Here is a 72,089-nt window from a genome sequence, read left to right as displayed (position 1 = left end):
AAATTGGCGCTCAAGGATAAGCTTTGAAGAATCAAGATGGAGAAGGGCGATACTATTTCCACATATCTGAACAAGCTCACCAGCTACAAAGATGAGCTTGGCAGTGTGGGAATAACTACTGTTGATGATGATATGGTGAGCCTCGCTCTCCTTGGCCTTCCAAAGAGTTGGAATAGCTACTAGGACTCTATGAATGGAAGGGAGAAACTACCGTATTGGGAACGACTGTGGTCAGATCTTATGCAGGAGGAGATCAGGAGAAGTACACGAGATTTTTCTTCATCCAAGAATGATGATGAAGAAAATCTAGCCTTAGCAAGTAAGGTAAGGAAAGGGAAGGGGCAGGCTTCTCATTACAAATCGAATTCTTCTCATGGAGGGAAGAAGGGTGACATGTCTAAAGTAAGATGCTTTAATTTTCACAAGATGGGACATTATGCGACTAATTGCCCATCGAAGAAGTCCAAGAAGGGATCCTAGAAAGGATTGGAAGGTGAGGAAATAGCCTCTCAGTTCGAAATAGACTTTACCCTCATCGCATGCATGGTGTCATTGATGATGGGTTGTGTCTGGTATCTTGACAATGGAGCTTCATTCCACATGACCGGTGATAAAAATTTATTCAGTGCCTTGGTGGAGAAAGACCTCAAGATGTGCATAGAGATGGGTGATGGCGGAAGGTATAGTGTTTTAGGAGTGGGCACAGTTGCTTTTTAGAGGGAGCATGGAGCTTCGCTCACCTTGAAAGATGTGATGTATGTGCTTAGACTGAAGAAGAACTTGGTATTGGTTGCAATGTTGGAGGACAAAGGCTACGATGTTGTCTTCATTAAAGGAAAGGTGTTCCTAAGACACATAGCCATGGGTCAGACCAAGAGGATAAGGATTCAGGTGAATAATCTCTATAAAATAGAGGTAGATGATTGTGCAGCATTGAGTATGAAAGCAGAATTGGTGTAAAGCCAAGAAATTGGTGAGTTGTGGCATAGGTGGTTGGGTCATTTGCATCATGGGGCTTTGAAGATAATGCAGTAGATATCCATAGGACTTCCCAAAGGTAAACTTGAAGAATTTGACACATGCAAAGTTTGTACCTTGGGAAAGTACACCAAGCATTCCTTTCATGATCGAGACAGTCGAGCAGAGGCTATCTTAGAGTGAGTTCATATTGATTTGTGGGGACCATTCTCGATAGCATCCATAGTGAAGTAGAGGTATTATGTGATTTTCATTGATGACTATTCTCGTAAATGTTGGATTTATTTCATGCAGAAGAAGGACCAAACTTTCACATTTTTTTGTGAGTTCAAGCTTTCGTGGGGAAAGAGTCAGGGAAGAAGATCAAGCCCTTGAGAAGTGATAATGGTGGAGAATATGTCTCTCAAGAGTTTAAGGACTTATGTGCAGCAGAAGGAATTAAACAAGAGTGGACGGTACCTCATAACCCACAGCAAAATGGGGTGGCTAAGAAGAAGAACAAAACTATTGTACAGGTTGAACGGGAAATGTTGCATGACCAAGGCCTACCACTTCACTTGTGGGTTGAGGCATGCAACACAATGGTCTATTTTCATAATAGAAGCCCACATCGCATACTTGGGATGAATATACCAGAGGAATCTTTCTCCCATAAGAGACCAGATGTGGGTCACTTTAGGATCTTTGGCTCGTCGGTATATTGCCATGTGACAAAGGATTCATGGAAGAAGCTTGAGCCGACAAGAAAGTTTGGGATATTTGTGGGGTACAATGATACACCTCACAACTATTGGGTGTACTTTCCTACCAGTCAGAGGATAGTGGTTCGCAGAGATCTAAATTTTGATGAGCAGAAGGCCATGTGAGTTTCCCTTGAGGGGGAGCTCCAACTACAAGCTGTGGAGGAACTATTGGTTCCTAAGGAGGAGCAGCCTTAGAATGATGTGGAGCAGCCACATATAGAGGTTCTAAGAGTGGAGACATCCACTCAAGCAGAGTTTTCCAGAGATGGACAGAAGCACACAAGAGAAGCTAACATATTGTTGGAGGATGTGAGAGAGAATGTGGAAGCGCCATCTTCTCAGCCCAGACAGAAGAGGTCACCTGAGAGGTACACTGGATACATGGCCCTTGCTGGGGAATGTGTTGAGACCGAGCCATCTTCCTTTGAGGGAGCAGTGTAGTAGCCAATTTGGGTTGATGCTATGGTGGAGGAGTATGACTCCATAGTTCGTAACAGTGTTTGGGACATGGTTCCGAGACTAGAGAGCAAGTCAGTTGTTAGTTCCCATTGGATTTACAAGGTAAAGCAAGTTGCTTATGGTAGTGTGGAGAAGCATAAGGCAAGATTTGATGCCCATAGCTTTTCACAGGTTGAGAGGATCATGTTGTTGCAGTATATTTCGACAGAGGAGCAAGATGCTGACATTTTGACAAGGCATTATCAAAGTGTAAATTCGAGTTCCATAGAGATAGGATCGAGACCATGGCAGATAATCCCTTTCTTGTTGAGAGGGAGTGTTGCAATTTGGCAACAAGAATATTCCAATTTAATTTTTCCTTGAATTAAATTGTGAATTATAATCGAATTTAGTCTTAACAGCTACTTGGAAAAAATTAATTTATTTATTTTAAATCAATTAGATGGAGAAATTCAAGTTAGAAGTCTTTCTGAAGTCATGCAAGAGTTATCCCTTAAATTAAGGAGATAAGATTGAGTTATATTTGAGTTGTAATTAGTTAACTTAGTTTACTGAGTTAAGTCCAGTTAAATTAGTTCCAAAATGTTTGAGGAACTAATAGTGAGTTAATAGTTACTTGATGCATGCATGCACTCAACTAGAGCTACTCTAGTTAACTGAAGATTTCCTCATCAGAAACTCATGAATGTCTATTCTGAGAAAGACCTAATTGAGATTAAATTCAGGGATAGTGTACTATCAATTGCATGTGTTTTCTCAAAGAGAAAACTCATGCATGCAGTCAAGGATTTAAACCTTGAGGATTGCGCAGTTTTGGAAGGAGATCATCCACTTAGTAACAAGGTTTTCCACATGGTTGAAGGTGAATCATCCACAAGGAACAATGCAAGGAAATAGGAGCTTGGAGGGCAGAGAGGAAGGCTAGAGAGAAGCCAAGATTTCTTGTGAGTATATGTGAGAATTGTATTGAGAGTTGGCTAGTTGTGAGAGCTAATGCTTTGTATAATTCCTATGTATTTCCACCATGTGCGATAATACAATAGTGTGGGGTATTTAGCTGAGGCTTTCCCCAAAGTATTTTCATGTGTATTGTGCCATTGATTCTTCTTCTTCTTCTGGTTATATTATTCATCTCGATCTTTAAGATTCTGCAAATTGATAGTAGAAGTAGGTTATAGTATTATTCTTTGATTTATATTGCATTATCGGGTTAGCCTACATAAATTTTCTATAGACAATCATAGTTTCCACTTAGTCCTAATCCTGTAGAATATGAGAGTGGTAGTGATGAAGTCCAAGATGAAGAATTTCTAATAAATCGAGAGTCACTATTTCCACATAGACTTAATCCTGTGGACTATGAGAGCAATATTGATGAAGGCCAGGATGAAGAATTTCCAATAAATCGAGAGTCACATTTTCCACATCGTCCTAATCTTAAGGATAATGAAGAATTTCCAATAAATAAAAACTCACATTTCCACTTAGTCCTAATCCTAAGGACTATGAGAGAAGTAATGACGAAGGGAAGGATGATGAATTTACTTTAAATAAAGGGTCACATTTTCCACCTAGTCCTAATTCTAAGGACTATGAGAGAAGTAGTGACGAAGGGCAGGATGAAGCACTTAGTCCTAATCCTAAGGACTATGAGAGAAGTAATGATGAAGGGCAGGATGAATAATTTCCAATAAGTAAAGAGTCACATTTTTCACATAGTCCTAATCCTATGGATTATGTGAGTAGCACTGGAAATGCACATGATGAAGAATATCCAATAAACATTGAGTCAAATTTTCCATTTAGTCCTGATTCTAAGGAGTATGAGGGTAGCGCCAACGAAGGGAAAGATGAAGAACATACTTCAAGTCAGTATTTCAAAAGCACATATGATCATAGTTAGGATAATATTCCTCCTAATGATGATGAAAATCATTATACAGGTGATGATTCAATGATGGAGATGTTGCCAACAAATATTGTATCGAGGAGTAGGAGCAGATCTTTTTGTATCAATCCAAGATGTTATAGTTATACAAGGGGTGGAGAAGAATATCTCAAGAGAAGAAGTTATATCAGTGCTCTAATTTCAAGTGAATGTTGTCAAAATGATTTCTTGAAACATATGGATTTCAAGTTTGCATTGGAGAAAAGGAAGAGATATTTGTCAATGAATAAAAGCATGCAAAATTCATATTTAGTGGGGTGCATGAAATCTACATTGTCAAGTTATGATTATCATATTGGGTCTTTATTCATTTTTACAAAGCTTTCAAAATGTTTCATTCAACAGGAATTTTCATCTGTCAAGAATACAAAAAAAGTTGGAAAAGGATCCCACATTTTATTCAGAATTATGTCATAAACGATAGTTTGGGCCATTATCAAATACTGCAATGCCATGGATGAAAGAATTATTTTCAAATAATTGAGAGTGTATGCCAAATAGAGAGAGACAATACATATTCCAGATGATTTCTCAAGACTAAAAATCTACAACTTATACAAAGAATATGCAGAAGGTGTTGAAGGAAATGGTCAATTTATTACATATCAATATTTTGTGAAGATATGGAAGAAAGAATTCAAAAATGTCTGTATTCGTAAGAAGACAAGGATGTGGGTTTGCAATACATGTGCTGCTCTTAAATAAAAAAAGGGATAAAATTGGAGGGGAAGAAAGAGGTAAGCATTCATAACATTAATTTCAGAATCATGTAGTCATCAACTATGAAAATGTATTTATTAATGACTTTCTTTTATGTTGTGTAGATTCCATTGTCAAAGTGCTTTAAGAGCATCATGAGCAACAAACAAGTGAAAGGAGAAAGTTGTACAAGCATGGAAATTAGAGTTATGATAATCGAAATAAATTTTTGGATTTGATAATTGATGGTATGGACCAGAAGAAAACACTTCTAGTACATTTTGTTCGCTAACCAAAAATTTATAGGAGGAAAATTTTATTGAGTATCACTTGGTTGATTGTATGGTCTTCAATGGGAAAATGTTTCCAAGAGTGTACTTCACATCTCCAAATATTCATAATGATGAAAACCTGACAATAACCATAATTCATGATGTGTTTTCAAATTGATCTGGTAATCTTCTTTTATATCTACAATTGCACAACACATCATGAAAACAAAAATCAGATTATTTTTGTTTATCTAAACATTCTTATTGAATTGAGAAGAAGAAAACACTTCTAGTACATTTTGTTCGCTAACCAAAAATTTATAGGAGGAAAATTTTATTAAGTATCACTTGGTTGATTGTATGGTCTTCAATGGGAAAATGTTTCCAAGAGTGTACTTCACATCTCCAAATATTCATAATGATGAAAACCTGACAATAACCATAATTCATGATGTGTTTTCAAATTGATCTGGTAATCTTGTTTTATATCTACAATTGCACAACACATCATGAAAACAAAAATCAGATTATTTTTGGATATCTAAACATTCTTATTGAATTGAGAATTTTTTAGAAGGTAAAAGTTGGTTTCCTTCTTGTTGGGCACACACATGACCATATTGATAAGATGTTCAGTCATTTTTCAGTCACATTGAGGATGAAGGATGTTCGGAGCTTGCCATCATTAATTGAATGTATTAAGAAATCACACATGCCAGAGCCTATTTTTGATGTGTTGGAATAAACTGTTGACATGCGAAGGTTTATTCTAGGATCTCATGGTGAGGAGAAATGCATTGAATAACCTAATGGCATTAGCTTCCGAGATCAATTTTTTATCAAAAACATTGATGGGAAAACACTAATATGGAGCAAGAAGTATTCAACTACTGTAGAATGAGCACCATCATTAGGTTTGGCATTTTTGAAGTTCATTCTAGATCATCCAATATTTGTGTCAAATATATTGTTATTACAATCATTTGTTGAAGTTCATAATGCACGCAGGTAGAATAGAGATATAAATTATTTTGATTGCTTGGAATAAATTAAAAAATGTATTAGATATACATATGAGTACTTTGTTATTTCTTTTTCAGTTTGGTGGGAGTATTTTTTCAATAATCAGAGTGATATCATTTCAAGAACAAATGAAGATATACCTTTGAAAACTCCATTTATTTGGCCACAAAATGTGTCAAATGAACATGAGGAAAGAAACTTTGTTGAACAACAAGAATCTCAAGGTATTATTAATTCTTCAACAGGTAGGGGAAAGATAAAAGTATATTGGTTCTAGAGGATCTCGTGCACAACGTGAAGCCATGGAAGACCTTTATAGGGGTTCAGTACATGATATTAAGGAGGGTTTCATGATCAGAGTGCTAGAAGATGGATATACCAATGGCTATCCATTCTGCGTTTCTAAGGTTATAAAGGTCATTACATAAAATGAAGATGTTTCAAGTGTTGAAGTAGATTTGTATGCCAAAAATACACACCCATTTTGCGTTTCTAAGGTTATAAAGGTCATTACATAAAATGAATATGTTTCAAGTGTTGAAGTAGATTTGTATGCCAAAAATACACACCCATTCAATGGTGTGGACAAGCCATACATGGTAGTTGATAAAAAAATGGCGGAAAGAGAAAAAGAAAGGGTACAAATATAAATCGTCGTCGCATAGACCTCTTAAAATTGGAGGACGTTGATATACTTGTTTATGAATTCAATTTAACAAGAAAGGAACTCTTCTCTTTAGGACGATAGATATTCTGAAGAGGTTGTTACGAGAATAAATAATGTTGAGATGGTAGTCTGTTGAACCTAGTCATATATCTAGATGAATTTTGAAACCTGAAATGGTGGGCATGCCTGTGGACTAAGATGGGCCACTAGTTAATGAAAGAGAATAATATGGAACATCATCATCTGCATCCAGTCAATCATCTAAAGATGTGAATTCTGATGGTTTGGAAGAAGATATGAGTGATTTTGAATAATTGTCTAAGACAGTTTATATAACTGACTTTTTCATCGTATCTTGAAATAAAAAACTTGATTTCCATATGATGTTAAATGAAGTTATGATTTATTTTTATGATTCTTAGATTATATATTTTAATTATGATGAGTTTTATTGTTTAGAATATCCACAATGCAAGAATAACTTGGAGATATAATTTATGTTTCATTCAATCTACAAGTATTGACATTTTGATTAATTTAGTCATGTAATTTGTTCACAATTTCATTGTTTAAATGTGTTGAAAACTTAGAGTTTTTTAGTTCTATGGTTGAAAATTTTCCAATTTTCTTTTATATTTAATGTTATGGTTAAAAACAATTAGAATTTTAGCGATCTTTAGTGTCATGTTATTATATGTTTAACAACATGGATGAAAACTAATGGAATTTTAATGTGTTTTGGATCCCATTATTTTAACTTTATCGTCATTACTAAAAAAGGTTGAAATTATACCTAGGAAAGAAAAATGTTATTCTACCAAAAACGTTAGTGTATTTTTCTCATTTATTTTTTAGAAACAAAAAATGGTCTTTGCACAAAAAAATTGGTTTCACTGCCCTTTTTTAAATATGTTGCAAATTAACCCTAAAATAAAACATCGTTTGAAAATACACACTTTTCATTTTTAGGACTATTTTTCATGTTCTTTTAGGGTTTTTTGGCTAGAGTTTTTGCTTTGAGTTTATAGTTCTTGTTTCAAATTTTACATTGTTAAAGTATTTCCAATTGGGTTATTGCATTAGATATTTTATATTGTTTCTTTCTATTTTGGGTCATATCTACTTTTACTGTAGGTTTTCCATTTTTGTTGCAGGTATGAATCACTAGCAGCCATCAAATTGTTGTTAGGATCACTTGTCACCTAGTGACTTAAGTGAAGTGTTTTTGGTACACCTTCCAATAATTTTCACACTAACATACACTATTACAATTTATTAAACTTTAAGATTTGTGGATTTAATTGTAAATAGTGCATGCATGTGAATGGAAATTATGCATAAAAGTAGATAATGACAAAATATACTCGGACACATACATAATACACAAGATATTCTCTCTGGGAAACCCTTTCAGGAGAGAACCCAGTTGGAAGGTGAGGTCACTTCACTCTCTTTCTCTGTCTGGAAATATGGATGTAGCTACAAAGAAGTAACGTCTCTGGCTTGTGGACTGCTATAGTGCACCGATCATCTCTATGTTTTCTACCTCCTATCTCTCTTCGCTATCTTTGCTTAGCTATGGAATAAAATTCTCTCAAAAGAATGGAATGCCTCTGCCTCTTAGAGGCCTAGTTATAACACAACTCGATAGCCTACTGGTGGTTAATTTTGACTACATAAACTTTTAACTAGAGTTACAAAACTAACTCTTCGAGAGTATTTTACATAAAAAAAAATGTGTCTAGCCCCTTTTCGATGAATAATGGGGGCTGACACGACATCCTTTCAGACTATAGGTGTGAAAACAAGAAAGTCAACTTCTCAGTGGCATAACGTTTGCATACAGACTCTGATTGACATGCTTCTTGCGTTGTTGGAAAGGTCTTTATGTGTAGAATAGCACGAAAAGGTGAAAATCTAAAGCATCAATGTTTTACCTCTATAAAACATTGTTTGATGCTTCAAAACACTCCCAAAATGTTTTAAAACTCATTTCACCAAACTGGGTCCTGCTGGTAAAAACAATCCCGTGAGCTGATTCCTATACTTTTTCCAATTCAAATGCATCGATATGGAGGAAAAAAAATATAATGTTCTAATTCAGATCATTAATATTCTTCCTTCCATGATGTGGATAATTCCTTTCACGTTGGTTGAATATTGAGAAGTATGGAAGAACTTGTTATTGTTTTGAAACCAATGTTTCAGACTAACTATGTGAGTCCATCATCAGGGCTATTAATTGCAAGTTTAAGAAGAGACAGCATGGATGAATGGAGAGATTAATAGTTGATAGTTGATTATTTAATGATAAGAATATAAATGTCGGCTATTTATTTGTTTAATTGCTAATATGCTTAAAATTAAGCCTATTTAATGTCCTAAATAGACTTAATTTTAAGCATATTAGAAATTGAACAAATAAATAGCCGACATGTATATTCTTATCATTAAACCATCAACTATCAACTATTAATCGCTCCATGCATCCACGCTCTCTCTTCTTAAACTTGCAATTGATAGACCTGATGATGGATTCACCTTATTAGTCTGAAACATTGGTTTCAAAAGAATAAAAAGTTCTTCCATACTTTTTAAAATTCCTTTCACATCTCGTCCTCTTTCTTACAATCATTTTTTTCCAACACTCGGCAACCACGTGGCTATGAAAGCCACAAAAACTACATGGTTTTCTATGTCATGATTTCATCTCATCATTAACAATATTCTTGTAATAAAAATGAACTTTAGAATATTAAGACTTTTTATACCTATTTTGACTGTCTTTGGTGCAATTTTGGTGATGATATTTTGCCTTAGCTCTTCCTCTACAATGTGCGATATCATGGGAGGATTGTGATGTGTTCCCATCATCCTTTTTCCTTGATGGTTCCAAAAATTCCTTGGAAGCTTCTGGTACTTTCAAGCGCCCTCCTTCAATGTATCCCATCTTGGTAAGGAGCCTCAGGCTGGTTCCTGAAGTGGGTACCTCAACACTTTCAACATAAATAATTTCATGTGAAAATGAAACTGAAGAACGATCAACATTGTTTACCTCAATTGTCGATTCTGAAGCAGGTTATGATCATTTCACTAAGCCTTTGTTGCACTTCAACTCCTCCAAGGCCTCTTCTATGGATTGTAACTAAATCTGCAATCTCTGCTTCTCCTCTTTCTCTTCTCGTAGAAGTCTTCTTAATTCATCATTCTTTGCTTGAAGGCTCTGATTGTTCTCCTCATTTGAATGATGAGAGGACGATGAAGAATATGAATAATCACTGGAAGATGGAGATGGAGCATCATCCTTTTCTCTTTTTTTCTCCTGTTCCTCCCTTTTCATTTTCTCCTCATAATCTGCATACAATATATCTACCTTGCACACCATCCTAAGGAGGTCCTCATAGAGATCTTTGTTGTTATCCATTTTCCTTCTTGTTGCATGTTCAATCTCTGGTTATCATTCACACTTGCAGTTCACATCAACAAGAAGACTGTTCTTGTACCAAACTTGATCTGGATATCTCAGCTATCGGAATTAACTAATATCTTTTACTTTTGTGATGTTATCAGAATTGCACGTGAAAGAGTATAAAACAACCACATGTGCATACTTTAAAGAAGAGGAAACATAATGACAGCCATCAAATCAAAGAACACGAACAAGTTGATAGCGTATTTCACCTAGTGTGGGTTAGGTCTCTTGTTGGGTCTTAGGGAGGTTGCTTCATTAAAATATGCAAGATGATGATGAGTACATAGTGTATTCATTGTCATTACAAGGATAAACTCCCTCAACTAGAGTGGCAAGTCTCTCCATGAGACGTTCTCCTATAGAAACTCTCACTCATATGATCCCTCCTTTATCATGACAAAATATTTAATTCTCACATGAAGTGGAAAACAAGTATCCTCCAAAATAATAGAAAGCAAGGATTTCAACATCAAAGTGTAATCTTAGAAAATCAAATGAAATACATGTCATCACTGCATCATATACTTCCACTTCTAGGGATGGCCTGAAAATACAAATATCTATTGAAGAAATGGACTAAATTGATGAAATCGTGTCAAACAACTATAAACTCAAACTGTTTCTAACACCATCAATTCTAGACCCTAGGGTATCTCAAATATTGCCCAAATATTCTTTCTCGTTGGTTGAATGGAATTCATTTTCTCATATGAAAAATCGAACTTCACCACTATGCTCCTTGCAAAAAATGAGTAAAATGAGTATAAAGTCAGATTGTAGAAATTGTCGCTGTAGATTAAACTGATTATGCAATGTACTAAAGCAAAATACTTAGTCTACTTCTACAATCAAACTTGCGGAAGCTTAATCTAATTGAGAAAAGATCAAACAGAACACATATAAAAGAGAAGAAGATTCAATCACACATGAAACGCAAAAGAATACTCTGGGGAAAGCCTTAGCTAAAAACCTCGCTATTTGTATTATCATACAAGTGGAAATATCTCAGGATTACACAAAGATTTAGCTCTCAAGCTATCTAGCTCTCAGTACAATCCCTCAACGATGCTCATAGAAGGAATAGACAACACATATGCCTTCTCCTCTTTCCTCCAAGCATCCTTTTTCCTTGCATAGTTTCTCCTGGGTCCTCCAGCTATAACCTGTGTGATTCTCACCTCACACACTGCTCTGACCTCTGTAGTAACTGCTTAATCCTGAAGGAATCTTATTCCCTCTACATGGATGAGTTTCCTTTATAGGAAAATTCCTCCAACTGATAGTACATTATCCATGTCTTTAATATCAACTATATCTTTCTCTGAATAGACATGCATGAGTTATTTTTGAGAGAATATTCATTTATCTGGAGTACACTAGTTTGATGCATGCATGCATTAAGTGACTGAACTCACAAATAGTTCCACAAACTATTTGGAACTAATTTAACTGGACTTAACTCAGTTAATTGATCTAAATAATTACAACTCAAATATAGCTCAACCTTATCTCCTTAATTAAGGGATAGCTTCCTCAATCAAAGGGATAATTGTTGCATGTCTTCACAAAGACTTCATGTTTGAATTTCTTCAACTAATTAACTCAAGATGAATTAATTAATTATTTTTCAAATAACTGGTGAGACTAAATTCGAATTTTAATTCTCAATTTTGATTCAAGGACAAATCAAGATTGGAATATCTTGAAATGCTATTTATAGAAATGCTATTTTTAGCATTTCTATTTTTATCATTTCTTGTTGCTATTTTCAAAACTCCCTCTCAACAAGAAAGGAATTCAACTCGATCTCGATCTTGAACCTTTGGAATGTTCTGCATGCAAAACTTCTCACTAGTGTTGTTTCTCCAGCAACTCAGAAACAAAAAAAATATCCAACCTGAATCAGAGTGATGCCTCTGTCATCAAAGTCTCTAACTGCTATTGCCTCTATTGACTAAAAACTTTGTGCTTCTAGTGATTCTGCCTAGTCATTCCTTCTTTGTGCTCTTTAATATCTGACTACTCTAGCCTCTGTCACTTTGATCTCTGACTACATCAATCCCACTTATTCCTCCCAATGAATTCATGCTCCTGCTAGTCCTTTCTCCTAGCACTGCACCTCCTCTCATCATGTTGCATCGTGCTACCCACTGTTGCACTGCAACTTAGTTACTGAGAAGTAAGTAACTAATCTCCCAACTGACCTCCCTGTTGGGCTAAAAACACCCTCTGATGTTGAAGTTTCCTCTGCCGCTCCATCCGCATCTGTCTCTACCCACTTAGTCAGTCCTGCTACTCCTTGTCAGGGCTCTCGTAGCAAGGTCTAATCAAAGAGGTTGGATACCTCAAGGACCCTGCCCCTATTTCAACCTTCTTAGGAGTATCACTTCACATCGCCCCATCTCCCACCTGGAGGTATGGCTGCATGTGATCCCTCTGCCCACTTGGCTCAAAATTTCCCCCTACTGGAGATCTTTGCATGAGTGGATGCCTCCACTCGGTCTCCTCTTGGCTTCTCCACTTGTGGCTGCTCCACTACCTCCTAAAGTTGCTTCACCAATTATGGCCCCTCCGCAATTGTCTGAGACTTCTTCTGTTGCTGCATGTTGAGAGGTAATGTACTCTCCCTCTCAACCACCAAGTCTCCAACATTTACCTTGCTCCTCAAGGCTTTAAATGCATCTTGAACCTCAAGAGCATACAAGTTCTTGACTCGTGAACCGATCTGCTTCACTTATTTTGTGGTGATGTGTCTAAGGAAAACCTTTCCCTTACTGAATACTACATCATAGCCTTTGTCCTCCAACATTGCGATCGATACCAAGTTCTTCTTCAGTCCAGGCACACATTTCACATCTGTCAAGGTGATGAGAGCTCCATGCTCCCTCTGAAAAGAAACCATGCCCACTCCTGAACCACTATACCTTTCATCATTACCCATCTCTATGCGCATCTGGAGGTATTTCTCCTCCAAGATACTGAACAAAATCTTATCGTCGGTCATGTGGAATGAGGCTCCACTGTCAAGAAACCAAACACAACCCACCATCGATGAAACCATGCATGTGATGAGGGTAAGATCTAATTTGAACTATGATGTTAGTGCCTCACCATATGATCCTTTCAAGGATCCCTTCTTGGATTTCTTCAATGGATAATTAGTTACATAATGGCCCACCTCATGACAATTAAAGCATCTCACTTTAGATTTTTCAGTCTTCTTCCCACCATGGGAAGAACTCAATTTGGAATGGGAATACTTCCCTTTCCCTTTCCGCGCCTTACTTTCTAAGGCTAGATTTTCTTCATCATCATGCTTAGATGAAGAACCATCTCGAGTGCTTCTCCTGATCTCCTCCTGCATCAAATCCGACCATAATCGTTCCCAATCTAGCAGTTTCTCTCTTCCATTCACTGAGTCCTGGTAGCTATGCCAACTCTTAGAAAGACTGAGGAGAGAAAGATTCACCATATCATCATCAGATTTTGTGATTCCTACAATTCTAAGCTCATCTCTGCAGGTTATGAGCTTGTTCAAATATGTAGAGATCATGTCGGCCTATTCACACTTGATTTTCCAAAGCTTGTCCTTCAGTGCCAGATTCCTCTGGTCACTGCTATTCTGATATAGGTCCTTCAATTTCTTCCACATTGAAAATGGAGTCTCCTTCCCATGGAGACTCGAGACAATATGGTCTAGAACTCCCTCCAGAAGAATCCTCCTCGCTCTCACCATGCATTTCTTCCATTCCGCTAATTCTTGGACATTAGCTGCTACTAGCTTGGGAACTGTTTGATCAATTAAGTCCTTCAAACCATTTTCTTCTAATACTGCTTCCATGTGATCCTTCCATGCTATGTTATTCGAGCTGCCATTCAAGGCATACTCGAGTCTCAAGCCATTGAACGCCATCGGTGAACTTTGAGATGTGATAAGAAATTAGGTTTGTACCTACAATCAAGAACTTCAACCTTCGAACTTCTCCCTTCTTTGACAATTGTTCTCTTCTTTGATCACCTTTGCTCTGATACCATGTAGAAATTCTCGCTATAGATTAAACTGATTATGCAATGTACTAAAGAAAAATATTTAATCTACTTCTACAATCAAACTTGCGGAAGCTTAATCGAGCTAAGCAAGATCAAACAAAACACATATAACTGAGAAGAAGATTCAATCACACATGAAACACAAAGGAATACACTGGGGAAAGCCTCAGCTAAAAGCCCCACTATCTGTATTATCATACAAGTGTAAATATCTCAGGATTACACAAAGCTTTAGCTCTCAAGCTATCCATCTCTCAGTACAATCCCTCACTTCTGCTCATAGATAGAATAGATAACACACATGCCTTCTCCTCTATCCTCCAAGCCTCCTATTTCCTTGTGCAGTTTCTTCTGGGTCCTCCAACTGTAACCTGTGTGATTCTCACCTCACACATTGCTCTGACCTCTATAGTAATTGCGCAATCTTGAAGGAATCTTATTCCTTCTCCATGGATGAGTTTCCTTTATAGGAAAATTCCTCCAACTGATAGTACATTGTCCCTGTCTTTAATCTCAACCGGATCTTTCTCTGAATAGACATGCATGAGTTATTTATGAGAGAATCTTCAGTTATCTGGAGTAAACTAGTTTGATGCATGCATGCATTAACTGACTGAACTCACAATTAATTCCACAAACTATTTGAAACTAATTTAACTAGACTTAACTCAGTTAATTGAGCTAACTAATTACAACTCAAGTACAACTCATCCTTATCTCCTTAATTAAGGGATAACTTCCTCAATCAAAGGGATAACTGTTGCATGTCTTCACAAAGACTTCATGTTTGAATTTCTTCAACTAATTAACTCAAGATGAATTAATTAATTATTTTTCAAACAACTAGTGAGACTAAATTCAAATTTTAATTATAAATTTTGATTCAAGGACCAATCAAAATTGGAATATACCCTGAAATGCTATTTATAACAATGATATTTTTAGCATTTCTATTTTTGTCATTTCTTGTTGTTATTTTCAACATAGATTGGTTCTGAAACTATCAAAAGTCGGCCCTTAAGGAATATTTTAGATTCCTCATGATTCCACAAATATTCCTCTCTGCACGTTGATTGAAGATTTGATTCCAAGATCCAAGAACTTATCGTTTCATTAGATTCCTCATGAAATTCTATTTTGTTCGAGTATAAAGTTGGCAAGATTTTGTCATTGTGAAAATTTGGCCGAAAGGGAATCTTTTAGATTCCTCATGATTCCAAAAATAATCATCTCTGAACGTTGACTAAATATATGCTACTTAGATGAAAAATGTGATCTCAACATCACGCTCCTCGCGAAATGCTGATAAAAATTACTATAAATTTGACATCATTCTACCTCTATCAAAATCAACCTACAAGGGAATCTTTTAGATTCCTCAAGGTTCCATGCCTCATTGTGTGTGCCTGTAGGGCTCTAGACGACCACATTTTTCATGCCCTCCTGCACTGGTCTATAGTTTGGTGCTCCTTCACTGCCCTAGGCGAATGATTTTTCAGGTTTAAATATAATGTTTTTGGTGGAAATATCAAAGATTGGCTCGTTGGGCCATTGGTAGTGATGTTTAACTTTGGTGAGGGAGTTTGGCAGTTCCAAATACTGATCAACATACTTTTTTGTAATTTTTCTTAAATAGAAGTGAGCTTCATTGGCAACTTGGGTTTCGCGTTGTTTTTCATTTGGTTGTTGTTGCATATGGTGGCAAGTTTGAGAGTGTGCGGTTATGGGGCCAGTGATGGCGGGCTGGCCCAATGGCTGACGTAGGTTCGACATTTGTTAGCCCTGCTTTAAATGGTATCGAATTTTTAAACATCTGACCCATTTGGGCCTTCTAATACAATGTAATAAGTTTGTGGAGGGGTGGCGAGGGTGGTGGCCCATCCCCCTATTTTTATTTTTTAAAATAAACTATTCAAAAATCCATGATCATATTTTTATAGTCATTAGAAAATTTAAGTAGGAAAAAAGTTCAACTTTTCTGACATCTAGAAACCATCACTTTGAAGTGCCAAATTGTCGCGTTGTTAGTGGGCCACCCATGGTCCTAGTTTGACCAAAACATTGATTGCCCATAACATTCACATATGAACTCAGATTGAGATGTTGTTTGCATAGTTGGAAAGAATGCGACGAGATATTTTATCTGACCCTATTTTTACCTCAATCCAACAACTTTGGTTTTTGAACTTTTCTGAAGCCACTTCTAAATTCTGAGCATTTTTGGAGCCACCTGGATCACAACATGATGTAAACAAGTTGTAGTGGAGATGGGTGACGTGGAGCCAGATGATGTAGACTCTACATGTCTCATTATGTCTAGGTTTCCCTGCAACTTACGCCACATCATGCTGAAATCACACTTATCCAAGGACCATTAAGGGATGACCTTTGCATTTTGGTGTGACTGATAGAGTGTGTGACATCAAAATTAGTGTTGAGATATGGGAAAGTTCCCATTAGCACCTTTCATCTATGGCCCAATTTCTCATGGTATCTCTAGGAAATGGTGCAGACTAATAAAAAGCATGACAGAGAACTACCAGCTAGGTAACATACAACATATGATAGCTAACAGACCCCCTCTTGTTAATTGTTAGGAAGGTTGGGGGGAGGGTGGGGGAACTAACACAAGCTACCAATCTAACAAGAAGGCCACATGGAGAAGATCTGTAAGGGGGGAACTGTGTGGTGTTTAGTCACATAAGCAAAAAATAGTGGACCCGAAATGGTATGGGGTTCCCGCAATTAATGTGAGTTTCCAATGTGTTCTCCCTATATCACGTCAATGGGTGAGTAGCAAGAATTTTATCCCCAACCATGAGTACTATTGGTGATTTCCACATGGCACTTTCTAACTAGTCAATCTCTAAAAGGGCATAACTCTCAATCCTAATGTTGGATTGAGATAAAAATATATCACTGGAAAACTCTTGACAAGTTGGACACATTCGTGCTATCTAAAGTTAATTTGCTAACTTTTCAAAAGAAGGAATTTTATAAACCCATCTTCATAATGATACCATGGAGGTCAGGTTGGTTAATTGTAACACCTTCTTCTTCCCTTGATACCAAGGGTGGGTGGGAGGGAATGTTACATTTTCCTTGAATAATAGGGGTTAACGTGACATCCTCTTGAATTATGGCCAAACATAAAGGTCAAATTATGAGTGGCATAACTTTTGCATGCTGACTCTGATTGAGTTGATTATTGTGTTGTTGGAAACATTATATCTATATAATAGGTAAAAAGCGTGCAACACTTCAGTGGCAGAGTTTTAACTCCAAAAAAATCCATTTGATGCCTCAAAATGCTCTCATAAGGTTTTAGGCCTCAAAATTTTACTCTTTTATAGAGTTGAAGCCCTCAAAATTCATATAAGCATTGTGAATTTTGATTAAGAGTAAGTAGAAAATTTGTGGAGAATTATGTTGTTTTCCTAATGATATTTTTTGCAACAAAAAGATAGTGTCCTATAATCTATCAATTTTCCATTAAATGAAATTCTTGTCCTTGCAAATTTTCGCACATCTTAAGAGGTATGCATGTGTTCATATAGCATAACTTAGTCTAAAATGTGTAACTTTTAAAAAATATATATGTGAGCATAATCTACTCTAAGAGAACAAAGTTTTTCATATTAATTTACTTTTTTAATGCAAAATTACATTTTTATTTTTATTTTTCGTGATGTAATATTTTAATTGCAGTTTGCAGACACATGTGCTTGCATAATATTTTTTTCTACTCTTTAAATAAATTTAAAAACAAAGAGTACCCTTTCGAATAGGACTCGTAAACAAAGATATTTGTATTTTTTAATTTTTTTGTATTTTATGTTATTGATTTTTTATTCATCCCCTTCAAAGCTATCCAAAAAAAATTCAAGCATTATGTTTTAAAGAAATTAGATGAAAAATATCATATGAATTCAAAAATTTCAAACTCTTATGCCATTAGATAGAGGATTCCTTCAAAATCCAACATGATCAACTCCTTTGTATAAGAGCAAATTTTTCCTGAAGTCCATTGTGGTACAAAATGGTGCTTCAGAGAAATTTGTAGAATGGGAGCTAAAACTCCATTTTGTAGACCCTCAACAGCTCAATCAAGCACTTAAAAGGATCGATCGAGCGCGTAAGGTAAAATTTGTAATAGCTCAATTGAGGGTTTATCAAACCCTCAATTGAGCTCTTGAAATGGTTAAAAAAGGGCTCGATCAATCGATCCCTTTGAACCGTAAACTCCTTGTTGTGTTATCGGTGGAAAGTTTAAAAAGCAAATCTCAATCGAGCTCGTATGTAACTGTGGGTTACATCAGAGCTCAACCGAGGGTTTAATTTAAAGCCCTCAAACAACTCGATCGAGTTTCTTTTTCTCTCTCCCAACTCACGCGCTTGCCCAAAATGTAACACATATTCATACATCCACCTATGAGCTCATTTCTCCACTTTTTCCACTTTGAAGGCATCGATATGGATGAAAACAATATAATGATGCAATACAAATCAATCCTCGTAATTTCTAAATATATTAATTCTATTTCCTTATTAGTTCTCTATTTAGGTTTTTTAGGTTTTTTTGTAATAACAACTCTTTGGTAATTCGCCTACATAGGTTATTTTATAAATATATTACTGGTTTTTTAAGTAAATATTGTTTTCAATTTTATGGTTGTATGAGATATTTAGGTTTTTTTAAATATATCGTTTTTCCAATAATTTAGTTTCCCATATAACAGGCCATGACCCGCAAGGTTATCAGCTAACCATCATTTTTTTATAATTAAATTTAACTTTAAAAACAACATATGAAATGAATAACGTGCTTAATTAGAAAATACACATGCCATATATATATATATATATATATATATATATATGAACATGGGGATGATTGCATTTACATTATTTCTTTCTATTTAATCTTTTGATGTTTTCTATGATGAAACATTTTGCCATTTCATTTGGTGTAAAGATAGCTGAAGGGATTGTTTCCAAAGCTCAAGAAATTGTTCCATACAGGCAACTTATGAAATGAAGATGGAAGCCTCCATATAGAATTCTCATCAATAGAAGCTTGTTTGAAATTGTGGAATTTGAAAAGTTTTAATATCAATAGTCTAGAAAAGCCCCGTACGTTTTACCAGGTTGCAAACATATGTTTGGTAAGTTTTAAAACAATTTTCTATAAGAAATATTTAATTTATAAATATTATTGAAATGATGTTGTGATTTTAAATATATTATTATGCAAAAGGTAAAATTTATTATAATAGAGATGGAAGAAAATAATTGTTGTCATTTATTATAGTATGGGTTAATTTATATTTGTATTTCAGGAAATTATAATTGATGGTTTTAAAGAGGATATTTTTCTCTTCAAACAAATAAATTTTGATTTTATATATAAATATTATTTATTATTATTATTAATTTTTTATTTTTAATAAAATAATGTATTTAGTAATATGTTTTTCAATAATTTTCAACGTTAATTTAATTTAGAAAAACAAAATGTTAGTGTAAGTAATAGTCTAACTCATATTTCATTTTTAAAATATGAACATTCACTTTATGGGTAATTGTAGTCTATGGTTATCTCGTGTCAAAATTTTTACTTCTAATCTTTCTAACTAAGTACATTGATCTTGATCTTTATCTTTTTAATTTCATAACTATTCGAAAAATAATTATTCAGTATGGTTTAGTTTTTTATATTACATCCTTCAATTAAGTACAATAGTGATTTACAGATGATATATAGCTGATGGAACAAACCCAACATGTGAAGGAAATGAAGCAACCAATGAAGAGGAAGACCCCAGAGGATGCAGTGGGGGTTAATGAAAAATTTGATGTTATTGACCTACCACATATTGAGGAGGTTTCTCAATTAACAATAAAAAATTATGATTCTTTGTCAAGGAAGAAAGCGTTTTATAGGACCGCCTCAATGAATGGGCAAAAAGAGATCTGGAAAATTTGTCAGAGGAGTAATTTGAGCATTTTGCGAAGGCTATGTGTGAATGGAAAACCCAAAAACACAAGAAATATTTGAAGGGACCCAGAATACATTCCATATAGGAATTTAGAGAGAAAGGTTAAGATATTATAGTCAAAGAATTAGTTATAGAAGGAAAAGAAAATGATGAAAAACTAGAAAGGACTTTTTGCACGAGGTAAGAGATGTTCTAGTGAACTTTGGTCATGCTATGACACTCCCAAATTATTTTCATGCAGTGCCAAAACCTTCTCAATTAAATTCCTCACATGGAATATTAGAGGCCTTAATAGCAAAAGAAATCAAATATATGTAAGAAATCAGATTAAAAAAAATTGGTAGTTCTGATTTCACAGGAAACCAAGATAGTATGGGATAAAATGGAAAAAGGAAAAATGTTGGAAGGGTTGTCAATTCACGGGACTCGATGCTGAAGGTAAGTCTGGGGGATTGGTTGTCTTATAGAACCCAAGGGAGAGTATTTTTCAAGATTGGGTGGCAAGCTCAAGGGTTTTACCTAGGCCTTTCATATATTTGGGTACAAGAGACCTAGTTGCTTTAACGATGGTATATGGATCCCTAGTATCAATAGACAAGCCAAGATTTTGAAGTCAAATTTTGTACCATAAAAGGTGTTTCCCCCACCAATTATGGATTTTAGGGGGAGATTTTAATATCATAAGATCAACATTAGAAATAAAAAAGGGGGCCTAAGAAAGCTTGAACCAGTCTCTGAAACTTTCAATAATCTCCTTGAGCAATTGAAGTTAGTAGATATACCCACAGTCAACGACACTTTCACTTGGAATAAAATAAGGGAAGAACGCCATCAAATAGCTAGTCACTTAAACCGCTTTCTTATAACAAAGGCAGTGATGCACATGGACATATTCATAGAGACCATTATTTTTCCTTGTCTAAGATTAGACCACTGGCTACTTCGGCTAGAAATAAATTTAAAAGAAACTCCAAAAAATTGACCTTTTCGCCTGGAAAGTTTTTGGTTGTGGGATCCAAATTTCATATATAGAGTTAAATTTTGGTAGCAGGAACATTTGATGAAGGGTACCAATAGAAATCATTCCATTAAATTGAAGTTGTAAGATTTAAAAAGACAAATAAAAGTTTGGAATAAATAATTTTGGAAATGTTTTTAAAGAGAAATTGAAGTTGGAGAAAAATACGTAGGAACTACAACAACATTGATCCTAGAGGGGCAAACAATGGATTTGGTTGTGGACGAAGGGCTTACATTACACTAGCTTGAATAACAACATTGTCAAGAAGAATTATTATGGAAACAAAAATCTAGGGTACAATGGCTAAAGGTGGGAGAATGAAACACTAAGTTTTTCCATAACTCAATGTTGCAACGAAGGCATAATAATATGATTTTATCTATATTTTGGGCAGATGGTGATCGCAAACTCCTACACTCAGAGATAGAGGCAGGATTAGTAGATTATAAAAAGAACATCTTATTAGAAACTCCCTTTGAAAGACAGGCTCAAATAAGCCAATTACTAACAGGTATACCATGAATTATATAAGGAGCATAATACAACCTTGATGCAACTTATTTATTTAGAAGAAGTCAAAATAATATTCATGGGCTTGCCAAAAAACAAAGCACTAGGTTTATATAATTTCACCTTCGACTTTTATTAGGCATGTTGGTCTCTTATGGGAAAGGAGATATACGAGCTAGTGGAAGAATAGAGACAAACCTAGTCATTATTGAGGTGTCTAAATGTGAATTTCATTACACTAGTGCCAAAAGATGGTTGTTTAGAGGGTCCCAATGAATTTTGACCCATTTCTTTATACAATGTAATTTACAAGATCATCTCCATGATCATAGTGAAACAATTAATTCTCTACTCTCTAGTCTCATCTCTCTACTCTCTAGTCTCATCTCACCACAACAAAAGGGATTCCTGGAAGGTAGCAAATCATGAATGGTATTCTTACAAAATAGGAAATTAAACATTTCCTAAAAGCTAAGAAGAAGCCTGGTATGTTGATTAAATTGGACAAAGCTGATGATTGTGTTAGTTGGGATTATTTACTTCAGTTTTTAGATGCTTTCGGTTTTTCTTTCGAGTGGATTTCCTAGATTTTCTCTCTCATATCCTCCCCTTTCTTTTCCATAACAATCAATGACACACCATCTTCAACATTTATGCCAACAAGGATTTTAAGGAAAGGAGATCCTATATGTTCGTTTCTTTTTATTCTAGCAATGGAAGGCCTTGGCAGATTCTTAAAGCAATTGTGCTCTAAAGGACTTGTTAAAGGACTCAAATTGTTTAGACAATATTTACAACTAACACATCAACAATTTGTTAATGATGTATTCCTATTTGGGTTACCTTCATTACGTGAAGTCAAAAGTTTTTAGAAAATCATGCAAATATTTACCAAACTTTTGAGCACTATGATTAACAAGGAAAAGGCTAGGGTTTTCTTTTTCAATTGTAATGACTCCGTTGCAAACTATTTGACTCGTATATGTAGAAAATCCTATATATTCAAAAGTTCATGCAATGTACTAAAGCACAAGACAAGAATCTACTTCTACTCTTTATAGTGGAAGCACACAAAGATCAAGAAAAACAATAATTGATAGAGGAAGAGAATCAAATACACATAACATAATAATTATCCAGGGAAAGCCACAACTCGAAACCCCACTATCTGTATTGTATATATTAGAAAATCAAGATGATATTACAATGCTTGTTCTCTCAATAACAATCCCAACACTCTGTAAAATCAATCTCCAACACACAAGCAAGCACTAGGCCAATAATTAGCCAATTCATGAGCTCTCCAAGACCCTATATCCTTGCGCAACTCCTATGGATGATTAACCCATCTTAATGCTAGAAAATTATATATTACAGAGAAATGGAACACATAAAATATATTGTAGAAATATAAACACATAAAACACATAAAACAAGAGAGACATAGATATATGTGGTTCGCCCAATTTGGGCTACGCCCACGAGAAACAACCAGTCCTTCCTTTTATATTTTCCAGCAAACTAAAGAGATACAACCTACAATAGATCTACTGTAATTCCCTCTTCGCTCTCATACAATCTCCTCTCTCTTTCTCATTGAGAATACAGGTCTACATAGACACAATATAATTCCCTCATATATAGTGAGGGGTTGCCTTCTAGGGAAAAAACCTTAAATTAAACATAACTTCTATCGTCAGATCTCCGCCTAATGAACGACCCATATTGACTATGAAATTGCAACATTTTACAAGGAAAATTTACATCTATTTTTATCTTTGGGGGTGTCGCCGCCGATCGCCCGCCAAGAGGGGGCTCCTAAAGATTGCTTCCACCCCTCCTAAACGCCCCTTGCAATGAAAATATTACAGGCAAAGTTGCCACCACATTACAAACTAGGGTCCAATGTGGTGATACCTCTGAATAAAAAAGATAATCATGCTCCACATCCAACAATCTCCCACTTGGAGACTGATTATAGCAACTCCACAAATGCTTCAATTGTTGGAGAATGACTCTACTTTGGACCTAGTTGTTTCTCATCTTCATCATCATACTTGAAGACCAATTGAAATTGAGAATAATCTCAGTTTCTCCCTGGTTACTACTTTTGTTAACATATCTGCAGGATTCTAACGAGTGTGTATCTTTTCCATCTTCAACTTTCCATCTTCCAAGATTGACCATATGAAATGGTACTTGAGTTGTATATGTTTGGTGTTGGAATGAAATGTAGATTTCTTTGCAAGATGTATGGCACTTTGGTTGTCACTATATAACTTGCCCAAATCCTGCTTCTTACCCAATTCGTCCAGAAACCTTTGTAACAAAATCATTTCTTTACTAGCCTTTGTAGCAAAAACATACTCTGCTTCCATTGTTGAGAGTGCAACGACACTTTACAGTTTTGAAACCCAACTGCTAGTTGTTCTACCTATGGTAAACACATACCCTATTGTGCTCCTCTTGTTATCTTTATCACCCACCATGTGTGCATCAACATATCCCTCTAGAGAAATGTTTGAACTAGCAAAGCATAATGCTTGATTTTTGGTACCTCTCAAATACATGAGAATCCACTTAACTTCCATCCAATGTTCTTTTCCTGGATTGTTCATGTACCCGCTGACAACTCCCACTACATGTGCAATATCAGGGCTTGTGCAGACCATTACATACGTTAAGCTTCCAAATGCTGGTGCATATGGAACTTTAGACATATATGCCATTTCTTCCTAAGTCTTGGGACACACCTCCTTACTTAGTTTGAAATGGCTAGCCAAAGGTATACTAACTGGTTTTGCATTTTTCATATTAAATCGTTTCAACACCTTTTCTATGTACTCACTCTGAGGCAATGTTACTTTTTTATTCTTCTTATCTCTAGCTATTTTCATACCAAGGATTTGTTTTGCAGCACCCAAATCCTTCATTGCAAATGAGTTTGCCAGGTTTCTTTTGATCACATTTATTTCCTGCATGTTAGAACCTACAACAAGTATGGCATCTACATACAATAACAATATAATATAACTGCCATCATTTTGTCATTTGAGATAAACACAATGATTAGTGTGACATCTAGTATAACCTTGTTCAGACATAAACATGTCAAATTTTAAATAACGCTACCTTGGAGCCTATTTTAAAACATATAAGCTCTTCTTCAATCCGCACACTAGTTTCTCCTTCCCTTTTACCTCATATCCTTGTGGTTGTTGCATATATATCTCCTCCTCCAAATACCCATGGAGAAAGGTTGTCTTTACATCTAACTGCTCAAGATGCAAATATTCAGCTACTACTAGACTTAAAATAGTTCTAATTGAAGTCATTTTAACAACAGGAGAAAATATTTCATTAAAGTATAAACCCTTTTTCTGTGCAAACCCCTTCACCACAAGTCTAGCTTTATACCTTTTTCTACCTCCATCTTCTTCCTTTAACCTGTAAACCCATTTATTTTGCAATGTTTTTTACTTTTAGGAAACTTGACTAAGTTCCAAGTCTAGTTATGTGGTAAGGAGTCCATCTCTTCTTTCATGGCTTGCTCACACTTCTTCCTGGTTTCTACCTGCACTGCTTCTTCATAGCTTTCTGGTTCACCAGAATCAGTCAACAATCCATAATATAATGAAGGAGAGTATCGTTTAGGGGTTCTACTTATATTGGTAAATCTTATAACACCACTGTCAAGTGTTTGAGGTGCTTTTTGTTGTTGTGGTTGTTGTATTTGTTCTTGTTATTGATCATTATGATTTTCAGAAACCTTCACATTTTCTGTGATGTCATCAAGAACTGTGTATTCTCTGTTTTCTTTTTCCTATTTCTTTTCCTGCATTTGATCCTTATACAAAACCTTTTCATTGAATATGACATCTCTTCTCCTAATGATTTTGTGTTTTTCATAATCATAAAAGCGATCACCAAAATCATTAACACCATATCCAATAAAGGTACATTTCCTTGATTTTACCTCAAGCTTTGTTATATTTTCTTTATTAATGTGGACAAAGGCTTCACAACCAAAAGTTTTAAAAATTAGTAGTTTACCTTTTTACCTATCCATGCCTCCTCTGGAATACCACCGTCCAAGGAACTTGAAGGCCATATGTTTATTAGATAAACAACAGTATGTACATCATCTACCCAAAATTCTAAAGGCAATCTTGCATGTAATCTCATGCACCTTGCATGCTCCATGATTGTCTTGTTCATCTTTTCTGACACACCATTTTCTTGTGAAGTTCCTGGAACTATCCTCTCTCTATGAATTCCATTCTCTAAACAATACCTATAAAACGCTTTGTTGCAATATTCACCTCCATTGTCTGATCTAAGACACTTCAACCTTTTTCCTATCTTATTTTCAACCAAATCTTTCCATTTCTTGAAAGTATCAAATACATAAGATTTATTTCAAATACAATAAATCTAGGTCTTTTTGGTTGCATCATCAATAAAAGTAACATAATAATGAGATCCACCGAGAGATGATACATGAGAAAGTCCCCATACATCTGTATGCACAAGCTCTAATTTTCGCTCTAAATTTTCTTTCCCATCTCTGAGGAATTGACTCTCTTTTGTTTTCCATAAGCACAATTCTCACATAATTTTAAATTAACATGCTTCAAACCTGGCAACAATTTCTTGAGTGAAGAATTTGCATCCCCTTCTCACTCATGTGCCCAAGCCTATAATGCCACAATGTTGTATCTGCTTCTGTAGAGGTTAAAGAATTAACAAAATTAGAAATACCATTGCATAAATACAATGTACCAACCTTTTCTCCTTTTACTATTACCAGGGATCCTTTAGTGACCTTCCATGTTTTATTTGTAAAAGTAGTCACACAGCCTTAACCTCCCAACTACCCTGTTGAAATTATATTTTTCTTCAGATCTGGAACATGCCTTACCTCCTTCAATAGCCATTGATTTCCATTTTGCTGCTTTATGAAAAATGTACCCATTACAATGATTTTATAGGGTTTATCATCACCCAATTGAACCTGTCGAAAATCTCCTTGAACATAATCATGAAAATGTTTCCTATCAGGTGTGGCATGGAATGTGGCCCCTGAATCTACCACCCAGGCATCAATAATATTTTCTAATGAAAGAATCAAAGCATCTTGCCACACATCACTTGTCACATTCACTTCATGATTATTTTCTTGTTGCGTGTCTCCTTCTTTTCCCTTTTGAGATTTGCAGTCTTTCTTCAGTTGTCCTTTCTTCCCGCATTTCCAGCACACTATCCTTGATTTGCACTTGGATCTGCCTTTCCTCGACTTACTTCAATATCCTAAGCTCTTTCCTCTTTCCATTTTTCTTCCCCTAGTCTCTGCAGTGAAAGCATTACCTGATGTCTCATTGGAACTTTTTTATCGCATTTACTCACTAAGGATTGCACTCACAACATCATCAAACTTTAAAGTACTAGATCTAGAGACAGAGTTACTAATGGCCATAACTAAGCCATTTTAACTTTTTAGCAATGAGCACAGAAATAATAGAGCCCTAACTTCATCATCAAAATTTACCCCTACAGAACTTAACTGACTGGTAATTGTATTAAATTCATTTAAATGATAAGCAACAGATCCACCTTCTGAAATCTTCATGTTAAATAAATGCTTCATAGGAAATACCTTATTTGAGGCTCAGGGTTTTTCATATAGTTTCGCCAATGCCAACATTAAACCCTTTGTTGTCATTTCCTTTGAAATATTAAAAGCTACCGATGCCACTAGGAATAGCCGTATTGTTCCAAGTTCTTTTCTGTCAAGAATAACCCATTTTCTGTCTCTCATACTCGTCGGTTGCTTTGCCTTTCCGCTCAATGGTTGGTAAAGATATTTCTGGTGAAAATAATCTTCCATCTGCATATTCCATAGTTGGTAGTTTTGGCCATTAAAATTATCAACCCTAAACCTACTATCTTCCACCATTGCTCCCAATCTAACTAAGAAACTTTCTCTCTTGCAATTTTATCAGCCAAATAGACCTTCGGATTTGATACTAGTTGTTAGAAAATTATATATTACAAAGAAATGGAACACATAAAGTATATTGCAGAAATATAAACACAGAAAAAACATAAAACAAGAGAGACAAAGATATGCGTGGTTCACCCAATTTGGGATACGTCCAGGAGAAACAACCAGTACTTCCTTTTATATTATCCAGAAAACTAAAGAGATACAAACTACAACAGATCCGTTGTAATTCCCTCTTTGCTCTCACACGATCTCCTCTCTCTTTCTCATTCAGAATATAGATCTACGTAGATGCAATACAATTCCCTCATATATATCGAGGGGTTTTCTTATAGGGAAAAACACCCTAAATTAAACATAACTTCTACCGTCATATCTCTGCCTAATGAACGACCCAGATTGACTAAGAAATTGCAACATTTTACAAGGGAATTTTACGTATATTTTTAGCTTCAGGGGCATTGCCCTTGATCCCCCGCCAGGGGGGGGGGCTCCTAAAGATCGTTGCAGCCACCTCGTAGACCCCCCTACAGTGCAAATATTACGGGTGTTGCTTCCGCCACATTACGAACTGGGGTCCAATATGGTGATACCCAACACCTAAAGAGAAATCAGTGCACTCAAAACTGCGCAATCCCTTCTAGGCTCATTTCCTGATTGCATGCACTATCAATGCAACTCAGAAAAATCTAGAACAAATAGTACACTATCCCTGTACTTTAATCTCAACTGGGTCTTTCTTAGAATCGACATGCATGAGTTTCTGTTGAGGAAACCTTTAGTTAACTGGAGTAGCACTAGTTGAGTACGATAATGTATCAACTGACTATTAACTCACTATTAGTTCGTCAAACAGTTTGGAACTAATTTAACTGGACTTAACTTAGTAAACTAAGGTAACTAATTACCACTCATACTTATCTCATCCTCGACCTCTATAATATAGGAAGAACATATACATGACTTCAGAAAGACTTCCAACTCGAAATTCCTAAGCTAATGAATTTTAATAAACTTAATTAACTATTTACAAGTTTCTATGAGAATATAATTCAATTTCAATTCATAGTTTAATACAAGGTAAAATTAAACTGGAATTTCTTGTTGCCATTTCTCAACATTCCCTCTCAACAAGAAAGGGATTATCAACTACCCCAATCCTGTCTCTATGAAACTCAAATTTACATCTTGACAATACCTTTGTCAAGATGTCAACATCTTGCTCCTCCATGGGAATGTAATCTAACAACATGATCTGCCTCAATACACAGTCTCTAAGAAGATGATATCAGATATCAATATGGTTGGACTTGTTGGAGAGGTAAATCCCCTCTATGGGTAGAGGCGATCCCTACTAGCCCAGCAAGGGTCTAGCAACAATCAGTCAATGCTACTATGCAAGTTCCTAATTGCAATTAAACAAGAGGTAAAGAGCACCTACTTGGATTCCAGCGCTGTTGTTTGATGAAGAGATGCCACCTTCGCTCCTTCGCTTTGGCTGGTCACGATCCTCCGCGATCTCTGCGAATAGATACCTGCACACACGAAGAGGAAACAAACACAAGCGTGAAATCTAATAAAAGCAACCATACATCAGTCAGAAAGGATGTAATTCACATTTAACCATTGCATAGACAAATGAGAATGGAACAATAATAGTAGTCATCTATTATTAATCAAGTAGAGAAGAGTACAACCAAATGTTCTGACATTGGTAACCTTCTCAGGAGGGGCCAGTCAGCAAGTGTCTCAAGCATTCACCTTTGGAAATGATTCTCCCAAGACAAGAAACTCTCTCTCTCACACAAGCAACACAAAACAACCTTCCCTAATCTATCAAGCACTTCCACACTTATCACACCAACTACCTATAGTAGCAGCAATCTGAGCACTATAAGCTCTACACAATCCAAGCTATTCCAAAAACTAGCTGCTCATGGTAATGGTGGAAGTTTATATAGGAGAAGGAGCCTCCTAAAAGGGTGGAAGGATGAGCTTATCTTCAAGGGAAGTGGTTGCAAAGGGTCGAATAGACATGCCATAGAAGGGAGTCGATACTCACAAGGCCAACAACCGAGTCTGGAGTTATCTGGAAGGCTGGCTGTTGGAACAAATTCGCCAAAACTGGATCAGCGCAGGTGCATAACTGGTCTGGCGCGCTGACGTCGTAAAGACATAATGGAAAAGGCCATGTCAGTGCGGGTAGATACAAACAGGGGCTGCGCTGGTCATGAAATTCGATCGGCGCGGGAAAGGCGTGTGCTTCCGCGCTGACGTCGCAAAGTTGCTACAGGCCTTCTCTTGTCAGCGCCTAGTTGCTGAAGGCCACCCACGCTGATCCTGTAGAGTTCATTTTTGTCCAAATTAGCCTCCTGGACCTGTTGCTTTGACTTTCCCCTCTTCTCTCCACTTGGTTTGTGACTTGCTTTTCATTACCTGAACTCTGAGCTACTTGTTTGCGAAGTCTTGTTCCACAGGGTTTCGTTTTTGCTCATTTTTCGGTTTTGCAAATACCTTCCTCTTTGCTTTTGCTGCTTGGTTTGTATTTCCGCCATCACTTTTACAGTTGCTGGATTGTGTTGAATCTCTAATTGCTGGTTGGGACTCTTATCCTCTGGGTGTTTGCTTTTCTCCAACAATTTGGCGACTCCGCTGGGGATCAGCCTTTTGTCTCTTGTGTCCATTCTTTGTGTTTGAATTTGATTGTTCTCTCTTTTCAAGTTTTGGGGATTGTTTCTCTGCTTGTAGCCTTCCTGGGTCCATCTGGGAAGTGTCTTAATTGTTAAAATAGTTTCTACCTTTCGTTTGGGAGTTTTTTTCTTTGATTCTACTCGTTTTTACCCTTAGTGCGGTTTAATTCCAAACAGACGCGCTGACGTCGCACACCTACTTCTTTGCTTTCCCTGTCATCGCTCCTGTACGATTAACAGTCACGCTGACCTCGTTTTTGAGACAGCGCGCTTTATCCATGTGCTTCTGCGCTGACGTCGCAAAGTTGCTACATGCCTTCTCTTGTCAGCGCCTAGTTGCTGAAGGCCACCCGCGTTGATCCTGTAGAGTTCATTTTTGTCCAAATTAGCCTCCTGAACCTGTTGCTTTGACTTTCCCCTCTTCTCTCCACTTGGTTTGTGACTTGCTTTTCATTACCTGAACTCTGAGCTACTTGTTTGCGAAGTCTTGTTCCACAGGGTTTCGTTTTTGCTCATTTTTCGGTTTTGCAAATACCTTCCTCTTTGCTTTCGCTGCTTGGTTTGTATTTCCGCCATCACTTTTACAGTTGTTGGATTGTGTTGAATCTCTAATTGACTGGTTGGGACTCTTATCCTCGGGGTGTTTGCTTTTCTCCAACAGGACTGATCATGAAAAACTCGATTTTCAAAGAGTTTGATACAACCCTAGTTATCACAATAAATCATTGTAGGATCCATCTATTGACCAAACAAACCAACTAGGATCTTCCTCATCCAAATCGCCTGACATGATGCCTAACTTGAAACCATGTACACTACCTCTGCCAAATTGAGTGAAACCAATCTATGTTTCTTATTGTACCAAGAAATTGTCTCTGACCCAATACTAAAGATCCCTCTAATGTGCTCTTCTTATCAGATAGACTCCCTACCCAATCTACATCAGTGAAGGCTTGAAGCTTCACTCCCTCTATCCGTTTGTACCATAACCCAAGCTGAGTAGTGCCTCTGAGGTATCTCAATACATGCTTTTCCACCTTCCAATAAAGCTTGGTAGGCCTAACCATCGCTTGACTAATTTGGTTAACTGCATAGCACATATCTGGTTGCATATTCACCAAGTACATGAGTGAACCCACAAGCTGCCTGTAAACGGTAGCTTCCACTACTTCCCCTAAAGTATCATCCTCCTTCCTCTAGTTATGAGCTAGAGGAGTCTCTATGGGTTTACTACTCTCCATGTGGAATCTCTTGAGTATCTCATTGGAATACTTACCCTAAGATACAAACAACTCCTCATCTCCTTGCCATACCTCCATGCCAAGAAAGTAACGGATGAGCCCCATGTCGTTTATCTCAAACTCCCTTGCAAGGTCCTCCTTACAAGATTTGATGAGATTCTCATCACTTGTCAGTATGAAATCATTAATGTAAAGTACAATGATAAACAACTTACCTTCCACCACAATGTGGTACATGTTCGCATCTGCTTCACTCTTCCTAAAATGCAACCCAATGAAGTAGCTACATATCCTAGTGTGCCAAGCACGAGGTGCTTGCTTTAGCTAATATAATTCTCTCTTAAGTCAATACACATGTGACTCATGATCAAAGGGTTCAAAACCTTTGGGTCTCTCTATGTACACCTCTTCCTCAATCATGTTATTGAGGAAAGTAGTTTTCACATCCATATGATGGATCTTCCAACCCATCTGTGCTAATAGTGCTAATATAGATCTGATTGGCGAGTACCTTGCAACAGGAGAAAATGTCTCATCATAGTCAATCCCCTCTACCTATGAAAATCCATAGGCCATAAATTTGGCCCTATGCTTCTCCACACTACCATCTATAGCTTTCTTTACCTTGTAAAGCCAATGGGAGCTCACTGCTAACTTTTCCTCCTGTCTCAGGACCACATCCCAAACACTGTTTCAAACTATGGAGTCATACTCCTCCACCATTGCATCAACCCAAACTAGCTACTACACTTCTTCCTAAAAGGAAGATGGCTCTGTCACAACACATGCACCCATAAGTTTCATGTATACATTGAACCTCTCATATGACCTCCTCTGTTTGCACTGAGAAGTGGGTGCTCCCACTTTTTCCATTGCATCATCGAACAATTTGTCAGCCTCTCTAGTGCACTTTCTTCCCTCTCTAGAAGACTCTGACTGAGTGGATGTCTCCACTCTTGGAACCTCTATATGTGGCTTCTCCACATCAATCTGAGGCCCCTCAACATTAGGAGCTAAAATCTCCTCATCTGCATGTAGCTCAAGCTCGCTCTCAAGGGAAACTCGCATCGCCTTCTCCTCATCGAATCTAATGTCCCTATGAACCTATGTCATCCAAATGGTTGACATGTACACCCGATAGTTGTGAGGTGTATCAGTGTACCCCACAAATATACCCAAATTTGTTGTTAGGTTTACCTTCTTTCATGCATCTCTGGTCACATTGAAATATACTAATGACCCAAAAATACTGAGGTGACCCACATCTGGCCTCTTATCGAAATAAGCCTCCTCTGGTTTCTTCATCTCTAGTATCCGATTCTGGCTATGGTTTTGAACATAAACCACTGTGTTTCATGCCTCAACCCACAAGCTTAGTGGTAGGCCTTGATTATGCAACATTTCCCTCACTTCCCCTACTATGCTTTTGTTCTTCCTCTCGACAAACCCATTATGTTGAGGGTTATGGGGTGTCATCAACTCTTGTTTAATCCCTTCCACTGCACAGAAGTTCTTAAACTTATTGGAGACATAATCACCATCGATATCACTCCATAGATATTTAACCTTCCTCCCTAAATCTTTCTCTACCAATGCTTTGAACTCACAAATCCTTGTGAAATTTTGATCATTTTTCTACATGAGAAATATAAAACATTTACAAGAATATTCATCAAAAAACATAACACAATACCTGTTTTTGGCCATGGATGTTGTCGAGAATGGTCCACACACATCTGAATGGACTTTCTCCAGAATAGACTCTGCTCAGCAGTCTCTATCATAAAAATGTATACTTGGTGTATTTTCCCAAAGTTCAACCCTTGCATGTATCAACTTTCTCAAGTGTACCTTTGGGAAGACCCGTAGAGATTTGTTGCAATATCTTCAAAACCCCGTGATGCAAGTGGCCCAATCGCCTGTGCCACAAATCGCCAACTTCTCAACTCTACATCTTTTCTTCTTTTGAACTCAAAGTAGCACACTCCTCTACCTCCAGCTTATAGAGATTCTTAATTTGAATCCCTATCTTCTTTACTTGACCCGTGGCTATGTGTCGAAGGAATGCCTTTCCTTTCGAGAAGATCACATCATAGCCTCTATCCTCAAGCATGGAAGTGGATACCAAGTTCTTATTTAGTCCGGGTATGTACATAACATTCTTCAAGGTGAGTGGAGCCCCATACTCCCTCTGAAAAAAATAAATCCCCATCTAGAAACACTATACTTCTCGTTGTCACCCATCTCGATATACATTTGGAGATGTTTCTCCTCTAGGTCACTGAATAACTCTTTGCCGCCAGTCATGTGGAATGAAGCTCCACTATCTAAGTACCATACACTTCCTAGCATTGATGAAGCTAAGAATGTAATGAGGGAAATGTCCAATTCGAATTGAGAGGCCAAAGCCTCACCTGTCGCTGCTCCTAAGGACTTCTCCTTGGACTTCTTCAGTGGGCAATTTGTAGCAAAATGTCCCATCTTATGACAATGAAAGCATTTAACTTTCATCATATTTGTCTTCTTACCTCCATCATAAGAATCTGATTTGGAATGGGAATCTTTCCCTTTCCCCGTACTCACCTTCGCTAAGGCATGGTTCTCTTCATCATGAGTCTTTGATGAAGAGCCATCCATGGTGTTCCTCCTAATCTCATCCTGCATCAAATCCGACCATAGACATTCCCAATCTGGCAGCTTCTCCTGACCATTGACAGAGCCCTGATAACTATGCCAACTCTTTGGGAGTCCAAGAAGAGCAAGGCTCACCATATCCTCCTCGGCAACCGTGATTCCAATACTTCTAGGTTCATCCAGACATTGAGTAAACTTGGTCAAGTATTTTGGAATAGTTTCGCCTTTTTCCATTTTGACTTTTCGAAGTTTATCCTTCAGTGCCAAATTCCTTTGATCATTGTTATTCTGATACAATTCCGTCAATTTTTTCCACATAGCATTCATAATTTCCTTCCCATGGAGACTCGAGACAATGTGGTCTTGAACTCCCTCAACAATTATCTCCCTTGCCTTTGCCACACACTTCTTCCATTCAACCAAGTTTTGTGCATCAGTGGTTGTTGCCTTAGGAATTTCCTGTTCAACAAATTCCTTCTAGCCATTGTCCTACAACACAACCTCCATCATGTCCCTCCAGGCTATAAAATTTGAGTTTCCTTCCAAGGCTTACTCGAGCCTCAACCCATAGAATTCCATCTGCTGATCCTGAAGTATGTATTGCAAATTTAATTTTCACCTGTAACCCAGAAAATCAAAACTTCGAAATCTCCTCTGATATATTGTTCTCAGCTCTCATACCATGTCTAAAATCCTGTAGATTCACAAGCTCATGTAATGTACTAAAGCAAGAGACAAGAATCTACTTCTACTCTTTATAGCGGAAGAACATAAAGATCAATCAAAGCGATAATCGATAGAGGAAGAGAATCAAATACACATAACACAATAATTATCCAGGGAAATCTAGGGAAAGCCAAAACTCAAAACCCCACTATCTGTATTGTATTATTGCAAAATCAATATGAGATTACAATGCTTGTTCTCTCAAGAACAATCCCAACACTAAGTAAAATCAATCTCCAACTCAGAAGAAAGTACTAGGTCAATATTTAGCCAATTCACCAACTCTCCAAGTCCCTATTTCCTTGCGCAACTCCTATGGATGATTAACCCATCTTAAACAGAAATCAATGCACTAAAAATTGCACATCCCTTCTAGTCTCAGTTCCTGATTGCATGCGCTATCAGTGCAACTCAGAAAAATACAAAACAAATAGTACATTGTCCCTACACTCTAGTCTCAACTAGGTCTTTCTCAGAAACGACATGCATGATTTTCTGATGAGGGAATCTTTAGTTAACTAAAGTTGCGCTAGTTGAGTGCACTAATGCATCAACTGACTGTTAACTCATTATTAGTTCCTCAAACAGTTTGGAACTAATTTAACTGGACATAACTTAGTAAAATAAGTCAACTGATTACCACTCATACTTAACTCATCCTGGACCCCTATAATGTAGGGTGAACATATACATGACTTCAGAAATACTTCCAACTCGAAATCCCTAAGCTAATTACGTTTAATAAACTTAATTAAATATTTACAAGTTTCTATGAGAATAGAATTCGATTTTAATTCACAGTTTAATTCAAGGACAAATTAAACTGGAATTTCTTGTTGCCATTTCTCAACACTCCCTCTTAATAAGAAAGGGATTATCAATTGCCCCGATCCTGTTTCTGTGAAACTTGAATTTACATCTTGATAATACCTTTGTCAAGATGTTAGCATCTTGCTCCTCCGTGGGAATGTAATCTAATAACGTGATTCGCCTCAATACACAATCTTTGAGATGATGATATCAGATATCAATATGCTTGGACCGATCATGAAAAAATGCATTGTTTAGAGAGTTTGATACAACTCTGATTATCATAATAAAACATTGTAGGATCCATCTATTAACCAAACAAACCAACCAGGATCTTCCTCATCTAGATAGCCTCACATGTTTCCTGAATTGCAACCATGTACTCTGCCTCTGTTGAACTGAGTGCAACCAATCTTTACTTGTTGTTGTAACAAGAAAATTCACTGACCCAATACTAAAGATCCCTCCTGATGTGCTCTTCTTGTCAGGTGGAATCCCTACCCAATCTGCATCGGTGAAGCCTTGAAGTTTCACTCCCTTTGTCTGTCTGTACCATAACCAAAATTGACTAGTGCCTCCAAGGTATCTCAATACATGCATTGTCGCCTTCAAATACAGCTTGGTAGCCCAAACCATTGCTTGACTAAGCTAGTTAACTACAAAAATATTCATCCTTTAGAATTTGACTCTAGATGGTAAGATGATTTCTTTTCCTCCTAAGGCTAATGTCGATCATTTTTAGTAGTGAATCATTATTGTTTGTCTCCCATGATAATTTTTATCAAGTAATGTTTTGATGGTGCATCTAAGTGGAATCCTAGACCTTTGGGGTTTGGAGGGGATTTTAGAGATAAAAAGTCATCCCCTTTAAGATTTTTTGTCGTAGATTATGGCATTGCAACAAACAACCTAGCTGAGTTCCTAGCTAGAGAAAGAGGACTCCAGTTCACTACTCATCAAGGTTTTAACTTAATCCAAATATGTGGGGATTCACTACTAGCAATCCAATGCATTCGTCGATTATTAAATGACCAACCTACCTCCAAAATAATCCACATTTGGATATTAGAAGCTGTAGTGGCAAATATCGTGGAGCTATTGAAGAAATTTGTATATATCCTAGTTGAACACAAAAAAATAGGAAATGGAGTGGCAGACTACCTAGCAAACATGGGTTGGCATTTTCTAGGGTTAGACATGGATAGGTGGCCAATTTGAAACTAGGGAGAGGAGAAACAAGCATTAATGGTGATTCTTGAGAAGGAAGAAAAACTCCATGATGGAGCCTCCTTGATGGGGGTGGAAACAAGCTCATAATGAAACTCTTGTTTGAATGTGTGATGGTACTGACATGTGTATGCATGAAGTCCATATGTGGAAACACAACATTTGGAGGATGGAAAATAAAAAAATCTACAATGTTTCCTCATCCAAGCATGAGGGTAATGGGAGAGGGGTATTACAAGTTATTGTTTTTATTCATCCTCTCTAGTGTGTATCATATAATATTTGGCAAGGTTGTTGAAATGGCTCTAATGCAATCAATTGGGGGAGAGAAGAATGCATACTATGAGCTCATTTATGGCTCGCTTCAACACGGAAGGAATTTCTTCCTTAAAAAGTGTGCCATAGTTAACACTTTTCTTATCTATGTCCTTCATAAGAAGATTAACGGTATCTTGACCTCTTGAAATTTATCCTCTTACAGTGATTATAAATGTGCTGGATCGATCACAGGTTGTCGAGCATATGTCATATTCTCTAGAAATGTTGAATGGCCTTATGGTCATTGTGATGATTTGCACTGTGTGTTTGGTTTCTTGGAAGCCTTTTCTTGGTACATTGAGATACACTTACCCAAAAGAGGGAATTAGGGTTTTAGGAGTTTACCGTTTCAAAGGCCTCCGGATTTTTGAAAGAGGACAATGTTCTTTATCTTGTTTTTTCATAGCGTAGCCTCAGGGCCTATCTTTGAGTTGGTGGTTGTGCTTCCTTTGTAAGTGCTCCAAGGTTAATATTTTACATCTATCTCATTCAATTTCTTGGTTTTGTTATGTGGGGTTTGGTATCCATGGATTTTTTATCTAATTTTAATAGTATTTTAAACCATGGATTTTTGAAGATACAATGGAGACTTTTATGGCTTGATGTGCTTAATTTTGAGTCACATGTTTTAACGTTGGTGCCTGGTAACAAATTCTGGTATGTAGTGGATAATTCTTTGCCTTTGTATTATGTGGGTCATTTGTTTGTTTCAAATTGTCGCCACCAATTTCTTTTGTTTGAGTCTGGTAACAAAACTTGGTTTGTAGGCACAAAGTTTTAGTTATTGCACTTTGTGGGTACTTTGGTGGTCTCAAATTGTCTCTTCTCGATTAAAGAATTTTGGTTCTTCAAATGCCTGAGATTGTATACTTCAAACTCTATTACCATTGTTTGAATTTCTTTACGGTCACAAGCTATTGAAATCACCCAAGGGTCATTGAAATGCATAGATGGCTTTTCTTCATATTTGGAGGAAGATATAACCTTTTTTGGGATTGCATTCTACAAGGGTTTCATTTTGCTTGGGCATCATCCAATAATTTACTATGTGGGTTATGGGAATGACATAGTCCTATTTGGGAGCTCTTCAATTTATCACTCTGTGAGTCATTTTATCAGTCTTGGGTTTAGTCTTGGGATCAGTCAACTTAGTGCAAATCTTATGCACCTCGAAGTAACTATGCCACCTCGTCAAAGAATGGCAAGCCAACAGGGAGGTGCCAATAGTAACTCTATTTCTCAGGATATATGTTTGTTTGGATGGAACTCGATGGCCACTTTGTTTGACTCGATTCCTTTGGAGATTAGAAAGGAGATTCGACACCTTGAATCTAGAGAATTTGGCAATAAGGCCTAATTCTCTGATTTAGAGGTGGATAATTAATATTACAAATGGATTCCCGACCTTGGAAAATTTAGGAAAAGAAGTTTGCGTTTCTTACATTTTTTTCACAGTCCATCAATAACTAGACACCCTATTTCGTCTAGTGCTCTGAGATAAAACGCCTCCTAAGGAATGCTCATTACAGTTTGAACGATATACTGATATGTTTGAAAAGGTGGAAAAGTACATAGTGTCGGATTCTAATTCCAACTCTGAAGATATCACTGACAATCCTACCGTCCTCAATGCCAAATCGGCTAACATTGCTCCAACATTGCTCTGGTGGTGATCTCAGACTAAGCGTACTGGGTGTTTGCAAAGCACATTTTTGTCACTTCTCCACAACACAGCCTGCGGACTAGTGGCTTCAACAATTTTCATGACATCTATCCGGCAATCTAATGGTTGGTTTTCATTGGATTCTTGTTTCACTACACTAGATAGAAATTCTTTTTATAGTTTACATTTTCATACTCAAAATTTTTCTATTTTTATTTGAGAACATATCTGTTTACTACTTGTGTGATGTAAAACTAGTGATAAATGGTGATCAAACTAATCTTTCTATTTTTTGACAATTTTAATGCTTCTCAAAAATATCTAATTCTAATTTTGCACTCTCCTTTTTAATATGCATGTCTTCAATGTAAAATATTTTTATTAAAAAAAAAAATTTGCTGGCCTACCAATTAAAAAAAAGTACAATGGTGATTTATTTTCCGTTTAATTTCACAACCTTTAAAAAATATTGCTGAAAAACCCCTTCATTTTTAAAATTTAGACATCCCTTTCCCCTGTTTGTAAAGTGTGCCGGGTTGATCTATTGTTTTATACGTTGAAAGCAGTATACATTACAAAAACGAGTACTTCGCTTTCCATGTTTCGACAGTGTGTCTTATCCAGTGCGATATCATGACATTCCGTTCGACTGTTTAGAAAGTGAGCTAGTCCTATCCAATTTGTGCATGCTGAAAATATTATTAATAATGAAAAGGCCCCACATCTCTCCTTTTCTGATCTGATTATTAGCTAATACAAATTCATTTGTACAACAATTATTCATTTTATTCATTATTCATCCTAAAATTCATTATTCATTATAAATCTGAATTTGAACGGTGTTACACAGTTTTTTTTAAGGCCATGAATTTATTTATATAATGAAAAATGCATTTTAAATAAGGGTGAGTTTCTGATTTTTGGGTTGGAAATTTGGGGAATCTTGAAAAAACATTGAGGTTTAGCGAGCCTCATCAAACCTCATAACTATTGACCAAGTCCATAGATCAAAACTCATAACCTCCTGTCACAACTCAAGCTTGTAATCTGTCTTTGCAATTTCTATGCTTGTGATAGCATTTTTCTTTATGTTTATTGATATTCATATCTTACCATTTTATCTCATATTTCATTTTAAACTTAATATATGTATATATAAAAAAAATGTATATAAACTAACGCAAGTAAACTTCATCAAAATAATTTGAACACTAACGAAACCTAATCATTTTAGAACCCTAACTTGAACCAGAACCATATGACATAAGCCCATAATCATATCATCAAATTTTAATAAAAGAAAAAAAACTATAACTAATATGGTCTACCTATTAAATATTTTGAAATATCTAAAATCAATATAATTAAACAATTTTTAATCTAGTTATAATTTTTTTATTATTTAAAATATATTTTAATATGATATATAAATCCAGCCCCATAAAGAAATATAGAAATGAAAAAAATCACAACTTATTTCATATATATACCCAAAAAAAACTCCAAAACTCAGGTATACATAATAAGCAAGTAGAAATGTGATAAGTGAACTTAAATATGCAATTGGTTACATTAAGCATGCGCTTTGGTTACCTTCTGGTACACAATTAGCCATTAGTGATGATGCTTGCACCCTAATCTCCGCAATGATCAACTGGCTCACTTCAGTTGACCTCCTTCTGATGCACCATTTAATTGAGTTGGACTGAAAGTTGAATGGAGTGCAGTAGGTGTCCAAAGGCAGCGTAATTTATTATTCCAGGTACTGCAGGTCTACTACAGGTTGATTCTCTTAATCTCCGTTGTTATCTTCATGCTCAGCAGCCTTTATTTTCGTAATCTCCGTTGTTATCTTCATGCTCAACAACAGATTTTCTGATCTTATAATAATAGATGAACTGGCAGAGAATCTGGGGAAGCCTTGTTTAAGGAATGCCCTTCCCAATATTAACAAATATTACAGCAAAGGAAACGGTGAAATCAATTCTAATTATATTTGATAATTTTAAATTAGTTCATTTTGTATTGTTAAAATATTTTTGTTTATAAGTAGGATTTCGGCCCAGAGACATTTGTCGACGCTTTTCGAACCAACCAGTGTGGCTCATCGTCAGGACACGATAAGCCACACTGGCTGGTTCGAAACGCGTAGAAAAATGTCTCTCTTTATATGATTTACGCCGAAGTCCTATTTATAAATATTATGGATCACAAAAACCTCAATTCAACAATATTTTTGTTATTTAGATCTTACCGGTTTAATTCTCTTGACATTTTTTAAAACCAATTATGTTTTATGGGTTTTTTTTTTAAATTATGTTTTATGGTTAGATTAGTAGAAAATAATCTTCTAAAATAAATCTACTTAATATAAATATTCCAAAAACACATTTAAAACACTTGCTAAATTGCAGACAACCCTTTATGTAAAAGGATACAAAGAAGTCCAAAAGCACACAGACTGCAGCATCCACCAGCCATGGCATATTTGGCTTTAATTCTTTCCATTCCAATGTCTTTACCAGAATGCTGCAAACATCAACATCAGTAGGCATATTTGCCAACTGCATTAGCTACTTGGCTCTCAGCACATATTGAAAACTGCTGAAGTCAAGAATTCTAATTCTATGGCCAAAAGAAAGATGGTAGAATTACCTGCCTACATAGGCTGCATTTCCTATTAGCGCAAATAGGAACATCAATGGATTTAGACCCTGATAACATAAAAACGTTTTGACTATATATCCCGGCAAATCTTAGAGTACACTATTCAGTTTGACTAACCGTTCCTTGCAATCTGTGAAGGAATTCAGAGATTTCAGCATAAAAGTACCTCAACAGTTCCACGCCGCACCTGTTAAAACATTTGAGCATCATAGCATTAATTAGTTCTAATTTCAATTTGACCCCAAAAGAAACATGGAAATAGATAGCTTAATTTGATTTTATGGTCTATTTGGGAATATTTTAGAATAGACCCTCAAGAAAGAGTGATATTAAAAAAGAAAATCAGTGATTCAATTCTAAATTTTTTTTTAAATCAATAACTTAACAAAATATTTTTAAAATTAACAGCTTAATTAAATAAAAAAAAATTAGGTTTAATAGAATTATAACTTCATCATGACTAACTTCTTATCCCAGATTTAACTTCTTACTCCAATCAAATAAACAATCTAATTAAATAATTTAAATGATGAGAATAATTTAAATTATTGTATCATATAAAAACCATATATAAATAAGATATTTCAGTTGGATAAAAAGAACAAAATTAAAAACATTTTGGGGTTTCAATCAGTGGTGATTCTAAAATATTCCAAAAATATAATAATGTTTAGAGAGTTTAGACTTCTGTGATCCATAATTGATTGTAAGAGATTTCAGCAAAATCACATAGAGAATCATTTGTGGACGTTTCGAACCAACTAGTGTGGTTCATTGTTAAGACAAGTTGAGGAACAAATCTAAGCGATCCGTTAAATAAAGTATGCAGGTCCAAATATAACAATGTTGTAAATTGTAATTACTCCAGTATGCAAGAGCTGTTTAAATTTAGAGAGTAGTTAACTGAGTCAAGTCTAGTGACCTTGACTGAAGGCATATTTTGGGAAAATGGGGATTTAGAGTGTGAATGGATATGAAGTTATTTTGAGTAAGTTACTAGAAAAAAAAAGTTTAAATAAGAAGTTGTTTTGAGCTAGTTATTAGAGGAAATAAGTTTAAATACCTTTCACCTATTCATTTTAATTATCAAAATTTAATTTATCAATTGAAAATATTAGTGTGTGAATTATTTGTGTTATTTTGTACATTACCTCCTCTGCGTTTCCAACCAGCTAATCTACATGGTATAAGTTTAAATTATAATATCATATAAAAACTAACATTTTCCAACCAGCTAATCTACATGGTATAAGTTTAAATTATAATATCATATAAAAACTAACATAAAAGTAAGACCCTCTGCAGTATTTAGAATGGTTTTGAGATGTTACATTTTTCCAGATTTGTGGAATCCGTCCTCCCATATAAATAGCAGCCATGATCCATCCCAACCAGGTTCCTATTCGACTGGAGGACTGTTCACCTATCCCTGAGTCTCTGAATGCAATTATGCTCGCTTCCTGAATTTGCACAGCATTAGTCAATAATTCGCTATTCACACTATTGATCATGAATTATTCTAAAATCTACATCATTCTCATATGGGTAATAGAACTTGCAGATTACAGTTACCTGCAAAAGTTTTCTCCCTGTTAGTACAACTGCTGCCCTTGTATCTATTTGAGCAGAATGGAAGGTTGGAATGCCTTGTAAATGGAAGCAATTGAGCCAGACAACGAAGAAAGCTATTGCAACTACCTGGGGATTGAAGAAATAGAAAACAAACTTTTAATACAAAAGCCATTACATTGCAAATTAAAAAAAAAAGGATTTGGTGCTGATCAATAGTAAATACAGTATCAAAACTTACACTGCGCAGCATGGTTTTTGATTTCGTAGGACTTGTAGATTCAATATTTGCTAGCAATCCTTCATCGTCTACAGAGGACTGGTTTAATATAAAACTCGGACCACTGCGACCAGACCCACGGGATGATGCAACGAGGTATGAGCCTGGAGTTGGGGTATGACTGCTTGCTAGAGATCTTGCAGACCTGATAAATTCAAAATATAACAAAGCCTATTAAAATTACATGAGTTTATTCATATAGATAAAACATTATGAAATTGTAGTTGATTTGCTAAAATATAGTAAAGGTAGTGATGCTATTTACGTGTAATAAAGGTTCTTTCCTATGGATCTATCACGAGCTGGCGACATAGTAGGAATAGGTAAACTAGAAGCAGGGGTCCCATTTGATAATCTATTGGGGAGATCTACACCATTTCCCCTGCCTTGCTTTGCAGAATAGTCTATGCTCTCCGCTATCTTCACAGGTTCAATATTCTCGAACCGACCTTCGCTTCCACAGTCCTCTTTCTGCAACATGAATACAGTGGTATACAGGGACAAATCCATTAAAATATTCTACCACATCTTATGGATACCATGATTGTTCCTTTTTTTTCTCTTAATCAGAATGAGAATAATATCCATCCTTTTTAAAGATGAGTTATTATTATTATTATTAGTTTAATTTTTTTTTTTAATTTTGGATTTATAAAGAGTCTCGAGGTATCAAATCTCTTTTCACTCTAAAAGAGATCCAATCTTTTTTATTCAGATTTGCACTTTAAGAGATCCCTCTACGCCTTTGGAGTGAAAAGAGATTTGATCCATCTCAACCCTTGACAGATCTAAATTAAAATAGATTTGGTTTTAAAAATTTTAACTTTATTTTTATACAATTTAATTCAACCAAAATATTTAGATAACATAACACAACCAAACAACATTATTAACATTATTATGTCTTTTATACTGAACTGTAAAATATTACAGCATATCTATCTTCTGTGTTAAATAGAAAGCATATCTATCTTCTGTGTTAAATAGAAGACATCTATCAACCCAATAACACACCATTATTTCATGTATATAAAATAGTGAATTGCAATATGTCTAGGAGACCAACCTAAACGGCTGGAAAAACAAATTATTTAGCAAACCATTCCGCCTAAAATCCTTTAACCTAACATAGCATAAATTTGGTAGGATTATGTTAAATTCGTTCATACCTGGGGTGATGATTTCGCTTTCCTTGACTTCCACCATTTGCGGATGTGGTCATAATATGCAGTTTGCCAAACGAGCACCACAGTGGTAATCGTATAAACCTGAAGAAGATTAAAAGAAATGGTGACTGTACACATAACAAATGTAAAACAGAGCATATAGCAAGACAATTACACATGGAAAAGCATGGATATCATAAAATTGTTTACCAGTGCCGTATATAACTGTGTTGGGAGCTGCAAAGAGATCAGAAAGGAGTTGTTAGAAGCGTAGACGAAAATACACTATAATTCACAGACTCATACGTATTTAATGTAGATTCAGTTTTTCACAAATTCGTAAGCATTTAATCTGGATTTAGTTTTTAAAGAGAGTAGGGAGAATAGAAACTCAAATATATTGGGAAATTAAAAAATTTATTTAATAAACCATGAATATCAGAAGACAAGATTGTGGAAGTTCATCCATGTTTATTTTTATTTAGATCATGTTTAGAATATTTGCACAACACAAATTACAAATTTAATTTAGTAAATGTAAAAATAAACCCATAAATATTTATTTATATTAATTATAAATTTTAAAATATTTTAAATATAAATATAAATGAAGTTAATTTGCTCATAGGTATTTAAGGTATTGTGTGATTTGGTTAAAAAAATTTGGGTAAAAATCTAACCATGTTAAGAGCTGGTGAGGCGCTATCTCTATGTGGTTTTGATAGTTTAGATGTTTTTGGGTAGTATTAGGGTTTAGATACTTTTAAGTGATACCAAAGTTGACGGCTTAGATGCCCTTAAATCACATTAGCATGATTTAGACCACTTAAATACCCCTAGATCACAGCTACTCAAATCACCACAAATTAAAGATATCATCTAAAAATTCACATAACCCAAAAAAATAAAATATATCATTATTGACCTCCTTATAAACCTTATATTCATTAAAAATGGTAACCAATAAACACAAGTAACCATTTCCAGCCTACTTTTAAGATATGAGGGCACAATTTTGAGAAATTCTTGTGGAAAATTTTGGAAATCCTGGTTATAGCTGTCAAGTTCTAGGATTTTGGATGTAGAAGGGGCTTCTTGATGGTGTTTGAAACAATTTCAACTATAAAAAATGATTCAAGGATTAGATTTCTTGAAAATTCTCTCTGGCTAATTTCACTATTTAAACAAAATTGTGGACACCAAAAAAACTTATCTAAACATGCTAAATTTTGAAGCTTTTGACTAAAAATTCACATATTTTTTTAAGAAATCATATATTTTTTTAAATATAAGTTAAATACCCTAAAAAACTTCTGATGCACTCTTATTACAGGAAGTTTACCACTAAAATCTATAATTCCAGACCATCTCTACCAAATTTTAAAAGTACCCACAAATATGTAATACTACAGGCCAGCAACACAATATGCAACAACTGTGTGTGATTGTTCTTGGGAATTGGATCCTTTGAGATCAATCACAGTAAACAAGTACCATAAATATGATCCAGACGAATCGGGAAGGACACAAGGTCCATGTAAACCTGTCGCTCACTCTGCAAGCTATGCAGAGAACCTGACATCTACTCAGCACGCTTTCTGGATTCCACTCGATGACTTTAGACACGACAGCTACTGTTCAGTGTTATTGAAAGTCGGGACATTCCTGGACAAGGATAACAGCAATTTGCAAGTGACTCTACATTATAGTTGTTTTTGGTTTCAAGAGGTCTATATAGCTAAATTGTGGAAAAAAGAAAACAACAACCACATCAGGTGAAAGACACAATATCATACAATGATATTTTATTAGATGTTTTATGTTATTTCTTTAAGTGAATTTCGTATGATAGGTAAGATTTTGTGTAATAGGAAGAATGGATTTTTTTTTATAAGTTTGGTAATGTTAGTTTTTTTTTCAGTGTTTAATATATCATTTGGATAGGAGTGGAGAATTGAACAGGTGATTTTATATAAATCTTTGCTAATGTTTAAAAAAGTAAGAATGAAAAATTGTTTAATTATAAACCACTAATAAGTAATGGAGTTGTCTTTAGTGAGATTTTTTGGACTTTCGGGTGCCAGAATCCAGCAGAAAAAATTGAGTTAAATCTTGATTTGTATTATTTAAACTGAGTTTTTAATTGTATATATGGATTCAGCACTCTCAAAAACCCCTAGGACTCTTCTATTGTGCAAAGTTACCCATCAAATTTGTGATTTCAATAAATTCTTACCAGGTTTTAGAGAAATTAGGAAAAAAAACCTACTAAAAAAAACTTCCAAACAATCTTACTAAAAACTCTATAAAAAATTATAAATAACAGTAATGATAAGTCAATTTTCATTAACTTATTGATCACTATTCTCCCTATTAATTTGACAACTAAATAACGATAAATTTTCCAAACATACCCATCCATGATTGTTACTTTGAGTTTGCACAGTGAACAAGTACCATAAATATGACCTAGGCGAATCGGCCAGGGAAGGTCCTTGTCCTTGTAAACCTGTCGCTCACTCTTCAAACTGTGCAGACAAACCGACATCTACTGAGCACACGCTCTGGATTCCACTTGATGGCTTCGACACAACATCTATCTCCTTTATCGTTATTGGAAGTAGTGAAAATCTTGGACAAAGATGACAGGACGGCTTTGATTTCTCACCGGAACGCGGAAGTTTTGGATGCCGGCAGATTGTATTTTATAAATGTAGTTTCCCGTGTCATTGTTGCGTATGTGCCCGTTAAAGTTTCGGCGTTGTTCAATTTCCAACGGGCCCACGTAAAAGTGGGGTACTGGGGTTTTCGTCAGTGATATTTTGGGAATGTTTCCCATCTTTCTTTTCAACAATATCCATAAATGGAGTAAAGAACAACTCAGGATTGAAATAATTAGTCTGCCACCAACTGCACTGCTTATCGATGTGCAGCCTTGCAGGTTGTACCTGTGTAACTTTTCCATTATTTGTTAACAAACAGTGAAGCTATAGCGGAGCGGAAATAAGTGAGACACACATGAGTTTAGTAAACTTTGGGAGTTTTTAATGTGATTTTTTTGGAAAATTTCTTGGTTCAATTTTTCTAAAATTTAGTAGGAATTCATTGTAATCACAAGTTTCATGGGTAATTTTGCACAATAGAAGTGTTTTAGGAATTTTCTAGGGTGTTTAATTTATAAGTCAAAAAACTAGTTTAAATAACACAAATCAAGATTTCACCTCAAATTTATCCGCAAGATTCAACCAGGCAAACTCCAAAAATCACACTAAAAACTCCATTTTTTTGGAGAGTTGTGTAGTTGTGGTGGACTGTGAAAGAGTCACGGATCCCTTGAGAGAAGGTGAGACTATGTGATTATTCAATTCTTGATCGTAGATTTTGGAAATATATCTGAATATCAAGATTAAAAGAAAGTCAACTCCCTCTTTATGATCTTGTTTCCTAATCTGTGAGACTCTATTACAATATCATGGGCTGTGGCTTATCAATACCACATGCCCAAAACACTATTTTATATGTTTTTTTTAATTAATTGAAAAAAAACATAACTATTTTGAAAATAAATCTCTACCATTTATTTTTATATATTACTAAGAATATCCTAAAATATTATGAAGAGGTTAAATTCCTATTATCTACTTAATAATTGCAGATAATTAAAAATTTGAAGTCTTATTCCAATTTAGCTTAATTACTTGGGTAATTTTTTTTTCCACTTTTCTAGAATATTATAAATTACTTTGACATTATAGTTATATTAGTTTATAAATAAATATGATAGTATAGGTAAAATATGATTGATAGATGTTATCTAATTATTATATGTTTTATATTTTTTATCAAATTGTTATATTTGTTATTTAAAATATGCTTTTTAATTACATAAATTAATTCAATACCTTAAAATTTTTTTGAAATACTCACCTACATAAAGCTCACAATTCAAACTTATAAGTCTAACCAATCTCTTTTGAATTTTAAACAAATTCAACTAAAAAATAACCCAAAAAACTAAAAAAAATACTTCAAAACATATACTATATAAATAATTACGAATTAATAATATGTAAGCCTCATCTTTTATTTATATCACTATAAAAATATGTAAACATTAAATCTAATATAATAAATTATTAATTAATTTATTTTATTTTCATTACATTATTTCAACATATTTATTGAATATTATCTTACATCTCAAAACATATACTATATAAATAATTACGTAATAATAATATGTAAACCTCACCTTTTATTTATATCACTGTAAAAATATGTAAACATTAAATCTTATCTAATAAATTATTATTTTCATTACATTATTTCAACATATTTATTGAATATTATCTTACATGTAAGCCTCACCTTTTTATTTATATCAATATAAAAATGTATAAACATTTTATTTATATCAATATAAAAATGTATAAACATTAAATCTTATCTAATAAATTATTGATTAATTTGCTGTATTTTCGTTATATTATTTTATCATGTTTATTGAATATTATATTTTCATCTTATCAGTTAAATATCATATTTTAAATTTAATATATTTTTTTATTTAACTAATTTTAATAATCAATCATGAAGTAACATGCTTAATATTTACTTATAAAATTGGACTTATATGTAAGACAGAGAGGAAGCCATTATCATGTTTATTATTTTTTAAAAAATATTTATTTATTTAAGCATCCTGCATAATGATAAGTCATTGTGCAGGGTTCTGTTTACTATGATAGAAGTGACTCCTATGCTGAGCGAAACCTAGTTTGCTAGGGATCAGGAGCACTAACAATTTAGTAATTTATTTAAAAAAAAAAACCAGCTAAAGCAGTTAACACTCAAGAACATAAATATCTGTTAACATGCTATTGGAGATTTAAACTGGCATTATGAAGTGAGGTCTGGATTCAGGATCAACTTACAGTAGTTGGCTCCAGCAAACACCCAATAACATTGAATAAATCTCTGCACCAGCCAGACATTCTCTTAAACTATGAAGAAAATGTTCAAAATAGAAATAAAAATAGCATGCTAACAACAAATTAGGTAAAATAGTAGATATTAGGCAAGGTGTACTTAATTTGTTGCAGTTGCATTTTTCATTTTATTTATTGGATGAGAATAAAATGGTATTCAATCAAATTTAGATTAGATAGTAAATATTAAGCGAGATATCCTTGTACTTTTTAATTTTTTAATCTTATAATCAGATGAAAATAAAATAACATCTAAAAAACAATGCAATAATCTGAACAAGAATAATTTAGATTAGATAGTAAATATTAAACCAGCTACATTTGCACAATAAATTTGGATTAAGTTAGAGAAAGATTTCACATGAAATCTCATTTGTCACCAGTTTCGAACCAACTAATGTGGTTCATCAGGACAAATTACACTTGTACTTTAGATTATATAATAAATATTAAAACTTTACGCTTATACTTTCATCTTATTAATTAGATGAGAATAAAATAATATTCCATAAACAAAACAACAGCGGGCAGGAAAAAAAATATTCATTCAAAAATTCTTGTACCAAAACAAAAGAATCCTACTTACCCCACAATCCATGTCATAAGAAATGCAAGCGAGACTCCCTCGGTAGATCCAGATTTGAAGTTGGTAAAAATCTGTGGAATCTCTGCAACAGCCCAGCTGAAGACACTGATCAATCCAAAAACCAGAGAAACATAATCTCTCACTCTACCCACGGAGTCCTGGAGATACTTCTCCAATAACCACACGCAGCTTCCGCCAAAAACACAATCTGCCATTAATGGAGCTTATGAATGCTCAATCCCTGCAATAAACCTCAGAGCTAATCAATCTCCTCAGAGTAAAAATCAATAAACAGCATGCGCAAAACCTAAAATCCCTAGGGAACTACCTATATATAACAGCAGCTCAGGACTGTGAAATCCTATCAATTCCAGCCCTAGCAACTGAACACCCTGTGGGCATATTCCATTCGATGCTTTACCCAACAATGTCTTCTTGAACTTCCTGCTCAGCCGCCTGTATTCCATTCAATACGACCATGTGACATCCCGGCCCCACTATCAGAAGTGACACGAATAAAATCAGTACGGCAGATAACTGACGATGAGTGCGCCTTACTGCGGGTCACCACCTGTTGTTAACCATCGAAACGTCCAATCTGTGCCGCTTAGTGGACGCCGCGACTCGACGCCGCGCCTCTGCCGATCCCGTCGCTATCTCGGAGTGGCTGATCTGATGCATTTGTTTTGACGTGTCTTTTAGAGATAAGTATGAGAAAATGTCGCAATGTGTGCTGTCATTTTATTGACATGGCAACTGTCAAAGTTTTGCAGATTATATTTTCATGTGAAGGAAACCAACAAACTTCATTCTATCTTACAAGTGGAGGTTGAGTCGGCAACAACTTTTGATATCTTGGAATATCAAATGTTATCACAACTTGAGCCATCTGTTTCAACGTCTATTTACAACCCCAACTGTGAATAGAACATTGCAGAACAACACGTTCATGATAATTTGATGCGAACTTATCCCTTGCGAATAATAATTTTAATGTAAACTAATGCCTTGCGAATAGACCTCAATATTGCACTAGTCACTATCTATTTGAAAATGTAAGCAAGTGGACATGGAACCAAGTTGGACCTATTTGATAAGGTAATTTTTATACACCTCAATTACTACAATGAAGAACATTGAAAAAGATGGAAGTGATCAACTTCTGTGAAGGGTAAAATTTGAAAAAAAAAATTTCAACGAGGGATTTGATTTTTTTAAACAAATAAATTCCCCTGATAGATGAATATTAGGTATTTTAATATTATTTATATTTATATAAATTTTGCATTTATATATATAAAATATAAAATTCTTATAATATTTTTAGTCTTTTTTTCATAAGTAGGAAAACTTATCATAACTTAGTTGTCAAACTAAGAATGAGGGCAACCAGAACCATCTCTGGTTTCTAACCGGGAATGGATGTTGACTCATCATCCTTGATTAAGGAAAACCACACCACCTGGAATAACCCACTTGTGGTCCGTAAGGGTGTAGGCTTTTACACTGACTCATCACCCTTAATCAAGGAAAACCACACCATCTCCATAAGGGTGCAGGGTTTCACGCTGACTCATCACCCTTAATCAAGGGAAATCACACCACCTAGAATAACTCGTTGGGGGCAGACTTTCACTCCTGCCAAATCCCTCTGGGTCTTGTATCGTTAATCTATTTCCTTAGATCCCAAGAAGAATATCTCTTAGTAGAAGCACTTTTAGGGCATATTCCAGGTCAGCATCTATTTTTATATATATGGAACATCTTAACATATTTTATAATATTTTAAATATGATTTTTTATATTTTTATTAAATAAATTTAAATATAAAATTTTGAAATATAATAATTATTCATATGAATTATTAATATTTTTTCCAGCTCACATCTAGTTTCATATATACCAAACATCTTAACATATTTTATAATATTTTAAATATGATTTTTTAATATTTTTATTAATTAAATCTAGATATAAAATTTTGAAATATAATGATTATTCATATGTTTTTTTTTTTTCTAAGCTTGGTAGGACTCTCCGATTTTCAAGTTTATATGTCCATTATTCACCCTGCTATCGGGGGAGGGTAGCACAAGATTCGAAGCGAAGATCTCCACTCCACGGCCATTGCCACTTGAGTTGCCCAACCATTATTCACCCCGCTACGGGGGAGGGTAGCACAAGATTCAAACCCAAGATATTTCAAATTCAGTGTATTTTCTAGTTAAGACTAACCTAAGTACCCACAGGGGATTTGAACCGGTGACCTATCCCAAGGAGTGCCTTAACAGCGTACCCATTCACCGTCAATCCAAAACCCTGTGGGCATGATTAGCTGAATATTAATTTAAAAGTATTATTTATGTTTTAAATATATTTCACATTTTTATATTTAAAAATATTTTTATTTTTAAATTTATTAATTTTTTATATGTTTATTAATTATATGTTACGAACAAATATAATTAGAAAAAAATATTTGTAATTTATTTAGAAAACATAATTATAATATAACAAATTGAATTGAATCAATTTATTATGTTTAACTTTTTAAATTGATCTTATATTATGTTTCATTATTATTATGATTATTTTTTCATTCAATGTTTTATTTCAGAGACACTGCAACATCTCTCCTCAGTTTAATTGACATTTTAATGTTTATGTTGATTTACAAATGCTACAACATCTTTAAATGGTAGAAAGTTTCTTAGTGCAATAATACATCAGAAAATACATAAGAATATTATATTATAAGTATCATGTTCCAATAATTATGGGTTAAGGTGATGGATACAAGAATTATGTTGTAAGGATGGTGGAGGTCATTATAATGCCAAAGGAGGAGGAAGCACTGAATATTTAATCTAGGTTGTAATGAAAACTTGTTAGGGATATATTTATTAGTGAATATTTAATCTAGGTTGTAATGAAAACTTGTTATGGATATATTTATTAGTAATATTTACTTGGGAGATTTATTAGGAATATACTTGTTAGTATTATATTTTGAATTATTTTGATGAAAACATGCTAGATATGAGATATCAACATTGAACATACATGTTTGGTAATTGTGTATGCACCATAGTTAATCCAAAATGGAGTGGAATTAATTATATTAGCAAGTTAATTTAAAAAATAATAAAGTTTGGAAAGGATTAATGCTTGAATAAGATAGAAATAAAAATGTGAGAGGAAAATACACATTAAATATAATATTAAGAAAAATAGGTGAGAAAGTTCAGGAAAAGGAAACAAAGGGTCATAGTTATTGGTTGTGCCACTACCCTCTAGCTCTCCCTATTTCCTCCAAACTCATCGAGGGGTATTTTCGCTAATGAGAGAAATATGCACAAAGTATATTATTTTCATTGTGGTCTAAGATTAGTAGAAATGGAACATCGAGGGCTCATTCAAAGGTTGTTTTTCCATTTGGGTTTTTAGGGTATAATTTTCTAAGTTTGTGGTGATTAATTGATGTGTGTGTTACATTGTAAAGGTATCTTGTGTTTATTTTTCTACTGCACCATATTAGTTCACTACCTAATTATTTTATGGGTGTGATTGAATCCTTGAGATAACTTTTGGCTAGAAAACTATGCCAAGACACTAGTATTGTTTAAAGAAAGGTTTTGATTCAATTGAGTCCCTACCTTATGGATTGTAGGACAATATATTTCAAATATCAAATCAACAAACTTGCTTCCAAATAAGGCAGATAATTAATTAGGTTGATTGGGGTTGTAGAAGAAAAGAGGTAAGGGTATAATAGACTTTATAACATTCATTGAATACTTTGAGATCTGTTAATGTAGAAAATTCACATGAATGATATTCCAATGGCTATATAACAGAGAAAAAACTTTAATTATATTAAATATGGACAATAGTATAACCATTTATTCAGAGGTATGATAAAAGAAAATAGATTTTATTAGTAATATCTATGTATAACATATCATTTCGCCTCTTAGAGATATCTCATATAACTTCAAATAATTGCACAGATGAAAAGAAAATGTAAAACTTACAAAAGAAACCTAAAGTACAAGTTTACACATTGGAAATAACTCAAAGAGGAATGTCTTGGTTAAAAACTATAGTAATATTGTCCTTAGATATAATAATACAATTTCTCTTACAAATCCAAACACTTTCTTTGAGTTATTAGTTGAGTTTTTTAATAAAAATATTACAACAGATTTTTGTTGCAAGTGCAACTTTCTAGGAACAAACAAATAAAAATAGAAACAATTTACAAATATCCAATATTATTTGTCCACTCATCCCTTTTTCTAGCTGAATTCTGTTGTTGGAATCAAAAGGATTTACGGGGAAAATTTAGATAACCATTCCCCATACCCGACTAAATGGCTATTGAAATCAATTTCTAATAGGTAATATCCAAATCTCTTTATTTATAATATGTTGAAGGAGTTGAAATTAATATTTTCACTTGATAGTGAATGTGAAAATCATCCATCAACCTATCCACTATAGTCAACCCCTTCAACAATCCACCCATTTTGAAAACTTGTTGGCATTTTCCCTAGTTCTTAATAAAGGTTCTATGTATACATCTAGAGACATCAACCTACCACTTTGATCCCAATAGGAGGCCATACCTATTTCCTTTAAAACATGCATTCTAGATTTCAACAAAACTACCTCCTTTTTAACTATCTTGCATTTATCTTGTGTCTATTGTACAAAGTTTCTCTTAGTTGAAACTTTATTGACCTCCATGATAGCATATGTTCTATCTTTCACATCCATATTTTTCAATTGTTCTGGATTCCTGGTGCTGAGGGAATATTACTATTTTGGTGGCAATATAGAGCTTATCTCTTAAGTCTTCCTGGATTCTATAAATGGTTTGCCAAGAATGGTAGGCTAGGTATGTTTCGTCTTCAATGGTTCTGATAGATCCCCACACCTCTTAAACATTGGCCACTAACTCTTCCAAAATAATTTTACTTGCTTCAACCAAAGATTGCATTCCTACTAGCTAATTCTTCAATCAAACCATTTCCTTTTGTAATCTTTCTTTCAGGTCTTAATGAGTGTGGATTTTCACTGCTTTTGTTAGCTAATTCCTCCCTGATATTACTTATTTAAGAATCTTGCACTATGAGTATTTTCTTGAAGTTTCCAATTTCATGATATTCAGTACTCAAAGTTGACACCATTTCATCGAGCTTCTCAAAATGATTAATATTTGTTGTTAATGGTTCTACAAAAGTTTATGCACACAAATGTTTAGTCTTCTCTTTTGTAAGAATGTCAACCTGTTTCACATAGTTTTCAATCTACTTATTTTACTTAATTATTAGGGATAATGATTTTTCATCTTCTTTTTGCATAGCTTATAACACGGGTGTTTGGATATTTTCAATTGTTGGCACTTTAAGCTTTCTTTTGAGAACCTAAATATCGATGTCCCTAAGTTTAATTAAGACCTGTGTAGTACAAGAGTTCTTTGAGTCTATCCAACTATGCACTACTGTAAGTCATTAATCTTCATTGTTTAGTTCTTGTTGTAATTTTCTCCCATTTTAATTGATTTGTAACCTTTCTAAGCATAGTTTCCAACTTTAAAGCATTGACAATGGTATTTGTCAAACTTCTTAAGATCATTTCTCCAATTTATCTATGTAAGTATATCTAGTCCAATGAACTATATACAAAGTAAACATGTTCTAAAAAATCCTCCCCTTAATGGGAACAAATGTATTTTATTCAAATCAATAGTGAACTTTGTTGCCCTATAATCTTTTGCGCTTTTGATAGTTTGAGATTTAGATTCCAAAATTTCCATGTTCAATTGTTCATTCTCATAACCCTATTGAATGTGTTGCCATTGATGTCAATTTCAGGGGAGTTTGTTAGCTGAAGATTGTTTTTTTAGTTCATAACCTTGCTAAGAATAACACAATGGAAAAGTCCACATTTATGGTGGAATATGCCAACGCACCAAAATTCCTTATTAAATGAAAACCACACTAAAGATTGAAATTTCCTACTACTCGCTACAAATTTAAAGAGATCAATAATTGATGGACTGTCATTTAGTAGAATTTGGGCATGCACCAATTTATCGTTTCGAGGAAGATATTGAATTCAATCTAACTTTTCTTCTCACGTCTAGGCCTCTAAAATGTATCTAAGCCTCTTGAGTGTATCTAGGAAACTATGGATCCATGTTTATTTGTGTTGGGAAGTATTTGGACCAAAGTACATCATGCCATTGTAATGTGGGAATATAGGTTGCACCAAGTGGGAAAATATAGCGATGTGACAACATGAGGTGAGACACGTGGCACCAATTTTTGGCATTTTTGGTGGCTAATTTGTTTGGCAGAATATTATCTCGTTGACAAGATAGATCTCCCTACACTCAAAAACCAAGTCTAGAAACAAACAAACAAACATATGAAAACATTCCGTAATTTATCATCAAATCATGGATGCAAATGTGATGAATAGCTCATACCTTTTTTCAAAATGCTTGATGATCATCCTCGTTATTTTCCTTTGTAGCTTTCAACCTTTATCTCTGGATCCTCTAAGAAGAGACCTGCAAATACAAAAACAAACAAGTGATCAAAGCATATAACACATCAATGACTCAAATCATAAACTATGTAAGTGATTAAGGAATCTTAAAATAAATGTCATGACAAAACTTTTTTTTTTTCCGCAAGAAAAATCATAATCTTTCATTATTTTTGAAAAATTACATATAGTAGATGCTTGGCAACATATGCATCATTGACCCTTGGCCATCTCGGTATGTAACAGTAAAAAATCTCTCTGTCTTTACAAAAAATGGCGTTGGTGTATCAATCATAATTCACTACGCAGGGCAATAGCATAAAGAGTCTAAAAAATGAGTATCATAGCTGAGTTACTACAAAATACATACACCAAGCAGGGTAGCCTGAAAATCAAATACATACTGAAATATATACAATGTAAATTTTGTGCAAGTCCCAAAAATAAGATTAGGGTCTCTCAGCCCTATGATCTATTTTATCGATATACGGCCTGTGGTAATACTGGTACTTGGGAGTACCCCTCTGCTTCTGTATCATCCACTAGCCTCTGGGTAGTAGTGTGGCCTCCTTGGAAAGCCTGTCAGCACTGTAGTTATGTTCCCTATAAATATGACGACAAGAGATGGAGTTAAACTGTGCCTTGAATATGTTCACTTCATCCAAAACATTTTTGAGAGTGTGTGTGGGGCAGGAAGTGATGTTACTAAACCAATTTATAATGATTTTTGAGTCTCCGTAAATTTGTATATTGTTGCAGTCATGGCCAAGAGAAAAGTGTAGTAAATGGTGGAGAGTGATTAATTCTGCAAAATTGTTTGTCCCTTCTCCGAGTCCCATCTTGACCTTGAAGTGATGTTGTTTAGTAAGGAAAAGTAGGAATCCTCCCCCACACCCTTGGTCCTGTGCAACACCGTCAAAATATGCCCAGGGGGTAGATTTGTCAATGGGTTCAGGTGCAAGTGATCTCCTAGGGCGAGGCCTAATGAGATCAGGCAGCTCATGGAAAGCAGAGATGATTTTTGTTGTAATAATCTGCCATCTAGCTACAACTTCATCAAAAATAATTCAATTTCGTGTCAGCCAAATATTCCAGCAAATGAGAAGAGGAAGGCAAATCAGCTTTGATCCATGATGCGCACTACACTAGCTTTCCCAGGCATGGTTGATGTTATTCCCATCCCATCTGCCCTCCAATTGAATCGATGAGGAGATAGTCTACCAGAGGTTAGTCATTGTTTCACATTTTTAAAATATATGGTCTATCGATTCAGATGCTTTTTTATAGAGGACACACTAGTGTCGTCCATGAAGGGCATAGTTGGTTAAAGAATCCCCAGTGAGAACTTTGTTGCTGAGCATGAACCAGAAGAATAGCTTGGTTCACAGAGGGCACTTTAACTTCCAAATGTTCTGCCACCAATTGTGAATCTGCTCTGGCTGTCTATTAGTAATCAGCCCGAGGTAACCAGCTTTTGGAGTGTATACTCCATTCTCCGCGAGGCACCATATGAGTTCGCCAGGTCCCTCCTTTATTTTGATGTGTGATTCAGTCAGTGTTGATATGTAAATATGCCATGATTGGTGCCAATGAGGAGGGATATTGTGCTGTTGTGTAGATTTCCAGCCCTGTGAAAATATGGAGGTACTCCCTTGATTTGCGATGTGAGAAATAACGATGATATCTCTCTGATTTAGATGCTGAATTAACTCTCTCAGCAGATGATGCTTGCCTCCCCCCCAATCCAGGGAGCTAGACCGATTCATGTTTTTGAGCTATCATTTATCCTCCATGCTAGATTATTGCAAATGATAGGAAGGGAGTGGAGCAGGGCTTTCTAGACAGATGATATACCTGCCCTCGGCCATTGTGATAGTCACACCCAATCCATGATTTGAAGAGGCCAGATGTATTTATGGTAAGTGACAGAGGTCCAGAGGTTCTGTCTAATTAGAAGAGTCCATCCCATTTTAGTGGCTAGTGCTTGAGAAAAAAGGTTTAAGTCTTTTAATCCCCAACCTCCCCATTTTTTGGGCAAGGAAATCTTGTTCCAGCTGACCCAAGAAAAAATCTTCTTATCTTGTTGACTATTCCAAAGATATCTGCTGCAAATCTGTTGAAGACGGGCAAGGATGTTCCTTGGGATCCATGCCAATGCCATCTAGAAAACAGGTGTAGCCTCCAGTACTGATTTGATGAGCACTAGTCTACCTGCTCTGGATAAGAATCTATGGCACCAATTTGTAAGCCTTTTTTCTAGCTTAATGACCAACCAAATCCTCTCAGTAATTTTTTGGCTAAGAGGTTTAATCCAAAATTCCAGGTATTTAAAACCCCAATCAAGAGGAAGAATGCAGTATGGGAAGTGTTCTTGAGCAAAACGAGACTCTTGGATGGATGTGTGGGCTAAAGTAATAGAAGATTTCCCATGGTTAGCCATCATACCAAAAGCCTAGGAGGAAAGGGAAAGAATATTGGTGAAGGTAGCTAAGTCTCGGATATTACCGTCGAGGAAAATGTGGACATCATCAACAAATAGAAGATGAGTGAGGTAACATAGATCATTTATTTTGAGTCCACATAGTCGACCATTCCTCCTTGCCTGTGCAAGGAGCCAGCTAAGTCCTTCCATGACAATCAGGAAAAGTAAGGGAGAGAGGGGACATCCCTGTCTGAGTCCCCTTTCTGCATGAAAAAAATGAGAAGCAAATCCATTGATGAGGACACTGAATGTTGGAGTGGTAATGCAAGACATGATCCAAGTGGTGAAAGCATGTGGAAAGCCGAGGTGTATGAGAAGCATTTTGATGTAAAGCCGGCTAACTTGATCGAAAGCTTTTGCCAGGTCGATTTTTAATATGATGCCCTTAAGCTTTTTGGACCTGATCAAGTGAATGGCCTCATGGGCCGTGCCAATGGCTTCATGAATTTGTCGATGCTCAAGAAAGGAAAATTGTTCGGAAGATATATGATGAGAGAGAATGGGTCTAATCCTATTGGCAATGACCTTTGCAATGATTTTGTAGAGACAATTGCAGAGAGAGATGGGGAAAAAGTCGTTGAAAGATGTTGGGGAGTCAGACTTAGGGATAAGGGCAATAAAGGTGGAATTAATGGCATCATATAGTTTACCAGTGGTCCTGCATTCCTCCACTACATTTAGCAGATCTTGACCCAAGAGTTCATAAAAGGCAAGATAAAATTCGATCGTCCATCCATCCAGGCCTGGACTTTTATCTTTTTTAAACCATTTCAGAGTCCCCTCAAGTTCAACAGATGTCACTGGTGAGTTGAGCTCTTCTGCCATATCTTCATCCACAAACTGAGGAAAATGACCAGCAACATGAATGACATCTGCTAGATTTGACCCTTGGGGGGATTTATAGAGATTCTGAAAGTGTGAGGTGCCCAGGAGGGAAAGCTTATTGAAAGTATCTGCCACACCTCCATCAGGTAAGGGCAGATTCCAAATAGTGTTAGATACCTTTCTTCCCTTGGCATAGTTATGAAAGAATTTTGTGTTATCATCTCCTGCTTGTAGCCAGATGGCCCTGCTCTTTAGTCTCCAGGTTTCCTCTCTTTCCTTCAATATCCTTTCCTTCTGTTTCTCAAGCTCAATTAGGTGAGATTTTTCATTTGCAGATGTAAATCCCATGTTATGATCATCCATTAGCTCACTCAGTTCTGACTCAATCTGAGATAGAGTGTAGTCATCCCTCTGATTTTTCTCTTTGGCCCAGGTGATGGATAGGTGCTTGAGCTGAGACAGATTGTGACAGAACCCCTCTGCTAGGGATCTTTGTCTCGATATGGGGTTTGCCTTCCAGAAGTCAGTGACCAATTTGGTGTATCCTGGGTCCTGTAGCCATACATGATTGAATTTAAAGGGGGATTTGGGCTTTGGATGGGGACTGAGGATCTCCAAGTAGATGGGAGAGTGATTAGATATACCCCCAGATCCCACCCATTGCCTATATCGATGCAGCAGATGAAATAGAGGCACCTTAATCAGGAAAATATCTAGCCTTCTGGCTAGAGTTGCATCCCCCACCCTTCTATTCCTCCAAGTCGGAAGGGGCTTGTTCATGGGGACATCTGCAAGGTTATGCTGCTCCAATAGATTCATCAGATACCCTGAGAGAGGATCCACTTGTGCTTGGGATCCCCATGATTCCCCAAATCCCAGGGAGAAATTAAGGTCACCCCCTAGGACCAGATGATCAGGGGAAGAAATCGAAAGGTTGAGAATGTGTTGCCAAAAATCCTCTTGCTGATGACAGGGTCCATATATGTTGATGACCCGAAGATTCATTCCAAGATCAGCCGAGAAAATGTCCATTCCGATAAACCCCGATCCACCCCAAGAAGATGAGACCTTAATGGAATGAGGGTTGTAACCAATGGCTAATCCCCTAGAACGTCCTATTGCATCAAGGGAGAAAAAGTGCCAGCCAGGTTTTAAGGTTGCCAATGTTCTGGTTATGAGATCAGCATCTCCCAGGGTTTCTTGCAACATAATGATGTCTACAGGCTCAACTTCAACTAATCTACGCAGGGCTAGTTTTTTGGAGGCACTAGCCATACCTCTGCAATTAAATGAGAGGCACTTCATGGGGGAAACTTCCCTAGGGTGTTCAGTGCTCTAAGAACCCCTTCCAAGGTAGATTGCTTACCAGAGACAACTTCTGCCCCAACCTTTTGTATGGCTTTAGTGAGATAGGATTTTCGACCACGAGTTGACTGTAAAATAGATCTAGAGAGGGTGAGTCCCAGCCCTGTATAGTGGGGAGAATGATCATCAAGATGTGAATGAGGGCGCAAATTGTATTTGTGAGGTGGTTCAGTCCCATCAGAAGAGGGAGGGGAAGGATTGGAGGGTGGAGGTGGAAAAGAAGGAGTAGTGGTAACAATGGTGGGTGATGATAGGGAGAGAGTGAAGGGTATAGTGGAAGTGTTCAAAATGGATGTAGATTCAAGAAAAGAACTGCATGAAAGTGATACAGGGTGAGAGGAAAGAGGAGTACCTACTTTTCTCGTAGCCTTAGCAGCAGCTCGTGATCGCGTCAAAGGTGGAGATGGTGTCTTGTGAGCACCTTCTGTAGCCATGGGAGTACCAATCTGAACAGAGGCCTGGGGGGCCGAAATAGGAGTGCGATCTGGAAGGGAGACTGCTTGTCCCTTTGAAGTATCAGGAGCGCTCGGAGGACATTCCTTGAAAATGTGCCCCACTTTGTGGCATCTTCTGTAGTGAAACGAGACTCCTTCATAGTCCAGGATCTGTGCTCGAGTGAAATGCCTCCATTGAAGTGTGATTTTTTCCTCCAAACCCTCGCGCGTATCCAAGTGAACCAGAATTCGAGCTAGGGTTCGATTCTTGGTCTAAACAAATGACTTGTCGTGGTCCAAGTAGGTGCCTAGCATGTTTTTTATCCCGACGAAGACCTCTTCAGACCAATACTGAAGTGGGAGCCAAGGTAAATGAACCCAAAGTGGCCCTACCCCAATCTGTTCCCTTTTCGGATCAAATAGAGGACTCCAATACTTGGTGAGAATTGGGGCCATCTCTATATGAAAGTACTAGGTAAGAACCAGGTCAGTGTATTCCTCCTTTGTGAAATGCAGTGCGAACCAACCTTGAGGAAGGACTTGTACCTCTGACAGTTCTTTTAGGGTGTTGCTCCAAATTTCGCGCACCCATAGGGTCAATCTCTCTGCCGTATATGCCCTACCATGGACATGTCCAACCAGGATAGAGCCGGCCTTATTTACGACGTCCCCAATTTCTATACCTTCTCCAAAGAAAATGGTGAAGTCCTTTGTCAAAACCTTCCCACTTGATTTTTCACTTTCTGGTCTGGGGAGCAGATGGATGATCCTATAACGAGTCCGAGGAGGCGTTCCCTTCCTAATGAATTTGTGCCACTAATTCTACCCTAATCCAAGGAGTTTCAAAACAGCCAGACGGTGAAATAGTAGAAGAAGGCAGATTATTGTCGGGGTTTGTAGGATCTCCCGCAGTCTGGTTCGAGTGCGGAAGTGATCTCGTCAGGTGAAGATGGTCGATTGGAGGGTTAGGGTCGAAAGAGGGTGAGGGCAGCGAGATCGCAATGAGCAGATGAAGGGTACCACAGGATAGCAGTGGGCAATCAAGTGCAGGTGAATCGATAGAGAGAGTACCAAATTTGAGTGATGAAGCGGTGAGGCCAGGGAGGGTGACCACCAGGATGGAGCGGGACGGAACTGAAATGGGAGGTGGAGGGGGACCAGAAATCGAAAGATTAGGGTTACGGTTTCCAAAAGTGGATTGATTGGAAAATAGGTTTGGAGTATAATCGAACTCCTCGATGTCCATGACCTCGTCCATGCTCGAAACAGGAAAATGGTATCGTAACTGCTAGCAGAAGGAGGTAGCAGCAAGTGGTGAACGGGCACAGTCAGTCGGATAGGGAACTGCGGTGTAAATGACCATTCTGTAGTAAAAAACAAGATTACCCTAACCCTTTACTCGACCAACTATACAAACGCTCCTCCATCTCTCCTCCGTTAATGCAGATGTTTTACTCTGCTAATTTTACTTCAATCACGTCAGGACAAATCTATATGGGAAAGAAACATATATTTATATCAATAATGAATAAAAGGAGAATTACAACCAAGCCTTGATGTTTGAAGCTTCCTTCTAATGATCCTTAATCCAAACCCTTGCAATCAAGAAGTCTCCATTGAATACTTGGACAACATGTAAGTATAGTTTAGAGGTAAAAAAAGGCAACCCAATTCTCTTTGAGTGTATTTTATTTATAGGGAAAGAGTGGAATTTGAGATATCCATAAAGGGAGGAAGTAGGTCCACAATGAATGTGATGGATGCACTATGGAAGGGAGGAGGTCTAGGATAAAGGGATCTCGAGCCTAATCTTCTCCACTTCAGAATAGATACCAATCTTGAGGCTTCTAAAAGATGAATCTTCCTTTACTTTTTATTTTTACCTCTATAAGAAGACCATCATGCCTTTAACATATGAAAACTATGATGATATCACTCTATGCTTATTCGGAAACATACGACATCACAGGTTGTGAATTGAAGACCCACGATGACCTCCAAAATTAGGGATTTTAAGTATTTATTCCAGGATTATTATACTTCATGGGGAGGTATTTATTCCATATTTCATGGGAATTCATTACAATAATTCATTGGAGAGTGAAAGAAACAAATTTGGAATCATCTGCATCGATGTAACAAATTGATGTGTAACATATTTCCCCCTAAAGTACAAATTCAGGAGGGGTATGAAGGTTGAAGTGCTATATCATGCAAATGTATGAATCAAGGAATCACTGGTTGGAGACATACAAGTCAAAAATCAAGGAATTAGAATACAATATCATCATATGATCATCATTGAGGTAGGCATTCCCATACTTAGAGTACAAGTATCTCAAAAGTAAAGTATGGAAATATGCAAATATTTATATCAATATGAGGTCATGACCACTAGATATACATTGTGGATCCATGTTACAATCATGAATACTCAAAACTCCACGCAACCTGGATATATTAGACAAAATCTAGGGTCTTCATCTCTATCAATATGTAGCATGAATTTATCCATGTGAATAAATATCTTGAAGTTGAACATGGTAGAAACCATCTAATTACTATCTAGTGATGAGGATTGTTAATAGATGCGAGAAAAACCACCAATAATGATAATGGTTCTCAAGGTACTTTAGTAAAATCTATGAGGTGCGAATAAATTATTTGAAGTGAACACCCATAGAATCATTCGATTAAAGGCCAATGATGAGAACTTGTTTTCAAAAGAAAGGAAACCTACCATTAAGACATTTAGGCCCTAAGGTACTAGAGGGGGTTTTCAGATCAACTTCCTAGATGATGTGTTGAAGTCAAAGGGAAGTGACCTGTTGTAGGAGGACCTATGACACAAAAAATATCAAATTTTGATGAAGAAAAGAAGAGTGATTCGGGACTAACCTAGGGATGGTCAATGCAATTGAAAGATTTTAAATATTTCAAAGTGATTTTAACTGAGTTTGAACTTCTCTTGAACATATTGGAAACACAACAATTGGATTGGAAACATTTGACTCAAAGTAAAACCATAGACCAATATGAATGCTTTCACTCAGGTATGATTAAGTTGAGAGGAAAATGGATTTCTCAACCCTGACATGAAAAAATGACGGAGTGTTATGTTCAAGAGCGACATGTTTCCTTTTCAAATATAAAATATGAATGTTTCTTTCTAATTTCCCCCAACATTACTGGTAAGTACCTCTTTATTTTTACACAAGCTTGAGGAGGATAACATATGCTTGTCATATAAGCTCATCCTTTGGATGAGTCCTTCGAAGTATTTTTAATGAACCCTAGGAAGGAGTGGATTGATATCATCATGATTGATGAGTCCTACATTTTTACATTTTACGAGTCCAATGAAGGGGTATCTCAACTTATTTTCATGTTTAGAGAGTTTGAAAAAGAAATGAAAAGGAAACTCCATAAGGTCATTTTTTTCATAAATTTAGTCTCCAGAGGACAAAAACGTATAAAATAATACAAGAGAGAACTCTTTTAGTTATAATTTGTAACAACCTCTAGCTTAATTTCCATGTAAATTAATTATACCAAGGTCATGAGACACATGTTACAAGTTGAATTGTGGGAAAACATTATAGTGGGCCTCACTTTTCTTTTAATAATGGCTATGGAAATTGGAAAAGGCATTGGAAAAGGAAAAGATGAAATAATTGGCATTTAATTATGGGAAATAAAGGAAAATAGGAGAAAAGGGAGATGAGGAGACACAAGTATGCATGCAAAGGAAATTAGAGGAAAAATGAAGGAAAATGAAGAAAAAGGAGACATCAATGATAAAAAGGCATCAAAGAAATAATTCAAAACTTTCGTCATTTCAGTTTTGGTTCTCTTGTTCCACTCTCTCATACTCTTCCACACTTAAAGTATTATTGGATCATTTTAGCATTCACTTGGATTTGGGGACAACAAGCGAAGGAAAGAAAGGGAGCGAAAGAGAAGGTTAGATAAAAAAAACTACAATAGGGTTATCTTACAGGTAATAGGTTTCATGTGTGATTTCCTAGCTAGTTTTTGGATGCGTGGTATATAGATGTGGTTCCTTGGTTATGTGTTGTCATTTGCATGTAAATCTTCCTAGATTGTGGTTTCAGCCTTACCTTTCCATTTCTTCAGTACCCATGATGTAGTGGGTTCCCCATTTGGTTTTCTGATTGGTTCTTAGGTTTCATATGCCTGTGGGATGGGAAAAATTATTTGGAGCCTTGAAACAACTTGGGTTCCCTGGAGGATGTGGGTTGAGCTACTAGTTCCTAGCGCCCTGGATAACTTGGGTAGAGACTAATATAGTGATGTTAGTGATTTTTGGACCATATAGGTTAGGTCAATGTGCTTGAGGGTTGAGGTGGTTTGGCCTCTCGAAGCCTTAGTTTCTTTTATTTTGGTTTAAACCTTGTGATGTCACATTCAAGATTGGAATATGGCACGGGGTGATTGGATGAAAGAGATATTTGGTTCAGCCCAATATATGGTTGGGTGGTACGTGGAAGTCCCTGACTTGGTTGGCATTTTCATATATTCATATGAGATATTTTCCTATTGTGATCTATGAGTACTTATACTAGTTATTATGGCGATCTTATGGCTAATTTGTCATGGTTTATATTCTGGTTATATGCTGGTTGTATGCATGGTTCAATTATGTGCTATAGTTATGTCTCTTGTTAATGTTTTGATAAGTTACTAGATGGTTGATGAATGCATGGGATGACAAGTGTTGTTGCAACTAGCTTAAGAGGGCATAGAGCCTTCTTGGTGATTATTAGATGAAGCTCAAAAGTTTATGATCAGATATGCATTTATGACATGTAGCTTATATGTTTACTATCTATTTGAAAAAATGTTTATCTTGCGTTAGGCATGTCTAGGTCAAGATATTGTTCAAGTTTTGTTTATTTAGCATTGTTATCATCATTTTCATTATTCTAGAAAATTACAGGTAGTTCTGGGTAGTGGTCTGGAGGCTAGCCTGAAAAGATGGCATAGATATCGCAATTGCATGCACAAAACAAGGAATTTTCGGCCATAACCACATGTAATAAGGCTTATGGGTGCAGTTAGAGCCTCATAACTGCATGCATAGTGTGTCAAGGGTGTGATTGGGGTGTAAACCTAGTGAAAAAGAGTTCCAACTCAGGTATCGATCACTTGGGGTGTTTAGTAGGCTCCTGAATGAAATGTAGTCTCCGAGGGATGTTAGTTTACTTCCGGTTTATAGGCCCCACTTCCATAACTGTAACTTGGAGGTTGGATCATATCATAGTGACACTCAGCTCATGTTTACCCTAAAGAGCTTCTCAAAGTGGGTAAATGTGGGAGGAGGAGTTACAGGGTGGTATCAGAGCTTCCAGGTTCAAGCACTTGGACAGGATGCACTAAATGCATATTGTTATACATGCATGTTAATTGTATATGTGTGTGCTATGCTTCCATTATGATGATTATGGTTATTATGTATGTGGTCATTATTGTCGTTTTTTGTTATCATGCATGGTGTTGATATGGTGATGTAATTATGTATCTATATCATGCTAATGTGGATTGATTGTGCAGATGAGATAGCCTCCCCTGAAATACACAGAGGTATGATTTTGAATATGTCTCGATTTGGTTTATCTAACATGACATGTTTGCAGGAGATATAAGATGAGATATGAAGAGAAGAATGGTGGACTATAGCTCACATGACTCCACTTATAGGCCTGATGTGAATTATATGGAATGGGAAAGGCCAATTGGGTAGCAAGGAGAAGATTACTCCCCTGATTTAACATGTATGCTAAGAAGTTTGAAGGCATAGGTGAAAAACTATAAGGAAGATAATAACAATTTTATTGAGGCATAGGAAATATTTGTTAGAACCAAGGAAAAGTAAGCAGAAGTTAATGTAGTCATCCTTCAGATCCTTTTAGATTTGTAAAATAAGGAACACCTAAGGATTAGTCATGGATAGAAAGAAAAGACAAATGGGGCATATCGAAGCAGGTCTTATAGAGGACACAGATTAGACAAAGATGACACAATCAGAGGTGACAGATCTTTGGATACACGTGACAGGTGGGCTAGCACTCATGGATTTTATTCCAGCTTAAGTTCTGAGAGATATCATCATCATTACCACCAACATCCTTATAAGAGGATTAAGAGGGGGTACTTTCTAGAAGGGTTCAAGAAAGAGAGGCCTCCTATTTTTGATGGGGATGTGAGGAAGTCAGAAGATCCAGAAGCATGGCTACTTGGGATGATTTCTTTTCTTTTGGATTGCATGATTATTCATAAAATATGAAAACCAAGATAACTATCTTCAATCTCAAGGGAAAAGCACATATCTGGTGGGAAGATGTGAAGCGTCTTAGAGGCATAAAGGAAAAGGAGCTGAGTTAGCATGGATTTAAAAGCCTCTTTAGAAAGAATTACTTGTCTGAGAGATATTATGATGGAAAGGCCATGGAATTATATGAGCTCACTATGGGCTCCATGATGTATGAATAGTACATGAACAAGTTTCTGGAGTTGTTGAGGTATGTGCCCTTTCTCAAGGATGAGAAGCCAAAGGTCCAAAGTTTCATCAGTCGATTTCTTTTAGCATTTAAAGATCGGATTGAGTATGAGGAAAAGCCATCAGGAAGTTGAAGAATTGTCATGAGCAGTCTAAGCACAAGTATAAGCCTAAGCTAGATTGGAAAGGTAATGAGAAAAATAAAGGAATGTGGGACAAGAATCGAGGAAGACTTCAGGATGTAGGTGACAAGGAGAATGTGGCACCTTATAAAAAGTTCAATGTAGTTGACAAAGGACATGAATTTCAACCTAAATAATAGAATAAGAGTAATGGTAGGAAGCCATTGAGGTGTTAGACTTGTGGTGGAGAGCATCACATCAGTGGGTGCCCATCGCATTAGGGTGGAAAGCCTCATATTTTTAGTTATCAGGAGGCAAAACTAGTTGGGGATGCTGGTCAATGTATTCCTTGGATTTATGCAACAATAGATAATAGGAATGCTAATCATTAAGCATCCATTATCGAGATGGAAGGTAAGCTTCATGATCAATTTGTTTCTATTTTGATTGATCCTAGATCTAATTATAGTTATATCATTCCTGACCTGGTGGATAAGTGTTGCTTGAATAAATAAGTGCATGCAGAGTCTTGGTTGGTACAGTTGGCTATAGGGACCAAGAGAAGAGTTCATCATTGGGTGAGATATTGTGAATTTGAGTTGAATGGTATACCTACATCAACACATCTAAATGTGCTTCCTTTGGGTTCATATAATATGCTTTTGAGCATGGAATGGTTGTTCATTCATAGGACCAAGGTAGACTGCTATGACAAGGCTATTGAGTGCTTGGATGATGATGGGGAAAGGAGAGTCTTGCAGGGAAGGAAGAATCCTATATCAGTGAGAACAGTTACAACTATACAAGAAAGTTTAGTTTTTGAAAGGGATGTGTATTGTTTGTAGTTCATATTTCTAGTGATAAATGGAAGGATGTTGAGGATGATGAAGGCTTGAAGAGTTATCCTATTTTTTCAGCAATTTCAGGATGTGTTTCCTATAGAAATTCTAGAGTTGTCTCCTCACAGAGAGGTAGACTTTTATATTAAGTTGATGCCAGGAGAAACACCAACATCTAAGGCATCGTATAGGATGAGTACTCCAGAGTTGGTGGAATTCAAGTTATAGCCTAAGGAAATTCTTGATAAGGGATACATAATGAAAAGTGTGTTGCCTTGGGTTGCAACAATATTTTTTATAAGGAAAAATGATGGTACTCTTAGAGTATGCATTGATTACAAGCGGTTGAACAAAGTAACCATCAAGAATAGGTATCCATTACCATCGATTGATGATTTTTTTAATCAATTGAAGGGAGAAACAATGCTCTCAAAGATTGGTTTAATATCAGGATATCATCAGGTGCACATCTAATAACAAGACATATACAAGATTGCATTCCATAAAAGGTATGGACATTATGAGTTTGTGGTGGTTCCTTTTGGTCTTACAAATTCTCATGCCACTTTCATTTTTTTGATGAGCAATGTGTTATGTCCTTATATGGACAAGTTTGTGATAGTGTTTATTGATAATATATTGATATAATCCAAGAATGAGGAAGAACATGTAGAACACCTAGCAGTAGTGTCGAGATTGTTGAGAGAACATCAATTGTATGCCAATCTTAGTAAGTGAAGTTTCTTTTACTATCATATACACTACTTACAACCTATAAAATATTAAATCTATCATGGAGTGGTCAACTCCTAGGAATGTGGAAGGGGTCAGATCATTCACGCGACTAATAGGTTATTATAGGAAGTTCATCAGGAACTTCTCAAGGATTGGATATATTAACATATCTTTAAAGAGGAAAGGGAAGAAGTTTGAATGGTCTGTGGAGTGTGAAGCTATTTTTGAGCACTCGAAGCATTTTCTTACAAATGCTCTAGTTTTGAAGATTGCAGATCTTGATAAGGATTTCGAGGTTTGTATAGATGCTTGCAAGGAAGGAATTGGTGGGGTATTGATGCAAGAAGGACATGTGGTTTTCTATGAGTCAAGAAAGCTAAATGAGCACACTCATAACTATGTGACTCATGATGTTGAGTTGGGATCTATCATTCATGTCTTGAAGATGTGGAGTCATTATCTTCTTGGAAGAATGCTCATCTTTATGAGTGACCATAGTGGGCTAAGGTACTTGTTTGAACAACTCAATCTGAATTTTAGGTAAGCTAGATGGTTGGATGCCCTTAGTGAGTTTGACTTTCAGATAATGTACATCAAGGTCAAGGGGAACATGGTTACAGATGCTATTAGTAGGAGATTGCAGGTGAATCATATTTCACCTGTGAGCTCTTGTGAGATAGGTTTACAGGAGCATATATTACATGTAGGGAAGCATGATGAGAGATATTAGTAGTTGAAGCAAATATTACAGCAAGAGGGTAAAGGTGATAGGGATGAGGAGTATCACCTCACAAAAAATTGCATGATGAGATTCAGGAACATGATTTATGTGCTAGATAACAGTGAGTTGAAGAAGCTTATCTTAACATAATTTCATGTCAAGTCATATTCAAGCTAGATAGGATATCAGAAGAATTTGATAATAGCCAAGAAGTTCTATCATTGGTTTAACTTGAAGAAAGAGGTGGCTAAGTTTGTTGCAAGATGTTTGGACTATAAGTAGGTGAAAATTAAGTGTAAACGTCCAGATGGTCTATTGCAGCCTATTTTGAGTACAAAATGGAAATGGGAGGTCATTCCCGTGGACTTCATTATAGGATTTTCAAGGAAATCTAGACAACACGATTCCATCATGGTTGCGGTTGATAGGTTGAGTAAGGTAGCTAACTTCATTACGATGAAGTATACAAATTCATCTAGTGAGGTAGCTCAAATTATCCAGAATGTATCCAAAAACCCTCTAAGTCTTCAAAATCTTTCAGAAGATCAAAACTATCGCATGAGGAGGAACTCTTAAAAAGGCGTATAACACGATAGGGAGGCAAAAACAAAGAGAAATCATTGAAAAATAGAGTATCGGTGGTTTAAAGTAACTTTGAATCGGAGCCGTCGGATCTAGTCGATCAATGGTCTAGATCTGATCGACGACTCACAATTGATGGTGGCAAAGGGAGGCTATCGGTGGAGACCACCAGAAACACGCGAAAGTGATCAACGGGGTCAACAAGGACTGTTGATCAAGTCCGCAGATCGATGGCCCACGTTGCATCGCGATATCAAAATCGACAAATACAAAGGAGCGATTACAATCGGCCCATGGTGTGTGCGATATGCGATTGTGATCGATCGCATCGCAACATCACATCAGAACGTCACAATGGAGCAGGACCAATAGTCAGACCCGATAAATATTATAAATGATGTTTGATATGATTTGAGATCCAGAAAATAAGGTTTTCCTTTGTAAATAGCATTTTCGTTGAATAAACGAAAAACCAAAGAAAATGTGTCGATGCGAT

General features: G+C 35.9%; 1 protein-coding gene across 4 annotated transcripts; it reads right to left on the bottom strand.

Annotated features, from left to right (window-relative positions):
- Window positions 1-40,792: 40,792 nt before the first annotated feature.
- Window positions 40,793-50,883, bottom strand: LOC149215239 (vacuolar lysine transporter YPQ1-like). 4 transcript variants are annotated; one of them, XM_089392572.1, is made up of 13 exons: window positions 50,739-50,883; window positions 50,411-50,651; window positions 49,771-49,813; window positions 45,047-45,073; window positions 44,840-44,938; window positions 43,936-44,141; window positions 43,632-43,815; window positions 43,394-43,519; window positions 43,153-43,281; window positions 41,988-42,008; window positions 41,810-41,868; window positions 41,593-41,683; window positions 40,793-41,064 (listed from the first exon to the last, which is right to left on the bottom strand). In XM_089392572.1, exons 2-13 carry the CDS (start codon window positions 50,623-50,625, stop codon window positions 40,972-40,974), a joined length of 1,293 nt encoding a protein of 430 aa, XP_089248698.1. In that variant the 5' UTR covers window positions 50,626-50,651; window positions 50,739-50,883; the 3' UTR covers window positions 40,793-40,971. The 4 variants fall into 4 exon arrangements, 2 of the variants coding, with proteins under 2 accessions (XP_089248698.1, XP_089248697.1); XM_089392571.1 differs by having other exon boundaries at window positions 50,411-50,839; XR_016251019.1 differs by having other exon boundaries at window positions 41,012-41,064; window positions 41,810-41,831; window positions 41,939-42,008; window positions 50,411-50,839.
- Between the last annotated feature and the right edge of the window lie 21,206 nt (window positions 50,884-72,089).

Source organism: Pinus tabuliformis, chromosome 1_1, assembly GCF_031772625.1.
Source record: "Pinus tabuliformis cultivar Carrire ecotype Pingquan chromosome 1_1, CPIR1, whole genome shotgun sequence".
In the NCBI taxonomy this organism is placed as follows: Eukaryota; Viridiplantae; Streptophyta; class Pinopsida; order Pinales; family Pinaceae; genus Pinus; species Pinus tabuliformis.
The sequence above is the reverse complement of the archived record's forward strand: the minus strand, read 5'-3'. Positions and strand labels throughout refer to the sequence as shown.

Bases quoted from the DNA above. Each gene is read 5' to 3' on its own strand.
- LOC149215239 (XM_089392572.1), bottom strand. From the start codon at position 50,625: ATGGCAGATTGTGTTTTTGGCGGAAGCTGCGTGTGGTTATTGGAGAAG. The intron at 49,814-50,410 runs GTAAGTAGGATT...TGGCTGGTGCAG, and splicing joins CTTATGACATGGATTGTGGG to AGATTTATTCAATGTTATTG. The intron at 43,282-43,393 runs GTAACTGTAATC...GTGCAAATTCAG, and splicing joins CAGGGAGAAAACTTTTGCAG to GAAGCGAGCATAATTGCATT.